We start from the raw sequence: 72,089 nt of genomic DNA, 5'->3' as shown, positions 1-72,089 counted from the left end.
CATTCTACAAGTAAGCAAACTGATCTTCAGTGAATTTCTCAGGGCATGGCTGATTTTGATTCTGTTCCACTGATGGCATGAACTACCTTGAGGAACAGCTGAGCTCCATTTGTTCCTTCCCTCCTCTCTGTACCTGACACGTTTCCTATAAACACAGAGATTACTAAATACAGAAGAGGCTGCTTTCTTTTGTTGTTGTTGTTGTTGTTGTTTATTGGATATTTTCTTTATTTACATTTGGAATGTTATACCCTTTCCTGGTCCCCCCCAGAAATGCCCTATCCCATCCCCTTCCCCCTGCTTCTATGAGGGTGACCCCCCACCCACCCACACAATCACACTTCCCTGCCCTTGATTCCCCTACACTGGGGCATCTATCGAGCCTTCATAGAACCAACCACCTCTCCTCCCATGACTGCCCGACAAGACAATCCTCTGCTACATATGAAGCTGGAACGATATGTACTCCTTAGCTGATGGCTTGGTCCCTGAAGCTCTGAGGGGAGGGGAAGAGATCAGATTGGCTGATATTGTTGTTCTTCCTATGGGGTTGCAAATACCTTCAGCTCCTTCAGACCTTTCTCTAACTCCTCCATTGGGGACCCCATGATGAGTCCAAAGGTTGGCTGCAAGCACCCACCTCTGTATTTGTAAGGCTCTGGCAGGGCCTCTCAGGAGACAGCTAATCATTTCTTGGCATCCACAATAGTGTCAGGGTTTGGTGACTGTATTTGGGATGAATCCCCAGGTAGGACAGTCTCTGGATGGCCTTTCCTTTAGTCTCTGCTCTATAACTAGGTCTCCATATTTGCTCTCGTGAGTATTTTGTTCCCCTTTCTAAGAAGGACCAAAGCACCCACACTTTGATCTTCCTTCTTCTTGAGCTTTATGTGGTCTGTGAATTGTATCTTGGATATTCCAAACTTTGGGGCTAATATCCACTTATTAGTGAGTGTATACCATGTGTATTCTTTTGTGATTGGGTTATCTCACTCAGGATGATTATTTTCTAGTTCCATCTATTTGCCAAAGAATCTCAAGAATTCATTGTTTTTGATAGCTGGGTAGTATTCCATTCTGGAAATGTACCACATTTTCTGTATCCATTCCTCTGTTGAAGGACATCTGGGTTGTTTCCAGCTTCTGGCAATTATAAATGAGGCTGCTATGAACATAGTGGATCACTTGTCCTTTTTATATGCTGGGGAATCTTTTGGTTATATTCCCAAGAGTGGTATAACTGGGTCCTCCAGTAGTATTATGTCCAATTTTCTGAGGAACTGCCAGACTGATTTCCAGAGTGGTTGTATGAGCTTGCAATGCACCAACAATGGAGGAGTGTTCCTCTTTCTCCACATCCTCACCAGAATCTGCCATCCCCTGAGTTTTTGATCTTGGTCATTCTGACTGGCATGAGGTGGAATCTCAGGTTTGTTTTGATTTGCATTTCCCTGGTAACTAAGAATGCTGAACATTTCTATCTGTGCTTCTCAGCCTTTAATTGTTTAGCTTTTTACCCCATTTTTAGTAGGATTATTGGATTTTCTGGAGTCTAACTTCTTGAGTTCTTTGTATTTATTGGATATCAGCCCTCTATCAAATGTAGGATTGGTACAGATCTTTTCCCAATTGGTTGGTTGCCATTTTGTCCTATTGACATTGTCCTTTGCCTTACAGAATCTTTGCAATTTTAAAAAGTCCCATTTGTCAATTCTTGATCTTAAAGCATAAGCTATTGATATACTCTTCAGGAAATTTTCCCCCTATGCCCATGTGCTCAAGGCTCTTCCCCAATTTCTTTTCTATTAGTTTCAGTGTATCTGGTTTTATGTGGAGGTCCTTGATCCACTTGGACTTGAGCTTTATACAAGGAGATAAGAATGGGTCGATTTGCATTTTTCTACATGCTGACCACCAGTTGAATCAGCAGCATTTGTTGAAAATGCTAGGTTTTTTCCCCCCACTGGATAGTTTTAGCTCCTTTGTCAAATATCGAGTGACCATAAGTGTGGATTCATTACTGGGTCTTCAATTCTATTCCATTGATCTTCCTGACTGTCTGTGTACAAATACCATACAGTTTTTATCACCATTGCTTTGTAATACAGCTTGATATCAGGGATGTTGATTCCCCCAGAAGTCTTTTATTGTTGAAGTCTTCTTTGATTTCTTTCTTCAGAGATTTGAAGTTCTTGTTATACAAAGCTTTCACTTGCTTGGTTAGAATCACACCAGGTATGTAATATTATTTGTGACTATTGTGAAGGGTGTCATTTGCCTAATTTCTGTCTCAGCCTATTTATCCTATGAGTAGAGGAAGGCTACTGATTTGTTTGAGATAGCTTTGTATCCAGCCACTTTGCTGAAGTTGTTTATCAGCTTTAGAAGTTCTCTGGTAGAATGCTTGGGGTCACTTAAGTATATGATCATATCTTCTGCAAATAGTGATATTTTGACTTCTTTCCAATTTGTATCCCTTTGATCTCCTTTTGTTGTCTAATTGCTCTAGCTAAAACTTCAAGTACTGTATTGATCAGATAGGGAGAGAGTGGACAGCTTTGTCTAGACCCCGGATTTTAGTGGGATTACTTCAAGTTTCTCTCCTTTTAGTTTGATGTTGGCTACTGATTTGCTGTGTATTGCTTTTACTATGTTTAGGTATGGGCTTTGAATTCCTGATCTTTCCAAGACTTTTAACATAAGGGATACTGAATTCTGTCAAATGCTTTTTCAGCAACTAATTAAATGATCATGTGGGGTTTTTTTCTTTGAGTTTGTTTATGTATGGATTGTGTTGATGGATTTCCATATACTGAACCATCCCTGCATCCCTGGGTTAAAGCTTCTTGATCATGATGGATGATCATTTTTATGTGTTCTTGGATTCGGTTGGCAAAAAATTTTATTGAGTATTTTTGCATTGATATTCATAAGGGAAATTGGTCTAAAGTTCTTTTTCTTTGTACTTTGTGAGATTTAGGTATAAGCAAAATTATGGCCTCATAAAATTAATTAGGTAGTGTTCCTTCTGTTTCTACTTTATGAAATAGTTTAGAGAGTATTGGTATTAGGTCTTTTTTGGAGGTCTGATAGAATTCCCAACTAAACCCATCTGGTCCTAGGCTTTTTTTCTGTTGGGAGACTTTTAATGACTGCTTTTATTTCTTTAGGAGTTATGGGACTGTTTGGATGGTTTATCTGATCCTGTTTTAACTTTGTGACCTGGTATCTGTCTAGAAAATTGTCCATTTCATCCAGATTTTCCCATTTTGTTGAGTATGAGCTTTTGTAGTTGGATCTGATGTTTTTTTTTTTTTTTTTGAACTTCCACAGTTTCCGTGGTTATGTCTCCCTTTTCATTTCTGATTTTACTTTCTCTGTGCCCTCTGGTTAAGAGTTTATATATCTTGTTGATTTCCTCAAAGTACCAGTTCCTGGTTTTGTGGATTCTTTATATAGTTCTTTTTGTTTCTATTTGATTGATTTTAGCCCTGAGTTTGATTATTTCCTGGCATATACTCTTCTTGGGTGTATTTGCTTCATTTTGTTCTAGAGATTTCAGGTGTGCTGTCAAGTTGCTAGTGTAAGTGCTCTCCAGTTTCTTTTTGTAGGCACTTAGAGCTATGAGTTTTCCTCTTACCACCGCTTTCATTGTGTCCCGTATGTTTTGCTATGATATATCTTCATTTTCATTAACTTCTAAAAAGTCTTTAGTTTCTTTATTTTTTTCCTGACCAAGTTATCATTGAGTATTGTTCAGCTTCCATATGTGTGCTTTCCATTGTTTTTGTTGTTATTTAAGACCAGCCTTGGTCCGTGGTGATCTGATAGTGTGCATGGAATTATTTCAATCTTCTTGTGTTTGTTGAGGCCTGTTTCTGACCAATTATATTTTGGAGAAGGTACCATGAGGTGTTAAGAAGAAGGTATATATATATATATATATATATATATATATATATATATATTGCTTTAGAAGGAAATGTTCTATAACTATCTGTTAGATCCATTTGGATTATAACTTCTGTTAGTCTCACTGTGTCTCTGTTTAGTTTCTGCTTCCATGATCTGTCCATTGGTGAGAATGGGGTCTTGAAGTCTCCCACTATTATTGTGTGGGGTGTGATGGATGCTTTGAGCTTTAGTAAAGTTTCTTTTAGAATCTGGTTGCTCTTGCATTTGGAGCATAGATATTCAGAATTTGAGAGTTCATTGTGGTAGATTTTTTCCTTTGATGAGTATAAAGTGTCCTTCCTTATCATTATTGATAGCTTTTAGTTGAAAGTTGATTTTATTTCATATTAGAATGGCTATTCCAGCTAATTTCATGGGACCGTTTGCTTAGAAAATTGTTTTCCAACCTTTTACTCTGAGGTAGTGTCTGTCTTTGTTACTGAGATGTGTTTCCTGTATGCAGCAAAATGTTGGGTCCTGTTTATATATCTAGTCTGTTAGTCTATGTATTTTTATTAGGGAATTGAATCCATTGATGTTAATAAATATTAAGAAAAAGTGATTGTTACTTCCTGTTATTTTTGTTCTTAGAGGTGGAATTATGTTTGTGTGACTATTTTCTTTTGGGTTTGTTGAAAGATTACTTTCTTGCTTTTTCGAGGGTGTAATTTCCCTCCTTGTATTGGTGTTTTCCATCTATTATCCTTTGTAGGGATGGATTTATAAAAAGATCTTGTGTAAATTTGGTTTTGTCATGGAATATCTTGATTTCTCCATATATGGTAATTGAGACTTTTGCTGGGTATAGTTGCTTGGGCTGTCATTTATGTTCTCTTAGGGTCCATATGACATCTCCCCAGGACCTTCTAGCTTTCATAGTTTCTGGTGAGAAGTCTGGTGTAATTCTGATAGGTCTGCCTTTATATGTTATTTTACCTTTTTCCCTTACTGCTTTTAATAGTCTTTCTTTGTTTAGTGCATTTAGTGTTTTGATTATTGTGTGACAGGAGGAATTACTATTCTGATCCAGTCTATTTCGAGTTCTGTAGGCTTCATGTATGCTCATAGGTATCTCTTTCTTTAGGCTAGGGAAGTTTTCTTCTATAATTTTGTTGAAGATATTTACTGACCCTTTAAGTTGGGGATCTTTGCTCTCTTCTCTACCTATTGTCCTTAGGTTTCCTCTTCTTGTGTCCTGTATTTCCTGGATGTTTTGGGTTAGGAGCTTTTTGCTTTTTGCATTTTCTTTAACTGTTGTTTCAGTGTTTTCTATGGTATCTTCTGCACCAGAGATTCTGTCTTCTATCTCTTGTATTCTGTTGGTGATGCTTGCATCTATGACTACTGATCTCTTTCCTAGGTTTTCTAACTCCAGAGTTGTATCCCTCTGTGATTTCTTTATTGTTTCTATTTCCACTTTTAGATCCTCAATGTTTTTATTCATTTCCTTTGCCTGTTTGATTGTGTTTTCCTATAATTCTTTTAAAAATTATTTGTGTTTCCTCTTTAAGGGTGTTTAGCTGTTTACCTGTGTTCTTTTGTATTTCTTTAAGGGAGTTTTTTTATGTCTTTCTTAAAGTCCTCTGTCATCATCATGAGAAGTGATTTTAGATCTGAATCTTGCTTTTCCAGTGGGATGGTGTATCCAGGACTTGTGATGGTGGGAGAAATGGGTTCTGATAATGCCAAGTAACCTTGCTTTCTGTTGCTTAAGTTTTTAAGCTTACCTCACCCCATCTGGTTATCTCTAACACTACTTGCCCTCACTATATCTGACTGGAGCCTGTCCTTCCTGTGATCCTGATTGTGTCAGAACTCCTCAGATTCCAGATGTCTCTGTGTTCCTGTGATTCTGTGATCCTGTGATCCTGAAATCATGGGTGTGTCAGAGCTCCTGGGAGTTAAGCTACCTCTGGGACCCTGAAATCCTGGTGTGACCAAGCTTCTGTGATCCTGTGATTCTGTGTTCCTTGGCATGTTAGAGTGCCTGAGAGAGGAGCTTCCTCTGTGTGTTGTAGGACTGGCTGCAGAGTTCTTGCCCAAGGTCTACTCAGGGCATGTGCCCAGACTCGAAGGAACCTGTGCCACTAGTCAAATGGGGTTCCTCGAGGCTGCTTTCTTGGAATAGAAAATGATCCTAGCACAATTTCCCAGTCAGTAGTAGCCCTCCTGAGAATCAAATGGAGAAACTAAGTCCACCCAGAGATACCTTTAACACCAAGCCTTCATGAGAAAACTCCATTTCCAGGCTATATTATTTTTAGACCTATTCCAAGAACTCTTCGATCCAAAAGCCAGCTCCAGGTTTCATAAGCTAGCGAAGTGTCATGGTTTAATGAAATCTTCCACAGATAATAGAAGATACGCTTTAGAAGAATGTTCTTCATTTATGAATCACATACTGCTCTGGCTTCCTCTGGGCAAACAGGCTCCAGCTTCCATAGAAAAGGTGGAAACAAATTGATGGTTAGCCCAGGGGACACAGGTTCAGTTTTGATAAGCGTGAGTGACTTTTGGCATATGGCATTGCACCCAGAATGGTCAGGTGTGGGTAAATGGTTGGGGGAAATAGCGCTACCCCAGAAAAGAAGGCCTCAAATTAAAACTCTTTTGAATACACTCAGACAGTCTTTTATAAAATGAGAGTGACATTAATTTTACATGGTTCCTGAGAATGCATTAAAACACTTGAATTTTTTTTCTTCTTCTGATAATACTTTTGGGAGGACTACATGCATTCACATAATTCAAACTTTTTAAAAATATGAAATATGTCATGACATTTCTTGCTCCTTTAGTTTCTATCTATATTTCCCAACATTCCAATAAGATTGATCTCTCTGGTTTGTCATGTTATATCTTTGATAATGAGGCAATGATATGCCATCATATTCCACTCCTCTGTTATATAAATTGTAGCATGATAGACATGATTTCTACAATGGACTTAGTTTTTAAAGCAATTACAGGACTAAAGACTTCAAGTGGTACACAAATGGGAGAAACTATTCTACTGTTAAAATGTTTTAATAATGAAAAATGGCAATTATGATTAAATCTATTTTTTTTAGAATATAGCAAAAAAAAGAGAAAAGACATTGATATAGTACACATTGGTTGCTTTAATGAAAAGATGCTACATAATCCAAACTTCTCAAAGTTTAATTTAAACAATTCTTAAGTTATGAGTAACTAATTGGTGAATGCAATTTATAACCTAAAGGATACTTACTTTTCCACGCAACCTCAAGTTCAACAAAGCTGTCTTTGATTAGCGCCCACCTAGAAGCAAATGAGAATCTCCTCTCTTCATTCTTTTCTCTCTTTTCCTTGTCTCTGGAACCATGCATACACATTGCTGTATACACATTCCTGACTCTTCTTTTAATTCCCTTGCATGTACACACACACACACACACACACACACACACACACACACACAGTAGTTGATAGCAGTTAAGCATTATGGGGTCTGATGGTTTGTATATGCTTAGCCCAAGGAGTGGCACTATTTGGAGGTATGGCCTTGTTGGAGTAGATGTGTCATTGTGGGCATGGGCTTCAAGACCCTACTCCTAGCTGCCTGCCAGTCAGTATTCTGCTAGCAGCCTTTAGAAGAAGATGTAGAACTCTCAGCTTCTCCTGTACCATAACTGCCTGAACACTGCCATGTTCCCACTGTGATGGTACTGGACTGAACCTCTGAACCTGTAAGCCAGCCCCAACTAAATGTTGTTTTTTAAAAGACTTGCCTTTGTCATGGTGTCTGTTCATAGCAGTAAAACCCTAAGACATGGGGGGCAAACCTAAAAACTTATCTCTTCTCCTCCTACATTTTAATTTTCATGACAAATTGACCCTAAAAAATGCAAAGCTAGTTTCATGTCTGGATTTATTAAAAGAAAATACATCAATTTGCAAGCATTATTATACACAGAATCAGAGAGGTCTAACACCTTCTGAGTTACCTAGCCAGAGCCATCTTTCCAGCCCCTAGCCCTCTTTCAATCCTACATATGCATCAGCATATTGGCAGAGAGGAAAAATACAGATTATGTAAAAGACCATACTCCCAGAACAGAGCAGGATGCAGCTTAATAATTTGTATTTTGAATACATTCCCAGGTGAAGCTCATTGGGTCAGTACTCAGGTTCTAGGAGCACTGGAGAATGAGAAGGTAAAATACTCTTTAGGAATTTCCCACAGCCAAAGACAGCATTCTCCTCCAAGAGAACAAACTGCATGTGAAGACATTTCTACACCGGCATGAAGGCCCACATACCCATTTCAAAGCAGAACAGGAGTTCTTGGGATGGGATGAAATGTGGTCACAAATTATCATGGTTCAACTCCACCTCTTTCTCAGTCTCGCATCTTTGCTTACCTACATAGTATATTCTGTGAACTCCTGTTTTTATATTAAAAAAAAAACACTGTCAGTAAATATTGATCCATTTTTGTTTGTTTCTTGAGAACTTAGCCTGAGATACATTCTCAAATTTAAACATTTATCCCTGAAATGCATAGAGAGCCTTGCAAATAGCCATGGAAAGGTGGCTTTGAGATTTATTATGCTGTGTTCATGTAAAGGACTATTTTAAATCATGGTCGTGTCATTTTTATAGCACACGTGAATGGCTCAAGATCATATGCAAAAGCTTGTGCACTGGTCCATTGAGCATTCTCATCCCACACTGATACTCTTTCCCAGTGAGCTTTTCAACAGCAACTTGCATTAGTCTTCACCGTTAAGACAAAAATTAAGTAGTGGAATACTTTCCTTTCAGCAGAGATTTCTTGACGGTCCCTGTGTTTAGTTCTATGATGATATAAGTCATTCTGAATTCTATTTTCATATTCAACAAGACAAAATAAAAACCAAGTCCATATCAAAGGATTTTCAAATTGACTATTATGACTGATGGAATGTTAGGTGATGTCTGGGCCTAAACTGATTTTGAAATCCAGGAATGTCCCTGAGGAGGTGACATGATGATGACAGAATTTAAGGAGAATATGTGTGGTGTGTCAGATACAACTATGGGTTACTCCAAAAGGCAATACATATCCGGTTTATTAGAAATATAAAGGTAAGGAATTCAAAAAGAGATGAGATTCTGGCCAGTCATGCAGACTTTAATGTAATGGCCCTGTGTGGGGTGAGGTCAACAGGTGTCATCTAGTAGGGGGAACTCAGATTTCTGGGTAGAAAAATGAACTGTAGGGGTGATGGAAAAGCAGAGACACTGAGGTCATTGCAGCCATTCAGGTGGAAAAGTTTATATATTTCACTGTGAAATACTAGTTGCCGCTGATTTCTCTTCCTGGCTATAGGCATATATTGAATCTTTCATATTATGTTGTAAGATGCATCAAATCTTCATTTATAGTCTCCTTGATGTTTGTGCTTAGAAAAGGCCCTTTTATTTGATTAGGCTTCTTTTTTGCTAGTACCTAAATGGTTTCTTCTATTTCAACATTGAATTCTTTAGACTGTCTAGAATTCATTTTGGTGTTACTGTAAGGCATTATTCTAGTTTTCACAAGTGGTTAGCCAATTGTACAAACAATTTACTATATAATCTGTCCCTTCCTGAGGTAGAAAAGCTTCCTTTATATACCTAAATTTACATGTAATTACATCTATATCTAGACTCTCTGTTGTTCAAATAAATTATCCAGTATAGGAAAATTATTCTGAGTCCCAAAATACTGACTTTCAAACTAATCATTAAAGCAAGTGTACTCAAATAGAAACAGTATGGTACTTGGAGACAAAGAACTTCAGTGCAGCAAAAGTTATTCCAGCTACTAGCCTTACTGTCTTAAGTAGCAAAATAGGGACAATGGCACTTCACTAATTCTGATACATCCTTGAAGCTCTTGACTCTAGGATGTCTGAACTTCTTTGCACTCAGTTTTCTTTTATAGCTGTTCATGTGTCGGCATGTTTTCTTTGTGTTTCAGTCAGCTTCCTTTATAGCAAACAACTTGAGATAATCACTTTAAAAAAGAAGGAAGGTTAATTTAGGTCATAGTTTCCATCTATGATCGATTGGCCACCATTTGGGGCTATGGTGAACATATGGTAGGGGTGTGGGGCAGGATACTTGCCAAGATTCTTCACCTCAGGAGCACGATGAGAGAGATGAAGAGATCACCAACATCTCCTCCACAGACAATGTCCAACTAACCTAACTTCCTCCCACTAGGTCATGTTTCTTGCAGGCTCACTCACCTCCTGGTAATTAACAAGCTAGTGATCAAGACTTACCGAAACAATAGTACTGAGTTGGGACAGTGTTTTCATTTTGACCTTTTAGTAAACTCTTGTTCATCCTTCAAGACATAAATACCATTATTATTTCTTCTTAGTTGCTTTTATGCTCCCCCAGAGTCGCAGGCTCGTCCCTCTCTACGGACTGTGTTCATGCCTCATCATGCTATGATTACGCATCTTTCTCCCATGGCTGACTTTAAGCTTCCTGGAGATAAATTTTTTTATTCCATTCTTTTTCTCTGATCGCCATACATAACATTTATACTGAATGAGTGAATAGGCAGATGAGTGGATGACCAGATGCAAAGCTAAGTGAATGGTTCAGCAAACTCAGTATCCCATTCTGCCCTTGATAAGTGCACCCCAGACAAGATGTTTGCCCTTATGGTCTAGTTCCCTACATTCTTATTGGGTTCCTAATATTGTGCTCTCAATGACAGAGAGTTTTTCTCTGTGGTATCCCTGACCCTGGTGCTGTATTCCTGGAAGGCTATTTCAAGTTCTCCGAATAACTGTCTACTTATTTTTCAGTATCCTGCTCTCTGTCTGCTCTGTAAACTGACTTTTTGCCCTCTGGACTTATATTTTCAAATACAGTGAGTCAGTCCCTTGTCTTTGAGCTTTAAGGATCATGTTATCTGAAGTTCCTGTCATTACCTTCTAACTTGATCCTCAGGTCCCACAACTGGGTCCCCAGTCTTCTCTAGGTCTATTCTAACCCTAAAAATTAGAGAAAAGCGTCAACTCTTAATTAAGAGTTAGGTGTTTTCTGTATGGCGTTGTATTTAATCTTCTTGAAGTCTTATGAGATCTGGGTTATTTTCATTTATAGAAATCCAGAAAGGATAAGACTTGCTCATATTTAAACAGAAGATGGCAGATGGCAGTAATCAACCTCGAGTTTGTCTGATACTAAGCACTATAACTCTTCCACATCTTCTTGTGAATGCTGAGTTGTTTCCTGATAGCTATTTACAAATACTATTCATTCATCTCAGCTATCCCAGAGTGCCTCGTACCCCACTGAGACTCCAAAGGGCAGAACTACCCTGGACTGTCTGACTCATGCCTTTCTCATTTTCTTCTGTGATACCCAGTGTCATGTTAATTATTCCAGAGTTAGTCAATTCCTAGATAGAGTAAACAATTTGTCTATAATCATATTTGTCCAAAGTTAACTAAATCCTCCAGAGCTCAAACACCAACCACCACGTTTATCAGTTTCTTATATTCTAGGCTATTCTACACTTACCTACACTTAAAGAACACATTATGAATCCATTTGAACTAGCCAATCCTAAGCCTTCTTAACCTCTCTTGCCCATTCCTTCTCTTAGGAATCATGATAAAGCTGCTTGACCAAGGTTCTAGTTCTCTTCCTTTCTCTGCCTTAAGGCCAACTCCTAAGGCATCTTCACATGGTCTCCCTCTCCCCATGCCCCATAATCCCCATCTCTTGAATACTTTTTTCTCAGTGGCAATCACCTCCTTGCCTGTCAGCCTTGTGGCTCAATTTTTTCAAGATCTAAGTTCTAAGATTCAAGATACCAGTTATATAATCTGAGACACGTCTTTGAGCCTCTGTTTACTCTACTGAACAATGAGGATGCTGTTATTCTACTTATCTAATTGTAAGGATTAAGAAATAGATTTCCTGATGTATGCTCCATGCTGAAAGGCTAACTACTGGTGTAACTGACACTGCTGCGACTCCGTACTCATTAAGTTCCTACCACGGTACAATGCACAAGTGATGGTGGGCAGAAAACAATCTTGATTTGAATAGTGACAATTGGTTAAGATTCCCTTCTCTGTTCCTTTTCACATTGATCCAAACACAAATTAGTGGCCCTGTGATGCTGAAGTGTTATACATTTGTTTAAGAGAGGCAAAGAGTAGATGTTTGCCAGTCTTGGGAATAAATTGCTCACAATGCCATACCAATATAGTCACAAAGGTTTAACCTTTACTATCAGATTAAGTAGATTTGAGAGACATATGGGAGACTGGGTAAAGCACAAAACCCCTATAAATCTGTGGGGACATTTCCACAAACAGATTAGAAGGACACAGACTTCATAGTTAATACACTGTACTTGTATGTGTTAGTTACATATACAGTTAATACACTGTTAGTTAATACACAGTTAATACACATACACAGTTAATACACTGTCACTTGTAATACATAGTTAATACATAGTTAAACACTTCATAGTTTAATACACTGACTTGTTAAAAATGAAAACTAAAAATGTTTTGAATAAAGTTGCCTAACCCCATATTACTCCTAGGCCTCCAAGTTTACCTCTAGAGATTTTCTTCTTTAGTAGCTCTAGGGTGAGAGATATGAAGCAACCACATCTAGACCCTCCTCCATTTCTCCCCAAAGCAAACCGCTTCCCTCCCTACCAAGCTCATTTCTCTTGTAGTGTTCCATGAATGGAGAATTTGTTTCCACACTGTAGACACCAGACTTGGCTGTATGATTTGGCTTTGCCATGAGATGTGAAGACATAGACTGTGTGCCAAGAACCAGCATGTAATTCTGCCATCGTTTCTCCTCTGTGATGAGGCCAGCATCTCCTAGACACAGGCTGCTCATTCAGCTTGGCTTCTGTGATGACAAGACGAAACCAAACTGCATCTGACCACAAAAATAAAAAATGCCAGGTGGGACATAAATACAGCTTTGCTGTTGTAAGCAACTAAGATTTGGTGACTGTGTATAAGAGTAAAATAGAATGAGTTTGACTGACAGCCAAACATTTTCAAGGAAAATTATGCTGACCAGATTTTCAATAGCAAATACTGGACATATACATGGCAGTATTCAGTGCACTGAATTCACCAAAGTGTAGTGTTTAGGACAGTCGTATCAAGTAAGCAGAGTTGACAATAATGCACTGCATATCTCAAAATAGAAGGAAGGGAGGAGTTTGAATGTGCTCACCATACAGAAACACAGTATACCTAAAATGGTAGGTATGCTAGTTACTCAGGTTTGACTTATATAATATATACATAAATTAAAATATGCTATATCCCACAAATATGCTAAATTGCTTTATATTATAAGCATTCAAAATACACAAAACCATCATGTAAGAGGACAAAGGAAGAAAAATTCAGATGTGATATGTCTTAAAATCCTAGATATTGCTCCTTCTAATGTCTTCTTTAATAAATAAATCAGTATTTACTCTATTTCTCAAATCTCAAGCACCAAAGACATCCTAGATGTTTTTAATTTTTCTCTTCCCTCATGTGCAAGGGCAGTTGGCTGTATCTACAAACATATGTTCAGTTCCACTGCCTCACTCAGGTCCCAGGTTATTGCAAGCAACTCCTGATTAGTCCCTCTGTCCTTGCCGTGGCTTCTGGCACTCCAGCGTTGACACTGAAGACATGCTGATCTGCTAACAATATGTGGATGCTGCTGGATAATATGGATCCATGCTAGCAAACTTCTAATCTTCCATTCACATTTAAATTGACGTCTTACTTTTTACTATGGCAGGAAAGAACTCTAGAAATCGAGCCCCCACAAGCTTTAGTTTATTTCACAAGTTCAAGCTACCCTGAGCTTCCCTCAGACTTCATGCTTATTTAAGGTCCTTTGCACTGTAAATAGTTGTTCTCCAGTTGTTCACACAGCATATCCTCCAGGAGGCTTCCCCTGGCATCTCCAAATTGATTTCTTGCAAAGCATTTTGTTTCCTTCCTTGCATTGTACATATTGGTGACTGACATTATTTAGCTTCACTATTAATTGTCTAGACACACATTTGCACTAAAGTTATGGCAGGCCAGAGGAAAGACTTCATTCCTTACATCGTTGCATACTCATGAAACCTAACTAGGCATCTGGTATATACAAGACTGATGGATCCAGAGGCATCACAGGCAACAAGTCATCAATAAGCCATTGTTTTGAATATACCGTTAGGTCAATAAATATCAATTGGTGAAGTACATAAATGAACAAGTCAAACAGTGGGGGGTAGGGGAAGCAGTTGTTGAATCAGAAAGTAGTACATAGGTCCAATTGTAAGTGGTGAAGCAGAACTGTAATAAGAAAGCAACCAAATGCTAATTAAGCTTGTGGATGCACGTAGATCAAATATGGTTGACAGAAAATGAGCTCCTTCTTGGGACTCTTGAAATTATACAAGACTCTTTAAAATGTAGAACATAACTCTGAGTCACCAGCATGAACATGCCACGTCGACTTCTTTATTAGTGTGGTGACCACTCGGGCATATAGGCATAACTTATTAAGTGCTGTCCATGATAAATGAAAGAAAACTGCATTTGTAATAACCACACTTGCACTGCTGCTCCTAACAATACTTTTATGTGCAGGACTTGATGAATCTTTTAGGAATCTTAATTAAACCACAGTGAGCTGGAATCCATGTTGAGATTCACAGAGACTGTTTATCATGGACATTCTTCCTCTGGCTGAATGCAGAGCCTGCTTCTGCCCAGAAATTCACAGGCTGTCTTCCTGTTTTCAGGTTTTAATTGATTTTCCAGTACTACAATGGTACTTTTCTTTCTTAGTATTTCAGGGAAGGTTGATGATGTTATGACATGGCCTTGCTTCTGGGTTTGGTTAGTTTTGGATTGAGATGGTGGCAGGGGTCTCAATCCTGCTTGGTTTGGTACTCACTATATAGGGCAGAATTCTCAAACTACTGGCACTCATCCCGATCAGAGTTCCAAATGGTGGAGTTATAAGCATGTGTCACTGCTCCAGCCAAATGTAGTATCTTCTGTAACATATAGCTTGTTCTGTTCCTTGACACCACAGGGACTAATGAAGATATAAATAAAATTCAAGTTGACCAAGAGCTCAATGATTCATGGTCATGTTAGAGAAAGCCAGTGGGAAATTACAAAGCCTGAATTCTAGAGAACTAGGAAGTGATATGTGCTTTTCCAAAAAGTACATTCAATAATGTAAAGTAAATTAACCAAGTATTGACTTTTGCTTCTACTTGGATGGAGGAAGCTAAATTAGTGATAGATTAAAATGCCTTTCAGGAGCATATTGCATATTGATTTGTCTCTTAGGGAGGACAGACATTTATTTTTCCTACAGGATAGCTTACATATTTTTTTAATTCACTTTTTCAAAGCACTTAGAAAAATGTCAAGCCAGATGCAGTCCAACTAAATGAGAACTTTGGATCAGTACATCCAGATTAATATTTTATTAGTTTTTATTATATTATTTTTAGTAATGTTTTATTGCAAAACAGAAATGTATTCTTTACCTGCCATTGTATATGTACCCTAACATTTTTCAGAGCTTGTCTCAGAGATTTCTGTTTAGATGTCGAAGTATTAATTACTTCTTCCAATGTGTTGTGACTCATATTGCAGATAATACTCTCCTTTAATGACTCAAGTGGGGAAGCCAGTGACATTTGAGAACGATAGAAGGAAGAAGGGAACCAGACAGTCTTTCCTTACCATCTTTCAAGACATCATCTCACAAATGGGGACTGAGGTTGCTGACCAAGTCAGGGGTTACTCAAGACATCACTTCACAGATACGATGTGGACTGAGGTTGCTGACCAAGTCAGGGGTCACTCACCTTATTTCATAGTTGAGGAATACCTAAGGCCTCTGGGATAACAAAATTATGTTGAAGTTATTTTCACACAAGGAAAGAGTAAACCAATAGAGCAGGATAAAAGTCCAGAAAATCATGTAATTAATAACTTTACATTAATGAGGAAAGATGGTATCTCTAATAAGTGGCCCTGATTAATTGATAGTAAAATGTTAAAAAAAAAAACCCATAATTCTTAATCTCCTATCTTATATCAGGTGCAAAAGAGAATTCCAAAAAGAGAACAGACATAACTAAGAAAAAATACCCTACAGCATCTTCAAAACTCTGGAGTCTATAAATAATTTTGACTAAAACCCAATTGTCAACAACAAGGAAGAAATTATAAAATTTTATATTAATACTAGTAATGTCTATTTATAAAAATTTATCAATAAGACAGTTTAAAAATATAGTTCACTGAGTGGAAAATTATATATATGTGTATGTATGTATATGACTTAGTGGACATGATACAGAATTAATTCCTATAAATCAAGAAGAATGGCATACAACTCAACAAGGACCTGGGTGGATATTAAATATAAAGGAAAACTTCTGAGTAAAAAGAGGACCAGAAACTGTCTTTGTGTGAGCTAGTGGGGGAAAGGATATTCATCATCATCATCATCATCATCATCATCACTACTGCAAAGAGAGGAAGAGCTTTAGAACTCTACCAAGGATGTGACAGGATACATGAAAAGAACAGAGGAAAGATGGATGACTCTGACAGCCACAAGCAGTTTCAGCCATACAGCTCCATGATCTGAAGAAAAGCAACAGAAGACACTTCCAAGAGCAGCAAATTCTCTCCTCGCTGATCAGTACTGAGGCTTCAAAGGTATTCTGCTCAATAAGAGCATCACTCCCAAAAAGAGGAGATGCGTGAACCAACAGGTGAACACATTGTAACATGACAAACCTAAGAAGACAGGAAAAGCAAGGCAAAGTGGCTTTCAAAATAATTCCTTAACTATTTGTCCACAAATATAGTGAAGTAGAACAAGAAAAAGTCAGAAGATCTAAAAGATGGTAAATGACCTAAAATGGATAGAAAGAAGCAAATTAAATCAATCTAGACCCCAGAGAGGTCAGTACAATGGAGGAGAAAATGGCAATATGAATGAAAAGGTTAGCAACATGGATGGGAAAATTCAGCCAGGAAATTCAGATTTTAAAAACTAGAAATGTTGGAAATAAAAAACTGAATGACTCAAATTTTAAAATGTTGAAAGCCTCCATAACAAGACTCAGCCAAGCAGAAGGAAAATTTTCAGGGATGATGAATTCATTTGGTGAAATATTATGTTCAAACATCAATAAGAGAAAAAAATGAATGCTAGTATAATATCGAACATCTTTGGGATACAGTTGAGAAAATAACCCTAAGAATCCATGGGTAGAAGAAGCTGAGAAAAACATATTAAAAAATGGAGAATCTATTCAATGAATTATAGCATAAAAGTTTCCAAACATGGGGATGAGAATTTAGCTCAGGTAGTTACAGACTTACCTAGCATGGTTAAAGCTCACGACTAGATCCCCATATCTAGAGTGGTTGTACTGTTTTGTACTTAAAGGCCAGAGGACCAGAAATTCAAGGATATTGCCAGACTATATAGCATTTTAAAAGGCAGCATCTGTTACATAAAACCCTGTCTCCAAAAAGGCAAGAAGAAGTCAGAGGGAAAAGAAAAGGAGCAGGAAAAGAAGAGGAAGAGGAGAGAGAATATGAAAAAGAAAGGGAAAAAAAAGAATTGTTTTAAGTTCTCCGAAATCCAGACACAGAAATATCTATCTACAGACAGGAGTCATTTTAAACCACAAACAGACATAAGCAGAGCCAAACCACTCTGTGACACGTATTTGTCAAGATGTGAAAAATACAAAATAAAAAACATTAAAAGACATAAGGGAGAAAACAGCAAGTCACTTATAAAGACATGACATCGGTGCAACAGCAAATCTCTCAACAGTCAGAAAAACATGAACAGTATATTTCAAGTCCTGAAAATAAATAATTGTCAACCAAGATGACTATATTTGGAAGACCCACCCTTTGAAATTGATAAAGGAATGAGAACATTCTAAGAAGAATACAAATTAAGGAAGCTCATGACCACCACCTAAGCACTACAGAAGGTACAAAGTCTTATTCAGAGTGGAGGGAAGAAAAGAAGATATTCAATTAAAAGAACACCGGAAATGATAAATTTCATGCCAGAAATAGATAAGCAAAGAAGTGGGAAGAAGTCCATCTTGTCTGACATAGTTAAGCATCAAATCCTTGATACTTACAGGGAGATGACCAACGAAATCAAAGAAATTAGTGAACATCTCTCAATAATAACTTTAAATATAAATGGACTCAACTTGCCAACAGAAAGATCCAGACTAGCTAACTGGATTTAAAAAAACATATATCTCATTATTTATTGGCTACAAGAAACATACCTCATGAATGAAGATGCCCACTGAAAAGACTAGTGAATAGAAATCAAACACAAGCTGGTATAGCTTTTTGATCTCTGATAAGGTAGATTTCAAAGAAAAGCTCATTTCAAGCAGTAAAGAGGTCATTACTTATTAAGAAATCAATTTACTAATAAGATATAACAATTATTCACATTTATAATAAATATTAAATAATATATACACTGGGACTCCAAGTTTCATAAAACAAACATTAATGCACATTAAAAAATCATGACTTATACAATAATAGTGGTGATTTTCCTATCCTACTCCCATTTGTACATAAGTCATCCAACCTAGAACCCAATACAGAAACCTCATAGTGTCATTAAACTACCTCCCAATGACTTATTGTTTTACCCATAGATCAGTGCATCTCTCAACTTCAGCTTTACAGTTGAAGCTTCCTTTTGCTTCTAGATGAAGATTACTGCAGAGACCTACCCACAACTGGTCAAGATGGAGAAAATAAGAAACTGTGTTATGCTTAGTAGCCTTTAATGCAACATCTACAACATACTTCCTCCTCCTCCTCCTCTTCCTCCTCCTCCTCATCCCCCTCCTCCTCTTCCTCCTCCTAAAGCTCAGGGATCATTGCAGAAGAGGGACAGAAAGATTTTAAAAGCCAGACATGGATATGGTGGATGACTAAATGGAAATTGTTTTCCAGACATGCATATGAGCTCACAGCCATTGTAGCAGCATGCACAGACCTGCATAAGTTCAAGCCAGACAAAATCCCAGCACAGAGAGGGAAGTTAGTCATGAAATTCCACCCCCAGATAAAGTGCTGGCAGCTGCTGGGAGAGGAACAGACACTTTTCCTTAAGGGGGTAGTCCTTGGTAGATTAACCTTAGTCCAGTGGAAAGCCACACATTCAAGAATACATGGGTAGCACAAATTTGAATGGATGGGTATTTAAAAAAAAAGACACAAAATTGGGAGTTGTGTGGGTAGCGAGGTGAGCGTGGTTCTGAAAGGAACTGGGGGAGGAGATAACTTTTATGAAAATACAATATATGAAATTCTCAAAGAACTAAAGTCAGAAAAAGTTAAACCAGAATGGACCAAGATCATACACTGTCACCAAGGTGGCTTCATTCTATAGATGCAATTTGATTCAACATGAACAGATTGATAAGTGAAATACTTCAGTACAGTTCAGAATAGAAATCATATGATCATCTCAATAGAGGTACAAAAGACTTCTGATGAAGTTTAACATCCTTTCACAACAAAAACCCTGAATAAAGTAAGACTAGAAAAAATACCTCAACATAATAATAGACGTTATATATATTACAAGTCTACAGCCAATATTATATAAAATGGAGAAATACTGAAAACATCTTACCTAAAGGCTGGAAAAAAGACAAGGGTACACATTCTCTCTACTTTTATTCCATATAGGTTTGTTTTGTTTTGTTTTGTTTTTGGATTTTGGTTTTTTTTGAGACAGGGTTTCTCTTATAGCTCTGGCTGTCCTGGAACTCACTCTATAGACCAGGCTGTCCTCAAACTCAGAAATCTGCCTGCCTCTGCCTCCCAGAGTGCTGGGATTACAGGCGTGTGCCACCACCGCCTGGCTACTATACAGTTATTTTAAAAAAATGTTTTTGCAGAAAAATGGATGCACTGGAGATTATTATAAGTGAATGAAGCTATACTCATGTACATATTGCATTTTCTTTCTTATGTAGATTCTTGATATTTTGGGGGTTTTTTTTTTTTGGTCTTGTTTTGTTTTGTTTTTCGAGACGGGGCTTCCTCTGTGTAGCCCTGGCTGGCCTGGAACTCACTCTGTAGACCAGGCTGGCCTCGAACTCAGAAATCTGCCTGCCTCTGCCTCCCAAGAGCTGGGATTAAAGGCATGAACCACCACTGTCCAGTTAGATTCTTGACTTAAAATTATACATGCATGTGTATTTGTATGTGTGTCATAAAAGTAGAAGGTGAGGCAGTCTCTGGATGGTCTTTCCTTCAGTCTCTGCTCCACAATTTGTCTCTGTATATCCTCCCATGGGTATTTTGTTTCCCCTTCTAAGAAGGACCAAAGTATCCATACTTTGGTATTCCTTCTTGAGCTTCATTTGGTCTGCAAATTACATCTTAGATATTTCGAGCTTCTGGGCTAATATTCACTTATCAGTGAGTGCATACCATGTGTGTTCTTTTGTGATTGGGTTACCTCACTGAGGATGATATTTTCTACTTCTATCCAGTTGCCTAAGAATTTCATGAATTCATTGTTTTTAATAGCTGAGTAGTATTCCATTGTGTAAATGTATCACATTTTCTATATCCATTCCTCTGTTGAGGGACATCTGGGTTCTTTCCAGCTTCTGTAAATTGTAAATAAGGCTGCTATGAACATAGTGGAGCATGTCACCTTATTCCATGTTAGAGAACTGGGGGATCCTTCCCATACATAGTCACCAAACCCAGACACTACTGTGGATGCCAACAGCACTTGCACACAGGAGCCTGATAAAGGTGAGTCCTGAAAGGCTCTGCCTGTATCTGACAAATACAGAGTTCAATACTCTCAGCCAAGCATTGTACTGAGCACAGGATCCCCAATGGAGGAGCTGAAGGAGCTTGCAGCCGCATAGGAGGAACAACAATATGAACCGATCCATACCCCCAGAGTTCCCAGGGACTAAACCATCAACCAAAGAGTACACATGGAGGGACCCACATCTCCAGCCACATAATGTAGAAGAGGATGGTCTTATTGGACATCAAACGGAGGAGAGAACCTTGGTCCTGAGAAGGCTCCATGCCCCAATGCCAGGACAAGGAAGCAGGAATGGGTAGGTTGGTGAGCAGGGGGAGGGGGGATGGGATAGAGAGTTTTTGGAGGGGAAATCAGGAAAGGGGGGTAACATTTGAAATGTAAATAAATAAAATACCTACTAAAAAATGAAAAAAAAAATAGAAGGTGATCACATGAGAGGAGTAGATCACCTTATGAAAGGGGAAAAAATAGAACCTAATGGCGTGCATGTGACAAGAAAGGAGAAAAGAAGACTAGCTGGCCATATGGTAACAAGTCAGAGTGGAGCAAGGCACACAGAAGAGGACAACAAGAAAGTAATAATAGAAACACCCTATGATGACACACCAGTATGGACGTATCATAGTAAAACCTACTACTTTGTATGCTATCACAAAACTTATTTTAGATTTTTATATCATTAAACCTATCTAAAGAAACACTTCACAAAATAGAGTATCCATTGGGCTAATAAATACAAAACAGCAAATTCCATTTTTCATCATGGTAATGATATTTTACTTTATTATGTGCACATGTCTGTGTGTGTCCAAATACATGCATGGCGCAGTGCACATGTAGAGGTCAGCAGAGAACCTCAGATGTCGGTCCTAAATGTCTGCCTTGTATGAGGCAGGATCACTGTGCTGTACACCCGGCTAGTTGGCCTGTGAGTTTCCAGGGATTCACCTGTCTCTATCTCCCATCTCACTACAGGAAGAGTGGAACTGGTTATAGATGATTGCTACCGTGCACACTTCAAATTCATGCTTGTGCAACAAGTGTTTTACCACCTAAGCCATATCTACAGCTTGAATATATCTTAAAAATAATGATGTGCCACTGAATACCCACTAGAATGAAAGGACTCTATACGCTGTCAGAAAGAATATAGCAATTGAGCATCCATGTATAAACCAAATAACAGGGCGTATTTGCATAACTGTATGTAAGAAGTCTTCAGCACTAACCTAGCATTCAAGCATCTCTCATGATCCAGAAGTCATATGTATTACAAAAAAAGGTACATCAAGAATATTCATAACCCCAAACCCTTTCCCCAAGAAGCAATATTCATCTGTCAGCACATATTGACTGGAATTGTGGGTCAATTCCAATTAACCACAGTCTCTTGCAGGTTGGACCTGAATATTCATTCATTAGTAGAGAGAAGAGATAAATGATGATATATTCATGAGTTTCTGAACCAACAGGAAACTGCTAGTGGAGATATTCTTCACATATATCATACTGAGTGACTGATGGTGTTTTGTAGTAAGGTTTTAGTAGGAGTGTAGTAAAGTTTAGTAGGAGTGAGGTAGGACTAGGGTGCTCACATATTTGATTTTTACTTCAGAATCATCCAATTTGAGAAAAAGAATCAGGACAGACAGTTTTTAACATGTTTCTAAACTGGAGCCATATAGTTTATGGATAAAATAAAGTCCCAATGTAAGTTGCTGCATATTTCCATTTATTTTGATTATATTTGGAGAGGCAGATTTTACATGATAGCTTCAAACCAACATTAACCAAATTTTACACGAGCCATTTGGAAAAAGATCTAAAAATGTGCTTAGTTATTGGTATTATATAACATTTATCAAGCACCAAGAGTGTGCTGAGTGCTGTACAGAACAAACACAGAAAGACACAATCCCTGCCTTCAAAGAAACCCATCCCTTTAGGGTCTTCACATATAACTCTGCCTTAAATTTCACACTCTGTTGTTCATAAGGCATAAATAAGGAAGGTTGCTGCATTTCTCACTGTTACTTAATAAATATTTCATACTCTTCAGATATACCAACAGTTACTCAAATCTTTCCCTTAAAATACAAACTTCTGTAATACAATATAGAGTATATAATGATTTGGTATTCACACAATTGACCACAATATTCTTGTAGGTTTGGCTATAGTAATAATAGGAAATATGTTGAATTCCAACATTTATAAATTCTCATACCATTTGACCATTAGCAGAAGGGCTTAGTGCAAAAATATAAACAAACAGATAAGATGTCACTGTTCACAAAATGCACATTGCCTATGTCTGACAAGGAATTAAGACAAGGGCAACAATAGTACAGATATTCAGAACACTGATTGTTTTATCATATCTATTAAGCTAGCCTTGCAGTTATTATTCACATGGACGCATGCCCTAAAATAATAAACAATTTATGGTTAGCTGGCAGCAGATGATATGTGATTGGTTTCTTTGTGTCAGTAGCTTAAACAAGGGAGTGCTAGAATAAAATGCCTGATAGAAGGGAGCAGAAAAGTTCTTTTGATTGGTGATTGCTTTTCTACAAGGCTGTGTTCAAAACAATTTCAGATCAGTAAAAAGGATGAAATGATTCTGAATTTCATCATTGGCTAGAGACATTTGAAAAATAATCCCTTCAAGAGGTAAAGTCATCTGGTTAGTTATTTAAATACAAAAGAAAAAGAAGAAAAGAGAGAGAGAGAGAGAGAGAGAGAGAGAGAGAGAGAGAGAGAGGAGAGAGAGAGGAAGGAAGGAAGGAAGGAAGGAAGGAAGGAAGAAAGAAAGAAAGAAAGAAAGAAAGAAAGAAAGAAAGAAAGAAAGAAAGAAAGAAAGAAAGAAAGAAAGAAAGAAAGAAAGAAAGAAAGAAAGAAAGAAAGAAAAGAGAGAAGAAAGAAAGGGGGGACAGAATAGAGGGATGACAAGGAGGGAGAAAGGGAAGGAGGAAGGAAGGAAGGAAGGAAGGAAGGAAGGAAGGAAGGAAGGAAGGAAGGAAGGAAGGAAGGAAAGCAAGCCAACAAAAATGGAGTAAATTTGTTGCATGCAGTGACTTTCGTTTTGGGTATGTAACATGTACATTTTATAAAGACAGAGGCAGTCATCTTTGCCTTAGGGCTGTTGCATTGCAACAGGAGATGAGGGAAACATATTATACTGAGAGATGTATACTTTTCTGTCAAGTGAACTTTGTCTTGCTTCATTATGAATATTGAGGGGTTAGGGGAACTAGGGAGAGTCTAGGATATAAGAAAATCAAGTTGGGGTTAAAAGGAAAAAAATCTAATTATAAACATAATCTTTTATGGATTCTGAGATTTCAGGCATCCATGAGCTCATAAACATGGCAAAGGTGTCGTTCATCAGTGCCAGACTTGGTTCCGCCTACCTGAGGATGGCCCCTTTCCAGAGAAAACCTTCATCCTTACTTTCACTTTTATTGTCTGGGTCCTGTTTTCAATATAGGACAACACTGAGTTGGACTTAGAGCAAGATTGGATTTCTTTGACTCTCTCCCCAAGAAATGCAAAGGGTATTAGAAAATTCTACAGAATTCATTCACTTCTATTCTTGAATTAGGCTTATAGTCATATGACCCACATAGGGCCCATTAGAAGAGATTTGCCCTAGGGCAGTGACAATGAGTGGACTGTGAATGGCTTCATTATGTCAGCACTTTCATCACAGGAGAGCCATCTGGCCTCCATAACCCCACCTGTCAAAAGGAGGAGTCAGGTTGGGATTTGACAAGATCCTTTATTATCCTAGAAGAGTACATCTCAGCTGTTGAGCAAATCACAGAGCAAAAAGTTGAAAAGTGCTCTCTCTGATACTTTGATAGCTTAATCTGTGGTGTGGGGCAGAATGGTTACACCATAGTGTGGTACAGAGTCATTGCTTACAAGTGGATGTAACCTAATATCCTTTATGGAGTGAATAAACAACCTTATTTGATGTGCCCGATCTAAAAATAGAGCAACAAAAGACTAAACTCCTGACAACAGGCATGTATGTATGTATGTATGTATGTATGTATATGTATGTTTGAATACATGCATGTATATGTGTATATGTATGCATTCTTTTTCAATGACAAGTCCTCCATTCTAAGGCTTAAGTTTTAGTCACCTAATTGAAGACCATTAGTAAACATATCAATAGAAATAGATACCAGGAAGACCTCTAAGAACAAAGGCCCCCCTAGAGGTGGGAGAATCCATCCATCATCTGTTAGCATTAGGAAATGCACTGACCATTCTTCACTAGTGACAACAGGATCTGGTGCAGCAAGCTCAGCATTATTTGGAAATATTTAGGATGGATGCTGGACTCCTATTGCTTTAGAAATTAAAGGCTTCTCAGATTCCACTTGCATAAAGTGTGCAAACTTCCCAAAGTGATTATTCTTACTACCAAAATGTGTGTACACTTCAGTTCATTATTAAATAGATCAAAGGTTGCTAGCTTCTGACAACCATTATTTATTTAATCTGTTGTAAGACATTAGACACAGATGTTGATAAGGAGTCTTTCTGCCCAATTATGGTCAAAGCACCAATCAAGTGGGAACAGAGATCAAACTCTAATAAAATTACAACAGCTTCTTTTACACTTGGAAAAATCTTGCTCTCCATATTTACTTAGTGAAGACAAAAATATGAAACTCAGGTATTTAGACATATAGATAGATGAATGATTAAATAGATACTTTTTTTGCACTGCTGACAAATATTTAAAACTCTGGAGTAAATGCTGTTGTAGTTGAGGAGACCTTGGTACCTTTATCACGTTATTGAATAACATTCAAAATCCTTCTTTAAAAGTCACATAAATGGTTGGTACCAGTGGTGGGCCGAAAACATGGTTTATAGTTAGAATATTTAAGTGTCACTATTATCTCTGCTCTTCAAGGCACAAGGACAAGTTCCAAATTCTTCAGAATAGAGCATCAGGGACCACCAAGAGTTAAAAAATTTAAGAAACAAAGCCACATGCCAGAACTAGAACCAGAGATCCTTTAGGGCGGCTGTGACCTTCAGATGTTGAGCATACCCCAACCAGCAAGCTTTCCCACATCATTTTGGGGACAACTGAAAGGTTGCCTATCCTGAGTATCTCCGCCCGTTCTACAAAAAGGATGCTGTGTGTCATGCTTGGCTTGGAAGTACAGCTCCTTCTTACCTGGGCCAAAGAAGAAGATTCAGAAAGCTGCTATCAAGAGCTGCAGCAATTCAGATCTACAGACAATGACAGAAGGGCATGATGGAAGTCAATAGCCCTTGACAAAAGTCCAAAGAGAAGCCACATTCTTGTGGACACACATCCAGTCACATCACCAGCAACAAACTTAGAGTGTTAAGGAAACAGATCCCATCCCTTAGCCTTTTTTTTTTTTTTGTCTTTTTAATCATTGTATCCATGTCAGTCAGCTCCTTCAAAGAGCAGGTATTGGATCTGTTCTGTATAATTTAATGCCCACCATGACTCATCATCCAAATGAAAGAATCTATTTTTTTTATTTACTGACAATCCATGGCATTCCTTTTGTGGAAAATGATATTGTACTTTTGGAAATATATTCAGAATGTAGCTATGTCTAAGCTTAACAGCTTAACAGCTAGGCAGATATCTTTCCGGAGTATATGCTCTCTGAAAATGACCTTCAGTGCTGTAGAAAAACATCCAGGATTTTTGTCTCTATTCCAGCAGACTGTAGCCACAGTGGGACCAGCTTTGGAAATTACGGAGAAAGACACTGGGAGTTGGGAGCTGCGTATAAAGCTGAGTCCGCAGGTTCAGGACTTCATCGTGCAGATCGGCACAACAATGACAAGAATGACCGTGCATGCAGCAGCAGTGATAAGAGCAGCGATCTTGCAAACCTTGGCTCGTCTAAATTCAGCCTCTTTCCGTTTTAGTAATGAATCATAGCCTGGAGTATAAATATCTTCCATCCAGTACTCTAAGTTGTTTGGGTTTAAAGATTCCTGGGTCTAAAAGCAAAAGGAAGATGTTAGAAGCATTGTTAATACTTGAAACCAGGTCTAAGACGTTCCTGATGATTGTTACGCCTGGAGCACTTAAAAGTTGTCTGCAGCATAGTAAGATGCTCGCCATCAGACCTGTGCCAGCAATAGGCTGCCAGGGACCCATTCCATACCTCACAGACTACACTGGCTCCTCCCTCACTAAAACTGACACAAAGGGTTCAACACAGGGGAACCCAGGGGTCATCTCTACATGAGTAAACAAAGTGGCCAAGACAAGACTCAGCCTCAAGGATATGCGACCAAGAGTGATTTTCCTCTACTGTGAGGAAAGAAAAAAAAAAACCCACAAAAAAAGTCACTGAAAAATATTTTCTACCAGAAGCCTCTAAGAACAGATCTGTTCAAATCAAGACTGTCTTGTAATTTTCAGTCAGCTCATTTCTCAGAACTTTTACTGAAAAATCAAAGGCACCTCCAGCCTTAATCAAAATGTAAAATATTTCCATTTCAAGCAATTGCAAGAGCAGGTTAGAACACTGTTCAAAGTCAAGGACTTCAGACTCATAGCAGACGGTCCCTATCCAGCTTGGTGATGACTCTATAGTCAGTGGCACTTCCCCCAAAGCCAGCTCCTACAACAAATGCCTACCCAGGATTAATGTATTGTCTGCAGAAGAAGTATCATATTTAACCTACATTTCCCATGAACCCTATTGCACACTGATGACTATCATCTATTTCCATGAAGCAAAGCTGTGTTCTTGTTTTATGGCAAGCATTTAATAATGTGTCACACACAAAAAGGCAACAACATATTGCAGTCCCAAGCGAGGACACCTAAACCTCTAAATCACAAATCACACACCCTTTATGAGAAAGGTTCTTGAATTGTTTGTGTTTTATAAACACGAGCACGTTAAAGTTACACAGAGAGAACCAAAAAACAAACCACCCCAGGCCTGACACACTTAGAAAGGTCACCATGACAACTGTTAGTGGGGCAGGGGTGACTAGCTTCTCAGTCCCCCCTGCCCTGCTCGCTACTTTTTTCTGCATCTTGCTCTGTGCCTTTTGGAGCTGCAGTGTGGGCTTAATCAAGGAAAACAAGGGGAGAAAAGTTGGAGTGATGGTTCTCCCAGAGTTCTTCCTACTGAGTTGCATCTGCCAACAGCTGAGCTCCTACCAGAGTCTAACTTGCAGAGCTCTGTGCTGCCAGGAGCCATTCTCACAGAGATCTCAAAACCCTCTCCTCTCAGCCATTTCTAGCCTGCTTTCTCTAGGCTGCTTTTAGAAGGAAATGTACTAGCTTAAAAACTAGCCGAGTAAGCTAGATGGTCAGTACATACAGAGCTCACCCGAGTGGGCTCAAACAAATGAAGCTCACCTGTGGTTAGGTTACTATAGCAACTCCTTTCCACCTCACCTCCTCATGATCGAAGTATGATGCCAAGTTCCTACAGCACCTGCCAAATCTTCCCTGAGATTCTGAGAGACAATTCTGAGAAACTGTTCCTGAGAAATGATGCTAGCCCCCTGAGATTGTTCCTCGAATACAATGACTTTCCCCCTTCACCCTTCCCCACACCTGCTTGCTTGCCTTTATAACGCCTTGTGTGAAAATTAAAGATTGACAGCTTGATCAGAATATAGACTTGCTGTCTGTTTTCTCGTGTCTCTTGTCTCTCGCCTTTCCCTAGGTGGTTCCAGGGACCTTGTTGACTGTCCTGTGGGTTGGGACAATGTTCCATAAGAGTTTCAGAAGCAGCTACTTGCCTTTGGCCCTTCAGACTCAAGAAAGGCAATAACTCTTCCCTCTTTGGTGCTAATATCACAGTGGTTATTGCTGGTCCTCAACCTGGCATCATATCTACAGTGAACCATCTTCCCATCATCCCTTTGGGCATGCCATCTGCTTACTGTAAGGGGCTGACAACCCACTGCCATTCAGTCTCAAGATTTCATCTCCCTCTTGTTGATAGCCATCATATATTTGGGGACGGAGGGGGCCCATAGAATGTGGACTGAGGCCAGTTCCAGCTGGCCTCCAACTCAAAGTGGTTTTTCTGCTTTTAAATCACTTAAGTAAAATCAAATGAAGATAACATTTAATGGCATGTAAAAACCTGTATGAAATGCTAAGGTTGATGTACAAAAACAAGGTTATCAAATGAGTGAGGCCCATCCATTAACAGATAATCTGGAGCCACTGTGGTACTACTTTGGGTAGGCTGGACAACACTGTATAGTGGCAAGAGGATAGAACTTACAGTGGCTGACTTCAACACTGTTAATACATTCTGCAAGCTAGATAGAGGGGCAGAAGTTGGTGCTAGCTGCCCACAATACCCCAAAGTTAAACCAGAATGTTCTCATTGTAGGGAAAGCCCATAAATGTCATTGTAAGAAACCCCTAGGTCCTAGTGTCCACTACCAGAATGCAGAAGCCTGTCCCTGAAGCTGACCTAAACAGCTCCACAGTGACTAAGTTCTACTGTTTAGAATCTGTGTTGTGTGTTTGTGTTATAGCTCCTTAATACACAGGGACCCAAACACACTTATGTAAAGATAGGTTTACATGTGTGTGTGTGTGCATGCATATGTACACACATACACACACACACACACACACACACACACGAAAGAAAGAGAAAGAGGGGGAAGGGGAGGAGAAGAGGAGGGAAGGGGGAGAGAGATGTAGGGGGCAGAGAGAGGAGAGAGAGAGAGAGAGAGAGAGTTAGGCCCCATTTATTCTCCCGGACATGAAAACCCTTTACTTTCCCCTGTCAGTTTCCCTGACTAAAAAAACTCACACTGTAATGGCACCACCCCACAGAGAGAGAATCTCTAGGTTCCCAGGGACAGCATACACATGATCAGTTGTTAATTAGACCTGCCAAATGATGAAACACTCAAGAAGGAAGAAAAGATCCAAAGATGGCCCTGTCTTGTTGGACTCCTGACCTGACACATGAATGGTGTGCCCAGAAAGGTAAGGTTGAGGTGGAAGGCTAGACAGGCAGCCTTCCCTGCCTTACAGCCTCAAAGGCACACGCTGGCCATTATGGCTGAACAAGCTGCTCTTGTCCCCAGTTCTCCACACACTGGCCCAGAAAGGATGCAGCACAAATAAAGAACAACAGATTTGGTGCTTCGTTCTCTCCATCATGGGCAAAAGGAAATGGCCTCTTTTCATAGCTATCTACATTTTTGTTAGAGGTTAAGAGTCTGCCCATGAAATAAACTACTTTTAATTAGATTTTTTTTCCAATAACCTTAAGCTGCAATGGCACCAAGGCACAGAGAGGTAATCCCCAGGTTCCCAGGGACAGCACCCGCATGCATACTCAGTTGTTAATTAATGATGAAAGCCAGGCCTACATCAGTGCCTACCCACTCCGTGGATATTACCAATGGATTTACATGTGGACAAAATGGACCTGAGAAAGCTGTTCCGAGGCTAACCTGGAACAGCACTCTAATTTTTGCTAAGCAATGCAAACAAGCTGTGGCTCACTGCCCCACCTGGCTCCATGGCTGCTCTGCCCTGCTACCAACACATCAGGCAATGGGTGCTCTATCCCCTCAGAACACGTGGCTGGAGTCTCAGTCTTCCATTACAGTCACCATACAGTCACCTAAAGCTCTGTAACCCAAATGTCTAGTTTCATTTTATTATTTCTAATTTTATCTTTATACTTATAAAACACCAACATACCCAAATTGCATGTATTTGTAAATACATAATCGCTTCTCTCTCTCTCTCTCTCTCTCTCTCTCTCTCTCTCTCTCTCTCTCTCTCTCTCTCTCTTCTCTCTGCCTATACTTTCAAAATATGCTTTCAAAGTCACCTTCAGAGCAGTGTGAAATATTGTTTGTTACAACCTGTTGAGCCGTTTCTAACTTTGAGTGTTTTCTAAGGCACACTGATCTAAGACGTACCACATACAGCAAAGTTGCACAGAGTTCTGCTTGTGGGAGATTCACGACATGGTCTAGCCTGCTTGTTACCAGGAAGACAACAGGAGAAGCAGCAGCCCCAGGGGACAAATACTATGTAGTATGCATGGAGATATTATATACATAGGGTACAATTGGTAAGGGAAGCTTAAAATGCTCCAGCTGCCACCACAGACCTCTTTCCCAAGACTGGGCCAGAGCTCCCTTACATTGCTACCATTCAGGAACCCAGATATGCAAGAGTGACTGCAAGCCTTTTGTCTGAGATGAAGTTCTGTTAAACTCCTAGCAATAGCAAAGAGGAAAACTACAGAGAGCAGAGAAGTGAAAGAACAGGAGACTTATTGTCCTATCATCCAGAATAGACTTAGACCTATTTGACCTGGACCAATTCACTGAGCTTCCTGCTTCCATTGTTTCCTACTTGGTAAATTGGAGGTGGTCATAGTAGTGCCTGCCTCACAGACAAATGTGTCTGCTGAAACAAAGAGATAGATGTGGAAAGCACTGAGTAAATTGACTGACTCTAGCATCCACTGAATCCTGAGTGCCATGTCTCTCAATATCTATTCAGTGCCAGGTTATATGTGTGTGTGTGTGTGTGTGTGTGTGTGTGTGTGTGTGTGTGTGTGTGTGTGTGATGTGTGTATGATGTGTGTGTATGTATGTATGTATGTATATACATATAATGCAGGTGAAGTAAGTGTTCCAGACCACACCCTGTTCTTAAGAAGCTTTGGATTAGGCCTTGATGGTGTTCAAATCCGGTGTCTTTTTCTCTGCCACATGCTGTAACCTCCCATACCCTCTTTTGTATGGAGCAAGGCCATGACACGAGAGCCTGGTCCTAGTGAGCCTACAGGCAGAGCTATCAGCAACCATATTTCAAATGCTTAGGCTGTGTGGGGAGAACTCACTCCCTCAGTGCTATGGCCTTGCTGCCCACACAGCAAAATCCACAGGTGGCCATGGTGAGTCCCTTACAGTGATGTGGAGACAGACGTGCTGTGAGTGGAACCACTTAGAGCTGCCCACCAAAATAAAAAGTGCAGCCAAAACCCAGTCCTGTGGTGGGTGAACAAAAACGCATGCCCTCTAGCCACATGGCATTCACAGACCTTCCAGGAATGACTCTTACCTGGGGTGGCTCCGTATGGAAACATAATCCATAGCTTGGCTCCCATAAACATGCTTATCCCACGTGCTACATATGGAGGGAGAGATCAGCTTGTGTTTCATTAAACAGTTTGGCTCAGGTCTTGTGAGCAAAGATTAGCATTTGCACTTGGTTTTAAAAGCATCATTAGCAAATCAGAGGGCCAACAATCACATAAATCGAGTACCCTCATCGTTAAAGGCTTACAAACAAATAGGTATAAACCCCCTTGTTTAAAATAACAACTACAACAAAAAACGACCTCTCTGCTCTCTGGTGTATTAAAGTTCAGAAATCCATGGTAGGGCCCCGGGGAATTTAAAAGTTGAGAGAGAGGCCAGGTTGACATCATCCATAGCCCATGACTGGGCTCCTCCCACCCAGGACCAGTGAGACTCACCTGCAGGTCCAGAGCTGTCAGCTTGCCTTTGTCACCAGAGTTCCGAGCATATTCCTCTATGGTCCAAGAAGGCTGGCCCCGCTTCACCTCGGCTAGCTCGGTCAGCCGCATGTCGGTGTACAGGGGGTTGCTCTTCATGTGGGCTTTGAGGGAGGTGGGGTAAGGATGAGGGCTGAACACCTGCTCCACCAGGAAGCCATCTTTGGGCTGCTTGGGCAGTCGGTGCTGTGGGGGGATGTCATACTGCCTGTCTGCCTGCAGAAGAACACAACGATATCCATCCAGAAAAGCCACAGAGGTGTCATCAGGTCTCGCAGTGCAGTTGAGTAGCTAGCCAGCTTTTTATCAAGGAGGCCCCGGTAGAGACCCGTGTAGCCACACTGATCTACTTATGAACACATACAAAGTCTGCCTGTTTGATCCTGACAATACCAATAAAATCACCGTAAAAGTAAGTTTTTAATGACCTGTTCCTTATACCATCCTTACCAGAATTGACTCTGCTTGTGCAGTTGACCAATGGCGCTCGGGGAAAAAGACTCCATTATTTGTCCCAGGACACAGAACTGACTCAAGTAGGTTTTGAACCCAATAAGCTAGACTTAGAGTCTTTGCTTGGCTCTTTCTTTTCTGTCCCATTTTTTACCTATACTCAGTAAAAGATGCAGGTCATTCTGCACGGAATTACCCAAAAGCTGGAATCCCACATGGGGAGCGACTCCCTGGTGCAGGTGGCCCTCTCAACATATCTGTGTCTGTACAACACTTAAGATAAAGAAGAAGCATGGGCAGCAGTGTGGAGGAGGAGTGTCTGAAAGGGCTCGGTGTCATCCATGTCCTCAGGCCTCGAGACAAATCACAGTCTTCTCTATTCTCAGCGAACCTCTGAGAACAGGGTCTCTGATCTTTTCTGTATCTATTCTGAGGCCACGAGGCTTCCACATAAACGACCCTCCAGCAAATGCCCCATCACAAATAGGATGGTGTTTATCTTTGTGATCTATTAAGACCCTACAGCCAGAACTTGCCATGCTGACCTGTAACTGTTTGTCTGATAGCTGTCTCCTCCACTGGACTTTGAGTTCTTCCAAGGCAGAGGGGAATGGCTTGTTTATGTTTTAATTCTGGCGCAAAAACAATGATGCTAATAAACAGGGCAATCCATCGGGATTTGTTCAATGCCACAGCTCTGGGTGTGTGAGGAAGGGAGCAAAGCGTTCTGTGATACAAAGAGGGAAAAGCAGATGTGATGGAGACCATATGACACGTGGGCACACAATGAGCAAATGTGGAGAGCTGGGAGTGTGCCTGTCACACCCCTGGATGCGGGCTAGAAGCCCACATATCAGTGCACTTCATCTGCCAGCTCCGAAGCCACGGGTAAACCTCAGCTATCAAGGCTATGGATAGAGATAGATTTGGGTAAGTCAAGACGAGAAGATGGATTTCCTTTTTATTTTCTAAGCCATCAAGGCCCAGGAGCTTCTAAAAGGCTCCACTGGTTTTCTTTATTCTGCTCACATACCATTTCCCAGTCTTTGCAGAGCTCCTAAAATAGGCAGATTATACACAAGCCAAGGGTGGCAGACATGCTCCTGAGGACAACCTTGGTGGTAGCCACTGGGCTGACTGTATATCCGCCACTCTGCCTAGTGCCAGATGTGCAGCATCTCATACCACCAACTCATTAACATTTCAAGCATCAGAACCGAAATTATCTCCACTGAGGATGTGCAAGATCGGATCAGAGAGTTTAAGAGATAGACTCAATGCTGCCTGCACAGCTATGGAAATGACAGAGCCAGGATTTGAACTCTCCCGCTCCTAAGAACATCTCATCAAGGCCAGGCTTGTACCTGCTACCGATGAGTTTATCCTCTGAGATAGTAGTCACTACGTATATACATAATCTATATGTTTGAGTAAAGGGTTTTGCTCAGTACATCTGAACAAAGAGGTCAGAATGCTAGAGGTCAGAAAAGGCCACAGTCCCTGTAGAAGTGTCCAGGTATGTGTGAATGAAGAGGCCTTGAGGAACACACAGAACCCACAGGCCCGAGAATGCAGAGATCCGCAGCAGCCATTCGCACCTTTATCCTAAGCACAGGTGAAGTAAATCACACTGGAAATGATGTGAAGAAACCTTTGATCATCTAACAGGGCCTGGCTGCAACAGTTCCTTAAATATTTGCTAAGTAGGTGACTGAGTGAATGGCCATCGCTTGTATTTTGGGAAAATACAAGTAGACTCATGAAGGCAGGGTGGGCTTTGAGGTAAAATACAGCACTTTGCTTAGAAATAAGTATGTGAAGTTCAGGCTCCGTCAATATAGGCACTTGCTACCCAGGCTGATGATCAGAATTCAATCTCTAGGACTCACATGGTAGACAAAGATGACCAGCTGCTACAAGCTCTCCTCTAACCTCCACATGCATGAGTACTATGGGACACAAGGGCTTCTTTGAGATCAGAAAAACTAATGCTCCTTCAGTTTTCCCTTTCCTCTATACACACACACACACACACACACACACACACACACACAGTGAGTGAGAGAGACAGAGAGCTAACAAAAAACTAAAGTCTGGGTGAGAATTTTAAGGCTTTTTGCTGGGGCAAAGGAGATCTGCAGAGAATGTGAGGACAAGAGGCACTGCACACTCAGAGCAAGAGGCATCGCACACCTATAGTGAATTCTTTTAGGGAAATAAACACAGAAGCAGCCCATGAGATGAGATGGGAGATGGAGGAGAGGTTCCGAAGCCCCGGCTAGTATGTGGAAGCTGGACTAGAGGATTCCAAAGAGCAAACAAGGCAGAGATGCACGAGAAATCAAAAGGTAAATACGCGTAGCCACAGGCAGCTAGACTGAGCATGCGTGAGGCACGACCCACGTGGAGCTCATCAGCTGGGAACATGGCTGGATTACGGCAGTCCCCCAGGCAGCTAGACTGAGCATGCGTGAGGCACGGCTCACGTGGAGCTCATCAGCTGGGAACATGGCTGGATTACCGCAGTCCCCCAGGCAGCTAGACTGAGCATGCGTGAGGCACGGCTCACGTGGAGCTCATCAGCTGGGAACATGGCTGGATTACGGCAGTCCCCCACAAGTAAGCCAAAGACGAGACACTGCCTACAAAGGAAGAGAGGGCATCATCTGAGACCCAAGGACTTTGAGAACTGGGCCTGGTGGCAGGACATTTTGAGGGCCTGGTCTTCAGCAATTCCTGACACTGGATCAAAGCTGAGACAGTGACCAAAGCTGGTTACCCCCAAGAAAGATCATCAACAAGAGGTGGCGAATACCAAGAGGAAAAGTCACAATAAAAATAGGCAGGCAGTCTCGGAGGTTACTTCACAGAGTCGTTTCTTGATGTGAGCCATTTCAAGTGTATCTTACTTAAGGGTGTAGCTAGTCCTGCTGGTTTGGCAAGGCATTGGAGGTCAGGCTGGTTCACTTGGATTTGGAAATACAATCACCTAACCATGTGAGTTCTCTAATGGCTGTTTTTCAGTGTTATATAGGACCCTGGATTTCAGAAATCTGGCCTGGGCCTGGTATCTATGGTAAGCAGTATAGGGGCACGGGAGTGGGTGGGGGGAGTACTATAGGATACCAGGGCTTCTTTGAGATCAGAAAGAAAAATGCTCCTTCAATTTTCCCTTTCCTCTCATTATGGACCCTGTATTCAAACTCATTTTTGCAAATTTGTCCTTCTGAACCTCACTTGGCAAACCCACACCTCTTCTTTGACTCCGTATCCTTGAAGTCCATCCTACTCCTCCCTCCCAGTCGTCAGAGACCCTGGGAGGACAGCACATGGTCTGTCCAATGACCACCAAAGCTGAGAGTGGCGGGAAGACCAGCTACAATCCTGAAACTGTATCATGCTGGCAGAGAGGAGTCACTGGAACCTATCAGGAGTGTAAGGATCAGATGTGTGTCCCTGGAACAGTCCCTTTGACCACAGGTCAAAACAAGGACGTATTTAAACACACACACATGCTTGGATTCCAGCACTGGTAGAGCGAGGTCTTTGGTAAATGGTCAAAAGTAACACTCACAGGAGAAGTGGAGAGCACCATTATGTAGGAAAAAGGCAACTAAAGAGGAGAAGGAGACATTGTTTATGACTGGTTGTTTTTCCCTGATGGAGCAATGAAATCGCTTCCTTATTCTTAGTAATAAACTACTCATCTTATAGTGAAAGGGCTCATATTTTCAAGAGTAATATAATGCACGCAACAAAATTCATGCAAGAGACCTAATGACAAGGACACCAGCAAGCCTCTTCCCATGCTCGCCTGGTACAGATCCCACTACTTCAGCAAGGACAAGAAGATAACCTTGGCGATGTTTGCCTGCCTCGATGCACTCCCCCTCCTGCAAAATCCTTCTCACACCACCTGTCCAATATCCCGACTGCACTGTCTACTGGAGGCAGCATCCCAGCGTGAGCTCCACCCAACTGACTGGCACCTTGGCAGAACAAACAGCCTGCTCGTGTTGCCCTCTCTGTTCTAATGTGCTGAGCCTGCCAATTCTGGAAGAAGAACCAGCAAGGCACAGCTACCAGCAAGAGGCAAGGCTTTTTTTTTTTTTTGCATGGAATGTCTGAGGCTGTGACTACGCTCCCAGAGAACTTAAATTTCCATTACCTCCTTGGATTTCCGATGCCAGTCTTTGTTATTGGCAGGGCCTGCATCTTTTGTCTCCTCCTCGTTGAGGCTCATCCGGTTGGTGTATGTGATGGTTCGCCAGTCTCTGGGAGAGTTCGAGATGCTGGCAATTTTAGATTCTGTGGCACTGTTCTCCTCCGTCAGGGACCTGGAAGAGGGCCTGGCAAAGAGGCTTTTCTTTAAGGCCTTGACACGCAGGCTTTCACTGTTGCTTCCGCTGGCATCGGAGCAGCACCAGTCGGGACTGTTCTCCAGCTTCGGTCCGCGGGAGGCACTGTGTGCACGGAAGACCCTCGGAGAGGTGCTGTCCTCAGAAGGTGCCTCGCTCGTCAAGGAGTTCAGGTCAATCTGCACATTCACCTTCTCCGGCTGCTGGATTTTCTCATCCAGTTTATTGAGTTTTCCAAGGACCTGGGAGATTTCCTCTCGGACCCCTGTCAAGGATTCCAGCTTCCGCTCGATCTCACCAATCCTGAGAACCAGTTTGCACACGCTGCTCTTCAACTCTTCCTCGGAGTGGTGGACGTTTTCAGGCCGGTTACACTTGTCTCCCTTGCTGCTGGAGACCCCGTTGGCGATTTTGGCGAGGTGATGCTCTGGCGAACTCTCACAGTCTGACTTAGGAAGCTGAGACAAGGAGCCGGTGCTGTTGTAGCAAGATGACTGTATCACTCCTGTGGAGCCGCTGACACTCATGTCATCGAGAAACCGGAAAATGTCACTGATGTCGTCGCTGACGATTTCTGAGTCATCATCCGAGTGCTTCATGGCATGCCTGTCACTGTACTTGGCCTGACCCGAAGTACACAAGTCTTTGCATTTTGGGGGGTCCAGCACATGCTGCTCTGTCTGGGTTCCCACACTGCTGGTGTCTGAGCTGTGCTGCCCACTGGTGCAGCTGATGCTTTTGTCTTTAAACTTCTTGACCGCTTCGTGCTTCTCCAGGTCAACAGGGGACGACATCTCTTTAGATTTGAGTCCATTTGGTTTCACTGCGTAGCCAGCAGGGAGAACCTTCTGTTGATCCTTTGACACCAGGTAAACTGGATGCCTGTCTGGGCCTGAGAAATTGGGAGTCTGGCTGCCAGAATTTGGATAACACAGCTTCTCTTCGGAGGGATTTCGATTGAAAAAGGAACGTTCAAAGTCAGGCACTTCCTCTGTGTTTAGGCTCCAACTTTTGACCGGCCACGGAGTCTGTTTACTGGACCTCCCTGGACAGCGCCTGGTATCTTGTGTTCCCATCACTGGAGTGGGTCCAAAATAGGTAGACGCTTGCAGGTCATCTAAACTTTCATGCTTTGCCCGCCTTTTGTCAGGGATGGGGGAATACACGGGATTCAGGTACTGGTTGTGGTAAGGCATCTCAAAGCTGTGGTTGAAGAAGGGTGGCTTGTGGTGCTCCTTCTGACTCCGGGGCTCTTCTGCTTTGTTAGTTGTACCAACCAAACTGGGGGACACAGCCATGAGATTGTGGAAGTCTTCTTTGAAGATGTTCCTTTTCTGAACGCAGGACTGAAGCACAAACGGTTCCTCACTGGAGATGAAGGTCTCTTTGATGCCTTGGCTGATGGCCAGAGAGTCCTGATCTGAAATGGACTCGTTCTCAATATTCATGGGGAAATAGGTCCTCTGCATCTCACAGGGCTGAGGGCTGGCCACAGAATAGGGGGATAGGGCTTGCAGCCTGTCCAGAGAGGCTGCCCGATTTTTCACCTCTTTGCTAACACCCAACAGGAAGTTGGGCTCAGAGGCAGGGACAAACTGTGGGCATTCCTTACAGTCCATCTTCCGGCATTTGGATGACTGCCTTGTGGGGTAGCCTCGGCTGAAGGGCCTCTCACTCAGCTCACAGTTTAGAGGCTCACAAACTGTCGGGCTGCACACCTCGGTGTCCGGTGACCGGCAAGACTCAAAGGATGCCTCCTTCTTGCGCACCTTGTGACAACTTGTGGGTAGCTTCTCCTTGGCAGTGCCCCCATTCATCTGGATCAGGTTGAAGATGGTCACGATATCTGCCGCCACCATGATTTTCTTTGACTGCTGATTATTTACAGAGCACTTCATCTTGTCTTTGAATAAAGTGGCTGGAAAGTTGGGATCGAGGCATGCTGTGTAGAAAAGCACGCTTCTCAGTTTGGCAAGCTGAGACAGATCGAACTGGGCACATAGCGACTTGCATAGGTCTTGATAGGAAACGGTATTTTGTTTACTGTCCAATTCTTCTAAGATCTTCACCAAAAAGAGGGAAGCTTCCTGATTGGCCTCCATGATTTAGATGTGCAAACTCACTAACTACACTGGAGCATCAGTCAGTTCTATCCTGACAATAGCAGAAAAGAAAGGGAGGAAAAAGTTAGAAACAGCAGCACAGTTCTAGGTCCAGATTGGTCTGAACCATTGAAAGAAACACAAGGAAAACATTTTAATAACTAAAGATGATTCGGGGCTTTCAAATGTTCACAACATTTGACTTCACAATCCCTTTCCTAGGAATCTACCTCAAAAAAGCAAGCAATGAAAATTAGACATGTCAATGTTCGCCATATGATATTCATAACAGCAACAAAATTATTATAAATATCCAAATAATAAGAAATGCATAGATAAAGCAAATTACAACACACAATGAACTTTACTGAACATGAGAGTTTCATAAATGTACATTCTTACTGCAACATATCAGCTTAGGGAACAAACTGTTAGGAAACAAGCAGCTAAAGCATGACAGAAAGCACAGAAAACACTGTGCTGTATGATTGCATTTTAATACCATTCTGAAATACAGATCAGTAACTATGATGATGATTTGGTAATTGCATAATATTTGGTTATTGTAAGAATTTTAGAAAAGATGAAAAATTATGAATAAAGGTAAAAGTTGTATATAAATTAAGAACAGTATTAGGGACTTTGTAAGGGAAGCAATGGGGAACATTCTAGATCAGAGGCCCTCAACTGGTGGGTTGTAACACCTTTGGGGTTGAACCATTCTTTCACAGGGGTTCCCTAAGACCATTGGAAAACACAGAAATTATATTGTGATTTATAACAGTAGCAAAATTACAGTTATGAAATAGCAATAAAAATAATGCTTTGGTTGGGGGTCACCACAACATAAGGATTATATTAATGAGTCAGAGCATTAGGAAGGTTGAGATCCACTGTTCTAGATCTTTCAATAGGCATCAGTTACTAAGCAGACATATATATTTGTCAAAACCAGCCAAGATACTGTTAATACTTGTGCTCTTTGTTGTCTGTAAAATTTATAGGAAAAGAAAATCAAACTCACTCTTGAACTTGCATTATAAAGTATTTAGGGGCAGAAGTATAGATGCCTGCAAGTTACTTTGAAGTATGTAAAAAAATCAGATGGCTTGGTGATGGATAGATATGTGATCAACCAAATATAGTAAACCGTTAATGGTTGGATCCAGATGGCGGGTGCGTGATTATTCAAGATAATAGTCTTTCAACTTTGCTGCAAGACTGAAAATTTGCATGATAAGATATAGAGCTAAAGAGAGTAGTGTTTCAGAAAGAAATCCTATTTAAAACCCAAATTTAACAACTGTTTACATTTTAGGACACATCATCTTCCTTCATTTTAGTTTCTAGGAATGCATAATTTTGAATCATGAAGATCTTACTTTATACAGATTTATTTTCACAGTCTCTACTCAGTAGTGAATCATACTTGTATTGTAAAAGTTTTATACAACTCTTAAGCTAAGGCATCATTTGTATGCAGCAAAATCCACACTTCTAAGTGTGTCATTGCTTGCACTTAATGGATACACTTGACGGATGTATATAGCAAATGCAACTACCTCAATGTAGACTACCATTCTAGGTGATTTCTCCGTGCCCCTTACATCTTACCCCTGGCAATACTGATCTATATTTCAGAATGGGAATAAAATGGAATCATATAGTACAGTGCGTAGTCTTTTGACTCTGACTCCTTTCATGCTTTATTTGTATTGCCTGTCCTGGCAGGCGGCCTTTGTTTTAACTGATATGTTGCACTGGAAGAATGTACATTTATGAAGTTTTCATGTTCAGCGAAGCTCATTGTGTGTTGTAACTTACTTTATTTATACACGTCTTATTATTTGGATGTTTGCAATAATTTGGTTGCCATCATGGGTACCATATAGTGGGCGTTGTCATTTCTAATTTCCATTGGCCGGCAAGACCTGCAGAGGAGAGCTGCCCCAGACAGGTGCACCTACAGAGCTGTAGTCTCTCTGCAGGCTTTGTCAGTCCCACTGCAGAGCCTGCCTCTAACCCTCAGTGCCAAACAAAAGTGGCCTGCAAACTTCCCCTATGGAAAAAGCCACGCCTGTACCTCAGCACCGATGTCATTTGCCGACCAGGGAGACCAGCCAAGTCAGCCTGCAGGACAAGGCATCCTTCCTCATAGTCATTTTGTTGAGCATATTGTTTGCTTTCTGTTGGTTCCGCCGGGTTGTTTTTTTTTTTAATAGATACATCGGTGAGGAGTGTTCCCTCTATTTCTCCCCACACTGGCCACCCTGATTACTGCCCTTAGGTAGATCCTAAACCAGGCATGCTTCCCATACCAGGCCTAGGCCACATCAGTGTCTTTCTAAGAGATGGATGAAAACTTCAACCTCCACTCTAAAGGGTCCACTGGCGGATGTAGGCCCTTCATACCAAGTGCAACCTCCCTGTGTGTTTGCCCGCCATCACTGCATTCATTTCAAAGGGAGAAGAGGAGGGCAAAATGGAAGAGAATCACAGCATGAACTAATCTAAAACAGAAAACTTTAAAGCATCCCATCGAATCAAATTCCCATAAGAAAACTCCCTATTAATTAATGTAGACACCATCTTCTGAGGTTGAAGATGTATCAATGATACACATTGTGAGTTCACTTCCCTGAGCACGTGCTGGGTAGAAAGGGCCCACCCACAAAAACCAGGTTTGTTACCCTCCTGTGATCCCAACACCTACAAAGCAGATGCAGAAGGATTACTGCTAGTTCCAGGATAGCCTGGTCTACAAAGTAAGTTCCAGTCCAGCCCAACTCTGCCCCCTAAAGACTAGACATGTTCTAATTACCATTGATTTTTAAATTGACAGTGTTCTGGAAGGTCTAGCTCATTTTCAATAAAAGCCATTCATTTCCTCAGACTAGACTTAAATAGCAGGAGGCCATGGGCTCTTTCTTGCTCTGTCCTGAAGGCAGCTGCTCTTAATTGGCTTGTATAAATTCTTAGCAGGGTATCTGCCATGAATATCTGGAAACTCATGGCTAGCCTTTACTTGCACGAGAAAGGAAAATAAAGTTTAACGGGCTCTGTTCCTGCCAGGGACAAGCCACCAGGAGATGGACTTCGCCCACACAGTGCCTCTGCCCTGCCCCAGTCCTTGCTTCCCTCGGATGAAAACATTCTGTGTCAGGATGTTCTGGCTTGCTGGAGGCGAGGACAATCTGTCACGCTTGGTCTTGAAGTAAATAAATGGGAGTAGCTATCGGAGTAGAGGACAAATGAATGTAATTTAGAGAATAGTGTTCGGCAAAGGCGCACCGTATTTTATGGATTCGGTGGCACAAATTGCATTCATAGCAATTTTTTTACTTTAATCCCTGTAACCACCTTAAGAGACCTCTTTACTTTCACAATTACTCTCTGACAGATGAGGAAATGGAACTGGGGAACTCAAAGCACGATGGCAACTGAGAGCAATAAGGCCTAAATCCAGGCCTGCTGAGCTGAGCTTCCTCCAAGCTGTGTACATCACATCACGTACCTCCCAGGAAAGCCCCAAGATATGGCTCCCCAGAGAGGCCTTCCCTGCTCTCACTGTTGCTTTACTTGGCTTAAATGCATCCCCAAAATATCTATTTGCAAAAAAAAGGCACCTATTTACAAAACTAAGACTCATTGTCTTATCCCAATGAAAGGATAAAAGCTGTGGGTAAGCCTGGGTCATTTTTTTATTATTATGAAAACTGGCATTAGAGAGTTGGGGAGATGGCTCAGTAGTAAAGTGCTTGCTGTGCAAACATAAGGATCTAAGTTTGGATACCTAGCACCCACCACCCACATAAAAAGCCTGGCACTGCAGAGGGCGTATGTATGCCCAGTGCTGGGGCTTAGGAGGAAGATGATGAATGGATTCCTGGAGCTCATCGGCTTCCCAGCCTAATCTAGTCAATGAGTTCAAGGCTCAGGTCAAGACCCAGTCTCCAAAATAAAGTGGAGAGCAGTAGGGAACTCATCCAGAGTCAACAGTGTATGCCTTCATATTGTGCTGGCTAGTTTTTGTCAACGTGGCACAAACTACAGTCATTTGGGAAGGGAGAACCTTAATTGAGAAAAGGTCTCCGTTCTGCTTAGCTTTAGCTGAGTCTCTGGGGCATTTTCTTAATTCATGATTAATGTGAGAAAGCCCAGCCCAGCATGGGTGGGAGGTGTCACCCCTAGGCAGATGGTTCCAGTTTTATAAAAAGCAAACTTCGTGAGCCACTGAGAGCTAGACAATAAACAACATTCCTCCACCTGCACAGGCTCCGTTCCTGCCTCCAGGTTCCTTCTTTGAATTACTGCCTCGACTTCCTTTCATGCAGGACTAAAAGCTGTAAGATGAAATAAGAGCTTTCCTCCCCAAGTTGCTTTTGGTTGTGATATTTTATCACAGCACCAGAAAACAAAGGAATGTGTGCACATAGATACATCATATGCACAACTGGCATTAGATCCCTGTGGACTAGAAAAGGTAACAGGGCTTAGGGGTGGCACGCACACAGAGGATGATTAATCATTAGAGAAGCTGTAAGATTTGCTACGAAACTTCACCATACCCAGAGAGGGATGGGGGCAGGGTGTTGGGGTGCTGAACAGTAAGTTCCTAGGCTCTCTGGTGACAACAGGAACCAGTGTTCAATATGCAGCCTCTGACACACTTCCCTAACCACACTAACACTCCACAGGGTAAGAAGAACAGCCTCAGTTCACAGATACGGAAACTGAAGAACTGATAGACAAACACTGAAGTCCAGTGGACATAGTACTACCAGAGAACCCAGCTATACCACTCCTGGGCATATACCCAGAAGATTCTCTAACATGTAATAAGGACACATGCTCCACTATGTTCATAGCAGCCCTAATTATAATAGCCAGAAGTTGGAAAGAACCCAGGTATCCCTCAACAGAAGAATAGATACAGAAAATGTGGTACATTTATACAATGGAATATTACTCATCTATTAAAAACAATGAATTCATGAAATTCTTAGGCAGATAGATGGAACTAGAAAATATCATCCTGAGTGAGGTAACCCAATCACAGAAGAACACACATGGTATGCACTCACTGATAAGTGGACATTAGCCCAAAAGCTCTGAATACCCAAGACACAACTCACAGGCCAAAGGAAGTTCAAGCAGAGGATGGCTTTGTTGGTCATCAAAGGGAGGAGAGGCCCTTGGTCCTGAGAAGGCTGGAAGCCCCAGTGTAGAGGGACTGCCAGGAGAGGGTAGAGGAAGGTGGTGGGTTAGTGAGTAGGGGGAGGGGAGATGAGAGAGGGTGGTTTTGGAGGGGAAACCAGGAAAGGGGATAACAGTTGAAATGTAAATAAAGAAAATATCTAAAATAAATAAATAAATAAATAAACACCAAAGCCTTCTGACACTTCCCTAGACTCAACCTTGTATTAAAAGGAGCACGCATATCCACATGTGATGAAGTGGGGAGAAAAGGCCTCTATGGGGCTGACCTACTATGTGACATCAACTTTGAAAATTGACTCAATTCTGTCTAACAACAGTACAAGTCTGCCTGAAGCGTGATTTTGGCCTCCTATTTTTTTCATTCCCAAGTTCTTTAAGACCTTCTAATTTACCACTGTGGAAAACTCCATTCTCAATCACACATTTCCAGGGACCTTCATTAGTCCCATGAGTTACTGCCTCTGCCTAGTTTACACATCTCCTCAGAGAGAAAATAACGAGCTGCCTGTGAGACTCATTATTCAACTCTTATTAAATTGGAAGAAAGATCATAAACTCATCCCACAGGGAAGTTCTGAAAACCAAGGATGAAGTTTCTCCTCAGAGTAAGCGGGAATGTCCTCTCAGTTCTCAACACACAGGACTCCCAGGCCAGCCGGCCACACCACCGTTTCTACTTGGTACTTACTCCACGCACCTGTCTCTTGCCTGTAATCATTCAGCATTATAGTCCCTTTTTCTGAGGCCGGAGGATGGCTCAGCCGATAAAGTATTTGTGGTATAAGCATTAAGAACTGTGCTAGGATCGGCTGGAAAAGTTACCACCACTCTCTTCTCAGAGCCCATGGTCTCAGGGAAGAAAAACAGTCCTTAGGATCAGAGCTGGTTGTGGGTACAGGGATCATCCTTGTATGAATATGGAAATTGAGAACAAGACGATTGAAGGGGCATAAAAAGAGAGAGGGGGGTTTAGGGAATGTGGCACGGTGGTGTGGGGGAAGGGGTGCCTGGGGGGGCCCATGCCCAGGCACCTCTTCCCGCTGAGGGACCACACACACACAGACATGGTATAGAATAGAGTTTATTCAGGGCAGAGAGTGGGAGTTAATGAGGCAGAGAGAGACAGAGAGAGAAAGAGAGAGAGAGCAGAGAGCAGAGAATAGAGAGGTGAAGGAGTGGAGAGAGGGGGGAAGGGAGGAGAGCCCAAGAGGGGCAGAGAGATGAGAGAGCCAAGAGGGATGAGAGAGAGGGAGAGGAGGGGCAAGTAGCCCCTTGTATAGTGGGCCAGGTCTATGGGGCGGGGCATACATGGCTGTTGCCGGGTAAATGTGGGGTGGAGCTTAGACAGAATACTAACAATGATGACCTGACTGTTCAAAGGCACATGAGGAAGTAGGGGCAGATCTGGTCCTAGCAGCTAGAGCTCCAGACACTTATTCTATTCTTAAGAGCTTCCATTCAGCATGCCAATGGCGAATGACAATGGCCAGGGGAGTTTAAGAAAGGTACCTTAGTAGGTGATAAGATATATGGAATCCAGCCAAAAGGGAGAGGGGAAGACAAATTTGGAGAGATGGTACCATCTCCAGTGGCCTACAAGACTGAAGATATAGGTGATTTGAGGTCAAAAGGAAGGGTCAAGAAGTGTTCCAAAAGGAAGATGGCTACAAGGTTCAGGGCAACAGAGTTTGGTTAGGACAAAAAAAAGGGGAAGGAATGGACAAGCGGGTAAAATTTCAGTAGGGTGTAATGTGCTTTGAATAGATGCCTTCAAACGTCAGATATAATCAAGACATGGGCTTTTAAGACATGATTATAGGCCATGGAGTGTCTAATGGGTGGGATGACAGTCCCTTGAAAGACACTTCCTACAGCCTGTCACAGGCTTGCTCTTCTGCCTTCTGCCAGGCTGAGGTTGTAGCAAGAAAGTCCTCACCAGACATTAGAAGCTGTTGCTTTCATGTGAACCACCTAGCTTGCAGGAGCATGAGCAATAAAATAGCATTCTAAGTTACCCAGTCTCAGGAACTCTGTGACAGTAGCACAGTTGCCTTTGACAGGCTGGACGCTGGATCCAGGGAAGGAGGCTGCAGGAAATAGGAGTGGGGAAAGCAGCAGCGTCAAAGGTAACTGCTGTAAGGGGAGCATCGCGAGGAAGCTAACCACCATGCCACATATAGGGTGCCCAGTTCGGGACCCACATCCTTGGCTCCACATTCATTTCTGCCTTTCAGAAACCTTGGCATGCCTGAACAAGAGGAGAGTTCCAGGTTCTTCTGTTTCCTGGTCCATGGCTGCTCTCCACGTAGAACAGTATGCAACTTTGGAAAGAGCAGGAACCAGGTACCTGACTTCGCTCTCACCCCACCCTCCCAATTCACTGTTGAGTCACTATTACTTCAAGCCACATTCTATCAGTGATAAAGACCGAAGGTCATAGAGAGCAGGGGCTTGGCGTGTTCACTGGACTCAAACCAAAGAATGAAAAGCCACATGCTAGCAGCTATAAAGGCTGGCACACAAGGGCTGAAGTGACTGTCCGCCCTCTCTGCACCTGAGATGTTCACCTGATGACATCTGATCTTAATCAAACTGGAGCAGAAAAGAGCTTCTTTCTCAGTTTGAGGCTGGCAGTCTCTAGGAGTGCTGTGTGAGATCTCTGGGAAAAAGATAAGCTTCCCTGTATCATTCCTGCTCGGTCCTTTAGTGGTTTAATCATCCCTCCGTCACTAACTGCTCAGAAATCGGATGAGAGTGATAGACACAGCCTTGAACTGGATTAGCAAACGTCAGCTGTAAAGGCATCCCCATATCCTTTTCAAAAGACAAAATGAGATAGCCATAATGTTCTCACTGCATACTCATAAAAAGCACACACCACGAGAGAATTCATGTACAGTTTCTCTGAAAATCCTTTTTTTTTTTAAGATTGTGGTTGTTCTTGTGATTTAATGCAAGTATGGACACAGGACTATAAAAGAAAGGTCTCAGCCTAGAGATCTAAACTGTGTGATATGGAGGAGCAGTAGCCTGCTTTGTGTTACCCTCATTTAAATTTCAAATCAAAGGAAAGAAAGCCCAGCTTTTTTTCCTTACAGATCTGCTGAAGAGGGTTTTAGGGAATTGGGAAGGAAACTGCTCTGCTATTTACCTAGTGGTACCCCCTGAGAAGCATAGCTTTGTCTTGAAGCCCTTAGTTTAGAATTCAACATGTTATAAAGCTATCCCAAGATGCAAAAGAAAGGTCCACTCTTAGCATAGTGGTGGAGAGAGGGCTCCCATTCTGACCTCCTAGAAATGCTGGAAAGCATTTTTGTTGCTGGGAAGATTTTGTTGTTAATATGTAATGCTAAACCTGCAAGAAGGCAAGATAAATGCTCAGAAAACCAAAGCAGAGATGAAGCTGGAAATCACAGGAGGAGGCAGGGAAGTACCTTTGCTGGAGGGCGGGGGAGGTCCTTTGATCGGGAGGCAAGGAGAGGCACCACCGGCAGACAGCAGGAACTTGGAGTAGGCACCTAACTGTTTTCTGTCTCTTTCAAATCAAAGAATGAAAAGGAGTGGGGGGTGCCTGTTAGCCAAAACAGGAAACAAAGACCTGTGTCACCCTCTGCCTAGGTGCAGTATTTAACAATGCAGTGTGTGTGTGTGTGTGTGTGTGTGTGTGTTAGACACATAAAACAAGGTCAGCATCTTAAATACTCTCAGGTCTAAAGTTGTTGCCCCAGGGTATGAAAGATTAAGAATATAAAAATTCTTAATCTAAGAAATCAAAACCTGTTCCATGCTGACAATCTCCCTGAAACTGACTTGGACAATGGCAGGTGTACTGTCTTAGAGGAAAAATAGTAGTAACAGTTCTAAAATTTAAACACAAAATAAAAAAAAAATTCTTGAGACATAAAATAACTAGGAAGAAGAGCCTGAGGAAAAGAGGTCCAGTGACTGGTCCAAAACGGGATCCAGCTCAAGGGGAAGCCCCAAGGCCCGACACCATTACTGATGTTCTTCTGTGCTTACAAACAGGAGCCCAGCATGGCTTGCCCTCTGAAAACCCAAAAAGCTGCTGAAAGAGTCAGATGTAGATATTTACATCCAGCCAATGTACAGAAGCTGGTGACCACTGTGGTTGAATTAGAGAAATGCTTGAAGAAGCTGAGGAGGAGGGTGACCCTATAGGAAGACAGACCAACAGTCTCAGTTAACCTAAGACCCCTGACATTGCTCAGACACTGAGCCACCAACCAGCAGTACACACCAGCTGATATGAGGTTCCCAGCACATACACAGTCAGAGAAGATGCATCTGAGAGACTTACTTGGAGCCCCAGGGAGTGGGAAGGTTTGGTGGGGCAGGGACATCTTCTTGGAAACAGGGGTGGGGGCAGAGAGGGGAGGTATGAAATGTGGAACAGTCAAGTCAGAGGGTTGACCAGGAAGGGGATTAAATCTGGACTGTAAAAAATGATTAAAGAATAAATAAAAAAAATTTTTAAAAAAGGAAAAATAAGATGAAAATTTTTAAAAAAAGATTTGAAGCTCAAGATTTTCCCAAAAATACCTGCACTTTTAAAAGGTATAAATATATTGGAAATTAAATACATTGCAATGTATATATACACATATATGTGGAGTAGGTAGACTAAGTACAACACTGATATCACAGCATACAATTTGGAAAATGAACAGTACTTATAATAATCATTCCTTAAAAAACAATAAACAGATTAAACAATATGCTACTTAAGCAGAGTAAAAAGTAGTGACCTGAAAGATTTAAGGGAATGTAGCCAAGGCAGGACTAAGAAAAACAAAACAAAACAAAACAAAAACAGATATGAAATTGGGGCTGAAAGACATCAGCATAGAAGGAGAAGTTTCAGAAAATGTCTAGAAAAATGTCCACAGAAAAGAAAGAGAACAGCAGAAAAATAATAATGTCTAGGAATGTTCCAGAACTTACAGCACAAACCTTCAAAGAGGAAAAAAATCAAAGCAAAACAAAAAACACAACCACACAACCTGTGTAAGTGCTGAGAGTATCAGAAGGTACTCGTCCTTATAGGCCTAGACACAACATCCTGAAACTCAAGTCTGCCAGAAACAAAAAGAAAACCTTAACGTTAAAAGTTGAATTTTAAAAGTCTTAGTTTTCAAGTATAAAAAAAAGCAATAAGCAGAAATAAAATATTTAACATAGTAAAGAAAATAAAATGTTCATAATTATATTATAAGATAAACTATTATTGAGGAACTAAATAGTCAAAGAGAAACTCATAGTTTTTCATTCACATTCCTCAGAAAGAAACTGAATTTAGGTAAAAGAAACAAACATGTTGTAATACTGTACAAGCATAAAATGGTTTGATGACTTATAAGCAAAATGGAAAAGGGCCAGATGAGATTTTAAACTTTTCTTGAGTTTCCTTATATTATCTGGAGTAGGAAAAAAAAGTGAAATAAGACAGTATGGTAAGTTAAAATAATGCTAGAAATCAGTACAAGGGGTTATTTAAAGGACAGAAGTAAACTATAACAATTAATGTAGAACTTCAGATCCAGATGACAGAATTATCACAATAAATGTAAAGAGTATGAATTTGCCAATTAAAAGGCAATGACTCTCAAGATGTATGCTCAAAAAGTAAAATAAAGCAGCCCTATACTACCTGTAAAAGAAGTATCCAGAAATAAAATCACATAGTGAAAATATAAAGAAAATCAGATATAACAGTCAAAAAATCATAGTGTTGTTTACACTCACTGCAGGTAAAATGACATACTACTTAAAGATCACAGACTCTGGAAAAAGCTGCCCAAGTTCTCATCCAAACTCTTCTGTGATCTAGATCTGTGATCACAGAGCCTACAAGTTTCTCTGTATGTAGATGACACAGCTTCTATGTCATATGGCTGAGTTAATTTTGTAGCAGTACTTGCCAAACACTAAATATTCACTACAATAATTTTTATTATATTAACATAAAAGAAATGACTTTAAACAGAACAAAAATGCAATTCATAAGACTACTACAAAAGAATGCTGAAAAACTCACCAGAAAAAATATAACCTTAAAAATAAATGCAGCAAAATTCACAAAAGTATAGGAAGCATTCCAAATTCATGATCTTGTCTTCAGATCTCTCTCCTCTCTCTTTTAAACACACACACACACACACACACACACACACACACACACACACGCACACACACACACACTCACACACACACACACACACAGAGAGAGAGACAGAGAGAGAGACAGAGACAGAGATAGAGACAGAGAGACAGAGACAGAGAGACAGAGAAGGATTCTAAAGCAAGAAAATTAGCCTCTTAGTAAAATTCTAGATGGATGTTATAAACAGAACTCTGGACCTAAGACTAAAGTTCTTAATTTAAAATAAATTATTTTGTAGTTAAGTTCTAAAGCACAAATACTATTTCTTTTATGGTAAGATAGTTAACTTGATCACTAACAGGGGTTCACAAAGAAATAAAACTGTTCCCAGGTGCTCTTTAATAAGAACCGAGTGCCATGGAGGAATTGACTCGGAGTTACTCAAAGTACGAATCCAAATATATTTAATAAATTTAACAATAAGCCTCGAAACATAAAGAGTGCACAGAAACATAAGCTTCCAGGTGGATCTTCTACAGCACTGCAACGTAGAAGAAACAAAACCCAAACACATCATATTAAAAGAAAATACAAACACACCCACAGAGAGGAAAGCAGTAGGCTTGGGATGGTGACGACGAAAGATGTAGCCAAAGTCCTAAAATCAAGGCTTCTGCTCCCTCATCCAGAGCTCGTTCATGCCTGGGCACCTGGCGAGATCAAGAGAGCCTCTAGTAGCCTATATGTGAGTTCCCATGGGTCTGTCCTCATGGGTCCTTCAGACAATCCTTTAGACAATCGCCCTTTAGACAATCTTCCTTATTAAGGAGCATTGCGCAGTTCCTACCTATCCCCCAATAGGAGGTTCTGGCTCCCTTCAGCTCTTACAAGTATTCAAACAGTCTAATCATGTTCTCCTGTGAGAACCATTAAATATTACAGAACCTATTTGTTCGTACTGATCCCAAGTTCAATCCCATGTAGCCCTGGGCAGCATGCAGTATTCACCAGGCTCCTTAATAAATCTGTGTCAATCCCAATGTCACAAGCCACAAATTCAATTATTTGGGGGATGGGCACCTTCCTCACCAAGGGGAAGAATAGAAAGTGACTACAACAAAAAAAAAAAATTTAAAAACTGGAACTGCTCTTTCTTTAAGCAAGCAAACAAACAAACAAACAAACCCAAGCACTGAAACAAAAATGACTACCATTGCCACCTTTGAAATCTCATTTGCAAGTGGGCATCTGTTAGATTACCTTATAAACGTGTCTTAATATTTTAAAAAATAAATACACTAATTAAGAAAAAAGAGCAGAGTCGGGCATGGTGGTATGCTTGAGACATAAAGCAGAATGGTCAGAAGTTCAAGGCCAACCTGGGCTACCAAGTGAGGGGCAAACCAACCTGCTTTATATAAGACCCAGTGTCAAAAAATAACTAAATAAACACTTAAAACTAGAGGATTAAGTTTCTACTTGTGCACTTTTGGCTGAGACATGTTGAATGTGGAGCTAATCTAGTGTAAAGTCCAGAGCCACTAAGAAAGCTGACCACACGCATTTGTTTTCTGGTTTGATTCTATTTGCATTTTGCCCTGTTTCGTTTCCTTGTTTTCCGGTTTCATTTCATGAGGAAAGCCCTTCATGCTAGAGGAAGCACAAAATAATTATTTCCTCAAGGTAACTAAGAATCCTGGCTGGCAGAGCTGGATAGAAAACTCAGCTGGTTAAGAGCACTACCTTTCCAGAGTATCTTTCACACTGAGGATTCATGACTTCCTTTAAGCTCAGCTCCAGGGACTCTGACATCTTCTTCCAGCCTCCTGGGGCGTGTACAATATCAACACACATACATATAAATAAAAGTAAATTATAAAGCATAGAAGAATTATGGTCAGAGTAGAAAATAGTTTGAGTAGTTAGATATTAAATCTAAATAAAGCAATGGCACAGACCGACCAGATGCAGCTGTAGATAGGCTGTGACCTATGATAGGCAGCATTTCAAGGCAATCATAAGCTGGTGGTGTGTTCAAAAGAAATAAGTGTGCATATGGTTTATTGGTTAAATATTACTGGAATAGTCAGAAAACCAGTTGGTTTAAAAAAAATTGACTTCATCTTTACTCAGAGCATGTACATAAAATCTGAAACCAAAAAAAAAAAAAAGGCAAAAGTTTGAGTCAGCGGTCAGATAATCTGAGATTCTGAAAGAATCTTCTACAAGATCCCAACTGCTCAAATCAGGAAGAAAAAGGCAGATTCATTTATATACATAAGAAGTGCTTGGTCACCCCATCTCTAGCCATTATAAAACCTGGAAAAGGCCTCTTGTATCTTACTGAGAGCCCTTAAAAATTAATAAGGAATAAATAACCCAAACGAAAATGGCCAATTTACAGAAGAAGAAAGGCAAAGAAGAACATATAATATTATAACAAATGAAGCAGAACAGAAAAACAATGTGTTTGATTATTTTATTATTTATAAACATGAGGAGCATAAAAATACTTTCGTTGCTGAGTGGAAAAGCACTTAAGTACTGTTTAGTCTTTACCTCCTGATACAGTTCAGGTAAGTTGCCCCCAAAACCTGTGTTGAAGGCTTGGTCACGAGCCTACAGTGTTGCTGTAATGTGGTAGAACCTTTAGACAGTGAAGTAGAAGCTACGTAATACCTAACACTCCATACACTACCTCCCCACAGCCACAGCCCACACGTCACACATACTACTACACAAACCCCATACATACCAACTTCCCATATCTAACACAAAGTACCGTACCCAAAACCAACACACACCACCTACCCACACCAACATGCGCCTCCCCATATCCTACACCCTACATCTGATCCTTCAACTGTCACTCCACACCCACTACTTACAAACAGCACACAATCTACCCATACACTTCATAGCCACGGTCTACTCATCCTCTATATATCACCTACTCACACTCTGAACCTTACACACTCCCCACATGCTCCCCACACAGTCCCCACACAGTCCCTATATATTCCCCCCACTCCCTACACATTCCTATACATTCCCTACACACTCCCACATACTCCCTGCACATTCCCATACATTCCCTACACACTCCCCACACACTATCCATACACTCCCTACACATTCCACACACACACACACTCCCCACACACTCCCTACACATTCCTATACATTCCCTACACACTCCCTATACACTCCCTACACATTCCACACACACTCCCACACACTCCCTACACATTCCTATACATTCCACACACACTCCCACACACTCCCTACACATTCCTATACATTCCCTACACACTCCCCACACACTCCCCATATACTCCCTACACATTCCTATACATTCCCTACACACTCCCCACACAGTCCACATACACTCCCTACACATTCCACGCACACTCCCACACACTCCCTACACATTCCTATACATTCCCTACATACTCCCCACATATTCCTTACACACTCCCTACACATTCCACACACACTCCCTACACACTCCCTACACATTCCACACACACTCCCTACACACTCCACACACACTCCTTACACACTCCCCATACACTCCCTACATAATCCCCACACACTCCTATACATTCCCTACATACTCCTCACACACTCCCTATACACACCCTACACACTCCCCACACACTCCCTACATACTCCACACATACTCCTTACACACTCCCCATACACTCCCCACACATTCTCTACACATTCCCCACACACTCCCTACATACTCCACACATACTCCTTATACACTCCCCATACACTCCCCACACATTCTCTACACACTCCCCACACATTCCTTACACACTCCTTACACACTCCCCATACACTCCCTACACATTCCCTACACACTCTCTACATACTCCTTACACACTCCTAACACACTGTCTACACACTCCTTACACACTCCTTACATACTCCTTACATACTCCCCACACTCTCCCCACACTCTCCCCACATACTCCCCACACACTCCCCACACACTCGCAACACTCTCCCCACACACTCCCCACACTCTCCCCACACACTCCCCACACACTCCCCACACACTCCCCACACTCTCCCCACACACTCCCCACACACTCCCCACATTCCCCCACACTCCCCACACACTCCCCACATTCTCCCCACACACTCCCCACACACTCCCCACATTCCCCCCACACTCCCCACACTCTCCCCACACACTCCCCATACACTCCCCGCACTCTCCCCACACACTCCCCACACACTCCCCACACTCTCCCCACACACTCCCCACACTCTCCCCACACACTCCCCACACACTCCCCACACACTCCCCACACACTCCCCACACTCTCCCCACACACTCCCCACACACTCCCCACACTCTCCCCACACACTCCCTACACACTCCCCACACACTCCCCACATTCTCCCCACACACTCCCCACACACTCCCCACACACTCCCCACATTCCCCCCACACTCCCCACACTCTCCCCACACACTCCCCATACACTCCCCGCACTCTCCCCACACACTCCCCACACACTCCCCACACTCTCCCCACACACTCCCCACACTCTCCCCACACACTCCCCACACACTCCCCACACTCTCCCCACACACTCCCCACACACTCCCCACACACTCCCCACACACTCCCTACACACACTCCCTATATACTCCCTACACACTCCCAGCACACTGCCTATACATTCCCTGCACACTCCCTACACATTCCCTACACACTCCCTACACACGCCCTATACACTCCTTTCATACTCCCTACACACTGCCTACACATTCCCTATACACTCCCTACACATTCCCTACACATTCTCTACACACTGCCTACCCCCCTCTCACCCCTCTCACCACCAATTAAACACACACACACATACATACACACACAGAGAGAGAGAGAGAGAGAGAGAGAGAGAGAGAGAGAGCTAGTCAAAACTCTAGTTTCTGTAGCTCTGATGAATCTTCTGACAACCTTTCCCTCTGCCCTGGTGGAGGCCACTCATGCTGATGGTCACTTAAGCTGCCCTAACATTCTAAGGTCTCCAGTCCCTATAAGCTTGTTGACCTCTTATGTTGGTCGGTTTGTTTTTACCTCAGCTTTAGGCTTTTAAGATATGCATAAAGCTACATGGTTATCATCTTGCTTGAAACACCCTTTTTTTTAAGTCCCAGAGTTATTCCAGATGCTGCATTGTGGCCTCCAGCCACACCACAGGAGTCACTGAGGGCTAAAAATACCAAAACAAAGTAAAGTGAGTAAGGCCACAGAGAATGGGCATCACTGAGGAAACCTCTCAAGTAGGGAAAGCAACAGATCACTCACTGGCAAGCCCCACAGAAGCTGTCATTAGCAGAGGGCATGCAAAAAGACTCAGGGCACCAGGAAAGCCACATAGTGGTCACACACACACACACACACACAAGCATACACACATATACACACACATACATACACCAGCACACATACACACACATACACATATACACACACATATACACACCAGCACACACACACCAGCACACATACACACACTACACACACACCAGCACACATCACCCACAGTCCATTCTGAAGGTCACACTCTAATTTAAGTAAAGAATTTTTAAAAAGTCCATCGTTATGCCATAGCAATCTGTCATGGCTCATTCAGCTCGGCCCCCTCCCCTATCACTGAATAGGACAGGAATTCATGAGAGTATAAATATCACATCCAGGTATGTGCTTGTTATTGGGGCAGCAAGGACTCAGTGCAGGTAAAATGTTCCTGACACACTGACAACACTAAGCTAGAGACCACAGCATTTCATTTGCAGTACTGAAAGGAGGTAGTGGGTCACATGTTTGAGAGAAGCCTCCAGTGACTCACAAACAGTTCTGATGAGCCCTTAAGCACTCCAAAGGGGGCCAGACACCACACTGAGAAGGAAAAGACTGCCTTGGCCCTCCCCTGATTTTTAATCTGTTTCAGCCACTTAAATTTTATGTAAGCTTAATATAAAGGGTTCTATTCTAAGAGAGAGGAAAAGGACATGATTCAATGATCTGGTTTGATTCTCTCTCTCTCTCTCTCTCTCTCTCTCTCTCTCTCTCTCTCTCTCTCTCTCTCTCTCTCTCCATACATATATATATATATTACAAGTGTTATATATATAATAATATGCAAAAACATGCAAAAAGTTAAGCATTGTCCAGATTGTACAATGAATTAGAAGCATACAGCTGCTTCTGCCTTTCTTAGGTTCAATATCCTTCTTTTCTTCTTTTTCTTTTAATTTACACTGAGCCTGCAGGGTAAGCTCCAAAAACAAACATTTGAATGTCAGCGGGAAAGGCTAATCAGTAAGCATTAGCACCATATTCACAGAGGAATCTGGAACCTTTTCCCAGCTAGTCTGAGAAACAAAAACGCATTGCCACTTGGCTGGAGCAGTAGACAGGGCTTCCCTCCCTCCTCCTGGCCTTTGCATTCCAGCCCCCTGTGCATAGGCCATGGCCGCAGCGTGCTTTCTGCTTCAAGTTGTCCAAGGTTTCCAAAGAGCTTGTTTGAGGGAAAAGCAAAGAACAGAATCCCATACCCACGCCGTGCGCTTCGGACAGAGGCAGAACAGACAATGTGCCAGAAGCACAAATCTTTCAAAGGGAACATTAGAGTTTTTAGATGCTGGAAAGACAGAAATTTTGCCTCTGGTGTTGGCTAAGAAAATAATGACATGATATATCCAAAATTCCTAAGGAACACTACACTGACAGTGAAACCTTTGTCTCTCTTCCAACTATTAAGTCCTATGCAACACTTCCGCACACCAAATTCATCAGAAATGCAAATGAACTGTTTGATCTGCTCTTTCCCTAGCAACATAGTTGCAGATCTATACAAATCACTCTCCCACACAATATGAACCAGACTTTCCTAAGCAGACATTTCAAGTTTCCCTGCAGGCTCTAGTACCTAAAAAAAAACAAAACAAAACCTCTAACCTGGCTGGGTTTTTTTTGCAGACACCCCAGCCTTTCTCATATCCTCTGATACTTAAAAAGAAACCCAATTCGAAGGGCTTGTTCAAGCTAGCCACCCAACTCTCTCCCACTAGTCTTGCTTGAGCAGTGTCCCCACCCCAGGCTGGCAAGGAGCTGGCAAGGAGCTCATCTCAGAAGGCTCCTGTACCCAGAACAAGTGACTAGCTTCTACCTGCAAGGAAGATTGCAGAGAGAGAGAGAGAGAGAGAGAGAGAGAGAGAGAGAGAGAGAGAGGGAGGTGCTAATGGAAGCTTGTTTGCAGGGAGATGGGGGTAAATAACCCATCAAATGCACTGCCCCTCAATTACTCCTGGAAATCCTTCATGTCATGCAGCATAACATCATAGCAGAGCCAAAGGGACAAACCCCCAGTCGCAGCCACAATGGCAGCTCCTAAGCAGTCTCACCCACCAGCTCCTAAGAAAATCGCCCCATCCTCCAAACAAAATGTAAGTTCTACAAAAACCGACCTGGGTTACAACACATTCTCCCGGTCTCTCCTCCTCTTGGGCTTGCTTGGCAAACCTTACTTAATTCCCACTGAAAAAACTATCTGACCACAACTCACCTCACCACCACCCACCACCCCACCCCCACCCCGGTGTTTACAACCTTTGAATACGGGCTGGCCAGCGGGGCCACTATTTCACAAGCAATGCTGGCATGCGTGCTTTTAGAGCAAGCTACTCAAATGCCTCAGAGACGCTCCCCTCACCCTTGCAGAGAGGACCAATGATTATTTGCTGGTTTTGTGGCCTCCGGGAGTACTGGACTTGGCAGGGATGGCGGCAGAGCAGGTGGGAAAGGCTGCAGAGCGGTGAGCTAGAGTATGGATGAACTCAAGCCCCATTGCCAGGCAGGCCTTGCTTTTGTGGTTTTCTGGCAGGTGAAGTTGAACATCTCCAAGGAGGAAAAGACACCCCCTTTCCACATCAGCATGACTGGAAATCTCAATTTAAGAATGGCATACACTGGTCCGTTCTTCTACGGTTTGTCCGGTTTTCCACCTTACTCCGATAGATCGAGGGGGGTTCACACAGACAGTTCACCTACTTGACCCCCAAACACCCACCATTGTCTGAAATGAATTCTCAAGCAGGAAAACTTGCCCAGAACTATGTGTTCTTTGGCCATCGTCTCTCTACCTTCAATCCCTTTTTCCCTCCACCGGATTTGGCCAAGCCTACCACCTACCACGCGCGCGCACACACATGCACACCACACATAAGCACACATACCACATGCGCGTGCACACATACACACCCCTTTTCCACTACAGTACCGAGCTCAGCGAAGAGGATCCCTGTGTCCAGGCGGCCTGCAGTCGGGAACCTATCGGAGCCAGGGAGGAGCGCCAGCAGCCCGGGACTTTACACAGAGTCCCCGAGAAATTGCAACCGGCACATAGGGATCACACCTTGCATGCACACACTTGCACATGTGCGCCCAGGTCCCGCTTTCTGAAGTTACCTCTGGAGACTGCTCCAGCTCTTGGTCCTCAGTCCTCCGCAGGTCTTGAGTGGCTCTGAGGTGGTGGTCCACACGGCCTCCAACGCAGAGCTTCCCGAAGGTTCCCTAGCCAAGAGAGTCCTAGGCTCCAGGACAGCCCAGGCTTTGCACTTGAGGCAACACCCCTGGCGTAAGGTAACTTCAGCCCCCCAGAGCCTGAGGTCTGGATCTGCAGGCTAGGGTTGCACCCGGGCTTTCCTGGGCAGTCGGCTGCCAGTGCCCACTTGCATGATGCTGGGGCGCTCAGCGGCCGGAGGATGCGGCCTCAGAGTCCCGATCAGCCAGAATCTCGGTTTCTGAGGCTCGGCCAGTGTCGCCGCCTCACGGTCTCGGATACCGTGGGCAGCTGGGGCCAGCAACCCGATGGCCCGAGACCCAGTTTAGCCTTTCCATCGTCTCCCGCCTGGGGAGCTGAGGAAGGCAGGACTCTCCAGCAGTGGGGACGCGCTCCCTGAGGCGGGAGGGGCGGACTCGAGAGGGGCGCGGCAATAGCGCCGAGGGCGTGCCCTGCCGGAGGCTGCAGCCACCTAGAGAGTGGGTGCCCGCACCCCCAGAGTCCTGAGAAGGCCTCTGCTTCGTTAAGAGTTGCGCCTGCTGCGCCAGGGCAAAAGCAAGCAGAGGTTGGAACTGGAGGTAGCTTAGGGCCAGATCCACCCCGGGGGTTTGCTTCTCCTTAGTTCGCGATGCTGAAGGTGACTGCGGCCCCCAGTGGAGAAGCAGAAGCTAACACTGTCCGCCGCTCTCCTTTTCTCCGGGTACACTCTGCTCGCCCTTCCGGGGCCTCAGACTCTGCAGTGCTTCACGAGGCCAGGGCAAACTGGTCACTTGGCTCATTGATGTTTCCCTCTTGGCCGGTGTTAGCTTTACCGGTACCCAGATTGGAGAGACTAGCGTTCACGTGACCAGCCCTCCCCAAACAGACACGCACACACTTAACCGAATAGATTTCCCAAAGTCCAATTGGATGTATCGATGAGGACTGGAGGCTTTTCCCAAACCACCTAGGGTACTGCAGTGGGACTGAAACGCAGCAGCCTGCCTGCGGTGCCACCATCTACACAGATTGTCTTCCTCAGCTGGGAAAGTCACACAAAAGGCGCTTTAATGAAACGGAATTATAGTTTCAAAGTCGTGGGATCAAGAGAAAGGAAGAGAAAAAAGGAGAAGGGAAAAGGAGCGGAGGGACTGGGAGGAGGGGAGAGGAGGGGAGGAAAGGAAGGAGGAGGGGAGGGGAGGAAGAAGGAGGGGAGGGGAGAGAAGGGAAGGGAAGGAGGAGGGGAGGGGAAGGAAGGGAAGGAGGAGGGAAGGGAAGGGGGAGGGGAGGGAAGGGAAGGGAGAGGGAAGGGAAAGGAAGAGGGAAGCTTACTATGGGGTAACAAATAGCTAAGGGGTAGCTATTTTATTCTGGGTCATTTTAAGCGCCTTTTCCAAGGGTGCAACCAAATGCAGGTTTCTGGCTACCTTTGTGACCTGTGGTCTGTCTGTCTTCTATCCTTGGGAGTGGGTGGGTACTAGAGGGACACAGGTCTCCATAATGGCTTCCCTGAGTTAGTTTCCTGCTATGACTGGAAGCAGTCTAAAAGTGAACCTGTTAATACACGGACACTTTAAATAAAGCCTCATGGGGTTAAGTAAGTTGCCAGCTAGATTTTCCCAGAATTTCACTCATATTTAACTTTAGTGCCAGGCAGGACCGAGCTCATATAGGGAGGACAAAAGCAGTTGAGAGGTAAAATAAAGGTCAAGTTTGTTTGATCCACTGTGCCTTGCTTGCATAGGAGTCTAAATCTGTAAACAATCGTCTCTTCGCCCAAACATTCTAGGGGATGAATAGTCAGCTTTCCACGAGTGTAACAAAGATCTTCTAATTTATACAGAAGGCAAAGATGGGCAGAGGGAGACAGACCGAAGCCCAGGGAATAATAGGTAACATTATTATTACCTTACCCATGCTGAGTAAGAAGTCCATTTGGACTCCGCTGGAGAGAGCTTCAGATGCTGCAGCCGCCTTGGTTACTCAGAGTCTATTGAGACCTAAGCAAACTGTTATTTCTGCCAAAGCCAAGAATGGTAAAATCCAGAGAATTGAAGTAATTGGAATGGGAAGCTGGATGGACAGCGTCTGCCTGCTTCCTGACTCTTTTAATTCTTAAATGTTGTTTGCCCTCACATATCATCCTCAAAGAATACCTCTGAGTCCAAACTCCAGAAAGAAACAAACATAAACCTTAGAATGGGAAGGGAGGAATGTTTTATTTGATCTTCTTTCCCTGTACACTAACATTTTTGGAAAAGTTGTAACCGTAGGAACTTTTAGGTCTCTGATCTTACACTGCCTTCTCTAGCCAGATTCTGCAAACCTACCCTCCAAGTGACTTCAGGCTTTGCAAAATTCCACTAGTGTGCTCTTCTGTACCATACCTCTTCCAGGGCAGAGTACATGTGCTTAGGATAACTGTCTACTCCAGAGGTCCAGGTCTTAAAAAACAAAATCGGTGCTGAGGTTGGGGCTACCCAGTGGGAAGAAGGGTGGCCTGGGAGAGGCCCTTGGGTCACTGGAGCCCAGCTCTTGAAGGAGCTCCTGGGATTTTGACCTCCTCTCATTTGTGCTTCTTGGCGTTGAAGTAGACAGCCCTTAGAATGCACCCCACCACCATTGTTATCCAGAGACCTGAGCAATAGAGTTTTCTGAGCCTGGACTTGAGCAGTCAGAACTGTGAACTAACATAACTACAAAAATAAAACTATTTAAAATAAAATAATTATCTTAAATCTCTGTCTTGTGGCAGGAAAATGACTAATGCACACAGATGCAGGAACACTGAAGCCAGAGGGGCTCACGTGGACTCTTTCCCCGGAGAGAGCCTGGGATTTTACTTCCTGCTACCTCCTGCTACTCAACCGTCTCCTGCACACATCTTTGTGTAGTGAAGGTCATTTCTCTGCGCCGCTCACCTCCCTGTACCCAGTTCAGGACAAATCATTTATAAATATTCTACTTGAACTTAATACTTCAATTGTGAAACATGGGTAGTTTCAGTCATACAGACTCTCAGGTGTGAAACTGATAAATCTATTGAGCCCATGGTATGTCTCCATGGGTGTCAAAACCCCTGAACCCACACAAAAGATATGCATCAATAGTCACGTTCTTCATCTGGATTTCTCAGAGACTAACACGGTCCCCACTCTAATTCTTGCTTCAATTCTTTCAAAATCTTTCTCTCTGATATGCCCCCTATTCTCTCTAAATGCATAACTATATCTTTCTGCATATTTTTCTTTCTGGTCTCCTTCCTAATGTCTTTCATTATATGTGTGCATACTTTCTCCCTTTACTTCAGAGGAAAGATGGGAACAGAGGAAAAATGAGCCAGATCGGAATTCTCCTGAGGGACAGGCAAAGGCTACCCTCATCCACATGTGATACTTTTTTCTTTTCTTTTTTTTTCCTTTCTTTTCTTTTCCTTTCTTTCTTTTTTCTTTCTTTATTAGATATATTCTTTATTTACATTTCAAATGATTTTCCCTTTCCTGGTCCCCCCCCCCCGCAAAGTCCCATAACCCATCTCCCATCCCTCTGTTCCCCAATCAAGCCCCTTCCATTTCCCTGTTCTGGTATTTCCCCTACACTGCTGCATCAAGCCTTTCCAGGACCAGGGGCCTCTCATCCCTTTGATGTCCAACAAGGCCATCCTCTGCTACATATGCGGCTGGAGCCATGGGTCCCTCCACGTATACTATCTGGTTGACATTTTTGTCCCTGGGAGCTCTGGGAGTACTGGGTGGCTCAAATCATTGCTCCTCCTATGACACTGCAAACCCCTTCAACTCCTTGGGTCTTTTCTCTAGCTCCCCCATTGGGAACCTTGTGCTCAGTTCAATGGCTGGCTGAGAGTGTCCTCCTCTGTATTTGTCATGGACTAGCAGAGCCTCCCAGCTAACAGCTATATCAGGCTCCAGTCAGCAAGTACTTGTGGGCATCGATAATAGTGTCTGGGCTTTGTAGCTGTATATGGGATGGATCCCTAGGTGGGGCAGTCTCTGCATGGTCTTTCCCTCAGACTCTGCTCCACACTTTCTTTCTTTCTTTCTTTCTTTCTTTCTTTCTTTCTTTCTTCCTTCCTTCCTTCCTTCCTTCCTTCCTTCCTTGCTTTCTTTTTTTGGTCCATCATAATTAGATCTCCTTTGGGTTGCTCTAATTATACCTCAGTATTAGAAAGGACACAGGCTGTAGCACTGGCATTATTGCCTCTTACCTGATGACTATTTCTCACTCAGTCTCTCCTGAGCGTTGGTTTCTGCGACTACAGAAGGGAAACCAGAAGCCTCATGGGGTTGAGCAGAAGATTAAATAAATGCACGTGTAATGTAAGCTTCGTCACAGCCATTCAGACAATCGGTGTGGCCAGAGAGAAAAGGAGAGGAAGAAAGGGAGGAGGAAGAAAAGAGACAAAAGAAGGGGGTGAGAAAGGAAGGCATGGGAGAGATGAGGAGATAAATGGAAATAGAAAGGGAGGAAGGAAAGCAGGAGAGAGGGAGGGAGAGTGGGAGAGAAGGTAGCAGGGAGGGAGGGAGAGAGAGAGGGAGGGAGGGAGAAGAGGGAGGGAGGAGAAAGGAGAAGGAAGAAAAGCCTTTGAATCGCTCTCAGGTATCTAGGCGAAAGCTTGACTGTACCAGTGAACAAGGGGAAGTTTTCACATTTCTGGGTTGAAAGGGTAAAGAATAGCGTCCTTTTGCGTGCTGAGAGATACTGCCTTGCTGGTTTAACATGTCAAGTGGCACAGCCCAAAGGGCATGGGCACACTAGCTCACTCAACCTCATCCTCTATTGCTCCTCTGGGCAGTCAGAGAATCCTGAATCCTCACAGGTCCTGGGAGCTCCGGGATTGTCACCTGTCAGTACAGTGCTTACCTGGAGTTTTCTAGGTCCCATCCCATTAAACCTCAGTAGTCCTGCATTGTGTGTAAGGACTTAGAAGGATATGTATTAAGCAGAAAGAAATCCCAGAGATTAACTCACTGGTTTTAAATAATAGAAAAATAGCTCCTACCCTCTAACTTAACCTCCCAATGAAAGTGCTTTGCTATAATACCCATTCTCGGAGGACCTTCATCACTGTAAGGAATGTACAGCAATAGGCTTATGAGACATGAGTTTTGGATTCAGTGTACGGAGTGTCTGTGAGCCTAGTAGGTAGAGACTGATATCAGTAGATTGCTGATCAAACAAATGATGTCCAGAAGGGGCTATAAACTCCTGAACCAGACTCTGCAGATCTGAAAATAGAACAGAGCTCTTTCCAATGCAGCACAGGAGTTCACAGTGGACTCCTTCCTGAATCTCCTCAACTGTATTCCGGGACGCAGCAGGACACCTCCACACTGTCCAGGAGCTTCCCGAACTCCAGCTGGAGACTGGTGGTATGTTTGGAAGGTCATAGGGTATTTATTATTATTAATATTATTTCTGTTGCTATTTAAGGCTGTCCAGGTTTTTTTATTATCTTATTTTGGAAGAAGCTGACATTGTGGAATGTTGAAGTTTGCACTTCTGAACCTTGGCAGCTAGAGAAGGAGCAGGTGGGCTCCGTTGGCCAACCCCATTCTCTTTCTTGAAGTTGTGAATTTGAAGCCAGCCACATGGCTAGGCTTAGACAGTGTTCCACACCCTTGTGGTGTCTCTGATACACTGGTCTGGGAGTTGTGAAAGCAATGGAGTCTTGGCAGACACTTGGTGTGACATGGCGTCCCATGGGATTTCAGCCACCTTTCCTCTCTCCTCCAGGTTCCTCAGGCCCTGTGCATTTCCAAGCTGCTTCTTCAACATGACTACTGATTTGTCAGCTTCTGTCTTTTTCCAAAAACATTCCTTTGCTGCTCAAGTAGGCAGAGCCAGTGTTTGATGATGGTAACTCAGAGTCCTGACTGCTTAGTACAGGAAAGATTGGCTTTGCACCCTTGGAAACTCTTAGGCTTTGTAAAACCTAGATTTGGGCTCTAACCTGTAGTGGAATGCAGAGAGTTAGAAATGCATTCATAGGGCCAGAAGGGTACCCACTGCTTCCTTCTCCGCAGATACACAACTACATTAAATGGCAGATGCATCGCATCAGAGTATGGTCCACTGAATGAGGAGGCAGGAGGCTTGTCCTCCACTCTCAGCTCAATCATCTCTGACGTTTGTGCCAAGTGCCTCAGTCTTTGGCCTTCTGTGTCCTCACTTGTTTCATGAGGGGGTTGCACTAGATGTTCCTAGAGACCTGTGCTGCTCTGACATTTAAACATCCTAGAATGTGTAGAAGAGAGTCCCCAAGCATCCCAGCTTCTAATTTCTTTTTATGATCAACTGACTAACAAGCTGTCACGAGGAAGAAATGAGGGAAGGAAGCAGAGAAGGGAGAAGGAGATCTCCACATGCCTTATTTGATTCTGTCATATGGGAAGGGCAAGACAGGGAGAGTTGGTGTCCTGGTGCTCAGATATGTAAGGAAGAGTCAGGCAATGTACTTTGGAGAACCAGACATTGTCATTACTTGTTAAATTGTGTTGTTAAAGGGGCCATATCCATGCATGGTATGAAGGGAAAACCCCAGTTTCTCTTCCATTGGTGTGTCATTCATAGATAAAGTTTTTGTTAAGGTGAAACTTGAATCTTTGAAAGAAGTAACTAGAGCTTTCTTCTTTTTCTTTTCAACAGCATCCCAATATTCAACATCCAAGGGACTCAGGAAGCCAAAACAATGACTTTGCATGGATATGGATTAATATACATTAAGCAAGAAAACTGTTCCTGAAACAGGTACTCTGTAAATATTTACCTCATGACTTAGATGCCCTTGTCAAAATTACTTCAAACAAATCTCATCCACTCCTAAGCCTCCAAAATAAAGTGTAAGGCCCAAGGCATAGGAGACACTTTACATATGTTTGCAAACTTATCTTTGTATTCCATCTGGGTAGTTCTCTATGAGCCTCTCATTAACCTCACAAGATTTTCCTGAGGGAGGAGAGGTTCCATTTGTTTATTTCCTTATCATGATGTGACAGATGGGTGAACAAGACCACACACTGAATAAAAAGACTTCACCAAGGTCATTTGGAAAAGGGAGATTGTCAAATGCTGATCTGACATTTTATCCACGAGGCTGAACTTCGAAAAGAAATTAGAACTTACTTCAGTACACTAAATATTATTGTCTTCACAGAGGTCAATGAAAGGAATCTCAATTCAGAAGAATGGCTACAAAAATCCTTTGAAGCTCTGCATGGATTGCTGGTGCTGTGGGCAGTATTTTATGCTCTGATAAAGCCTGGCCTCTCCATCAAACAGCCTGAATACCAAGCCCATGATTTCCCCAGTGTTCTCTGGATCTTTGAGATAAACAAAACTATTTTTAAGGTTGGCACAAATGTACAGGTCTCCAGGTTTCTGCTGAAATAACCATTTTCTTTCTCATCTCAGAACGTTGATGCTGCTGTTCAGCCTGTTTGACCCAGAAGCATCTCTGAGCTAAGCAAAAGAAAGGCAGCTTCATCTGCCCATGAATAACATGCATGTACTGACAGGGTAACATGCATGTACTCATATCACAGACACTCTAAGTGCACCCAAATGCAGCAATGCCATCAATAGATAGAGTTATTTAGAACTTATTATACCTGGAACATCTGTCCTAGGACCTATCTTACTTAATCTGTACAAAAATGCTATAAATCAGGCCATGCCCTTGTTCCCACTTCACAGATGGGATGTTGACGCAGTGAGAGATTTAGTTCTCACCCAGGGTCACTTTGCTCGTGAGCACTCAACCAGGGATTTGAGCCAAGGATGTTTGACTCTAAAACAGTGGTCCTCAACCTTCCTAATGCTGTGATCCTTTAATACAGTTCCTCATGTTGTGGTGAGCCCCTAACCATAACATTCTGTTGCTACCTCATAACTGTAACTTGCTGCTGTTGTGAATCATAATGTAAATACTTGATATGCAGGATATCTGATATGTGACCTTCGAAAGGGGTCTCAACCCACAGGTTAAGAACTGCTGCTCTAGAACTTGCTCAGTATCTTATATCATGTGTCTTTTGAGTTTAAGTCTTAGGAGACAAGTTTTCTTTTCTATATGGTATATATTTCCTTTCGTCGTATATGTAATGTATGTTGCTGTATATGTGATGTATCTTGGTGTTATGCCTATGCTCCATTGGAGCAACACAAGACACTTACAGATATTACCTTATCCTCATTTAGTTCTTTCCCCCCCCTCATTTAGTTCTTGACTTGCAAAGTAGGTATGCAACTTAAAGCCAACAATAAACAACTTCGACTTAAGATAAACATCATATTAACCATTTCTCAGTCTCCGACTATTAACTGAATAATTAAATCTCCCTTCAACATCACAAAATACAATGTTTAACATGACAAGACATGCCCCCAAATTTTTATAGCATTTTCTCTTTGCTTTTCATTTTGCCTCATTACTTATTTTTCCAAAATAATATTTTAATTGCTTATTTGAGAATTTCACATAATAAACCCTGATCACACTTACTTCCCAGTCTTTCTGGTCTGCCTCTCCCATAAGAAGAGGAGGAGGAGGAGGAGGAGGAGGAGGAGGAGGAGGAGGAGGAGGAGGAGGAGGAGGAGAAGGAGGAGGAGGAAGAGGAAGAAGAGAAGAGAAGAGAAGAGAAGAGAAGAGAAGAGAAGAGAAAAGAAAAGAAACCTATGCAAGTCAATGTGAGTTGCCCATATACTCACTGAGGCGTGGTCAAACTCTGAGTCCAGCCCCTTAAAGAAACCCCCACCTGTACCTCCACCAAAAGCCATGAAATGTGGAAAGCATCCTTATTACAATTCTTAGGAATTCTCTTTGATGGCTTCCTGTCTAGGCTGTTACATTTTGGTGGGGTGGGCTAAGAGTCATAGAGTTCTATCTACACCTGATACTGGGTAAGGGACAGATGGCTTTTGCTTTAAAATGCCTTACTCTCCATGGGAGAGACACCAGGAATGTCTCAGAACAAAGGGTTATCCGCTAAATATAGAATGGTGTAAAGGCTGGGAGGTCATAGAAATGAAAGGAGTGTCATTTTGTTGACAATCAATTTATTGCTTTGAATTGGTAATAGAGTCAATGCCATAAAGTTTGCAGCAAGTATTAGTTACCAAAAGAGCTATCCTTTCCTGGAAAACCACTTTGTCAGCTTTTTACATGCCCTTCCATAGGTAGATCATGAAAACAAAAGCCAATTAACATAGTGTTATTTTATTCAGTGGTAATTATCCTATGCATATGCATATCATTTACATATACATATTATTTTTATCACCACCAAGATATTTTGAGGAGCACTATATATTGTTACACACACATACACACACACACACACACACACACACACACACACACACACTAAACTTGTCTTATTCTTTTCCTAAACTTCATTTTGAGATTATACAGACTCACACTCACGTGCATTTGTCTTATTACTTTTACAGTTGTTTGACATTCCAGGGCATAGATCACATCCTTTATTTAATGACTCCTTCTCAGTAGATGTCCAGACCATCCCCAGAATTTTACTGCTGGAAATTTTGATGTCCTTGAGCACACCATTTCACACGTTAGTGATTAAATACCTGTAGGAAAAAAATCCTTGCAAGTGTAACTGCTGAGGCAAAGGGCGAATGAAATTTTAATGTATCAATATTGAAACTTTACCCTTCTTTGAGGTTCTATCAACACACACTGTCCTTCAGTCAGGACTTCAGTACAGCAACTCTTTTCGTTTTTCTTCCATTGCTCTCTGTGCTCTCCTATCTCATGCTTATCTTCTTTGGCTGTGTGGAAATACTTTTCTTTACCTTTGCCTTCTCTTTTTGATCTTTACATATATATATGAGGTAGAATTATTACAGTTATTTTGGAAACCATGGCATATACTCAGACTAAAATTGTGATGGTATTTTTCCATTAAATTTCTTCATTTGATTGGATGTTTGATGGGATGGTTGGGTGGATTTGTTTGTTTTGCTTCATTTTGTTTTGTTTTTCTGTTCCAGACTCTACTTTCTTCCTTTAGTCCCCCATGCTGATCTTTGTTTTTTTTTTAAAATTAACTTCTGATATTTAATTTTTATTGAATATCTGAATCTTCTAATCAGAAAGAGACATTTCCAAGTGGTGTTGCCTGATTGTGTACTGAGGGTATCTTTCTGCTTGAGGAATGTGGTTGGGGGCTGTTCACAAGGCTGTATGAGAGTAAAGGCTAAGTTTGGGAAATGTTTCAGTTTCAACCTATTTTCTTGGAGAGATCAGTTCCTGCCAGGCCGCTGTTGATGCTGGTCTGGCTACTTCCCTCTGGTGACAAGTTGTTTACCTAGCTAGGGTGTGACACCCCCCCCCATGTATTCAGATTGCTACTATTTCTCTCTACATCAGAATCTGCCTGCCTCTTTTGGACTGAGGTGTGTTGCCTTTTGGAGATGTGCTAGTTTTCAGTGGGACAGGTAAGGGTGGGAACGTCTTTATGTCTTCTTCAGGCAGCATACTCCTATGTCTATCAGAGCACTGAGAAGCCCTCTTCTCTTAGAGTTTTGCCAGGTAGCCCTGGCTTGCCTAGAACTGAGAATCAGCCTCAGCCTCTGCCTCTGCCTCTGCCTCTGCCTCTGCCTCTGCCTCTGCCTCTGCCTCTGCCTCCCAGTGCTGGGATTAAAAGCATATGCAGGAGGAACATTTCTGGACTTGGAAGAAGACATGTTGTTGAAAGCTTTCTTTGCTGATCACTCAGTGTAAGGTCTGGCACGTCAATAAAGCCTCCACATCGCTGTTGCTTAAAATGTGATGTTCCTGCTACTGTGATTTATGGACCACCACCTTCCCACCACAGGAGAAAGGAACTGAAGTAAACCTTTGAAAACTTTGTAACACCTCAGTGGTATAGATTGATTTTCATAAGCAACTCTGTCTTATTTTTGCAAGTCTTCCTTCATTTTATTGTAATTTTTACTGTATTCATTTTCATGATAAGTCATAATCACTATAATTACTGTTCTAGTAATGTGCTTTTATCTTAATACGTGAATGTGTTGGCTTGAGCAAATTAGAAATTAAACAACACAGAGAGATCCTCAAAGGAGACAGTTCGCACATCACTGCTTCATAAAATCTTTCCCCTCAGAGGATGTGGACACACGTGCCACCGTGTGGTCTGAGGGGTCAGGGCGGGATGACAGAGGATCCTCTGACTCTAAGGGAGTGAACAAAATTTAAACAGGAGATTAAGTTTAGTCCCTTATCACACAGAAGATGCTCGTCTGTAAAAATAGAAGAATTCCAAACTCAATAGTACTAAAGAGTTAATAGAATGGTTAGGGTCAGGCACCAGTACTGGATGTGAAGTGTTCAAGAGGGGCTTTTCTCTTTCTTTCTTTCTTTCTTTCTTTCTTTCTTTCTTTCTTTCTTTCTTTCTTTCTTTCTTTTTCTTTTTCTTTTTCTTTTTCTTTTTCTTTTTCTTTTTTGTCTATTGATTGGCATCAGTTAAAGGAATGAGTTAAGCAACCTTGTTACTATGACAAAATTTCCTGACAAAATAAAGCAAGCAGTTTAAGAGTTTCTTTTGGCTCACAGTTTAAGGGGGTACACGACATCATGATAGGAGAAGCCGGAAGCGGCAGGTCAACATTGCAACAGGGAAGCAGAGGGGAGAGAGGGAGAGGGACAGGGACAGGGACAGGGAGAGGGACAGGGAGAGGGACAGGGACAGGGAGAGGGACAGGGAGAGGGACAGGGACAGGGACAGGGAGAGAGATTGTGCTGCTCATTTTACTTTCTCCTCTTCCCTGTTTATTCATCCAGGACCTCAGCACAGAGGGTGGCACTGCCCTCATTCAAGGTGACTCTTCTGTTCTCATTTAGGCCTCTCAGGAAATGCAGAACCATGACTAAATGTGGGTCATTGTGTGACTTCTTATAGAAATATGAACAAATGTCTGTTCATCTCACAGCACTAATGTTAGTACATAAAATTCAGCTGGGTGATGGTGGTTCATGCCTTTAATTCCAGCACTTGGAAGGCAGAGGCAGCCAGATATCTATGACTTCGAGGCCAGCCTAGTCTACAGAGAGGGGTTCTACGACAGCCAAGACTACACTGAGAGACCATGTCTTAAAAAACCAAAATAAATAAATAATTCTTCCATCTAAGTCCAGCTTAGCGAACCTTTGAATTTATTGTGGTTACTTAGAACAGTGGTTCTCAACTTGAGGATTATCATGTTACCCTTCCACAGGGGTGGCCTAAGACCATATAAAATACAGACATTTACATTACAATTTATAACAGTAGCAAAATCACAGTTATGAAGTAAAAATAATTTTATAGTTGGGGGTCATCACAACATGAGGAACTGTTAAAGGGTTACAGCATTAGGAAGGTTGAGAACAGCTGCTATAGAGGATCTGAATGACTGAAAAGTAACTACATCACCAGAAAGCCCACCCCAGAATGGATGAAGACTCATGACAGCTGCCTCCCTGGGGTCCTTACATGACTGACAAGTAACTGGTCCATCAGAGAACCTCCTCTCCCTAACAATTGTTACTGCCAATACAGCCTTGTAAATCCTATCGTCTCTCCTCTTTGAGACTTGGAACTTTTGATTACTTTCTGAATCTTATCAGTCTCCTGGAGGGAATGTTCCCATTTGGAGAAAATACTACAGAACACAAGTTGACAATGACCATTAACTACCACAGATCCCTAAAGATGTAACCAAACTACATCTACATCCAAAACCCTTATAAATATCAGGTGAATAAACTAAATATGAAAAACTGTATCTCACAAAAAAGGTGTGGTATTATTTTAATA

At 42.2% G+C, this 72,089-nt stretch overlaps 1 protein-coding gene across 2 annotated transcripts; it reads right to left on the bottom strand.

Moving 5' to 3' along the window:
- Positions 1–23,716: 23,716 nt before the first annotated feature.
- On the bottom strand, positions 23,717–59,827 carry Minar1 (membrane integral NOTCH2 associated receptor 1). Of its 2 annotated transcripts, XR_007978741.1 has the most exons (5): positions 59,175–59,827; positions 37,045–39,388; positions 32,385–32,639; positions 31,967–32,032; positions 26,814–26,874 (listed from the first exon to the last, which is right to left on the bottom strand). XR_007978741.1 is itself a non-coding variant. In XM_052187666.1 (4 exons), exons 2-4 carry the CDS (start codon positions 39,334–39,336, stop codon positions 26,677–26,679), a joined length of 2,745 nt encoding a protein of 914 aa, XP_052043626.1. In that variant the 5' UTR covers positions 39,337–39,388; positions 59,175–59,827; the 3' UTR covers positions 23,717–26,676. The 2 variants fall into 2 exon arrangements, 1 of the variants encoding a protein (XP_052043626.1); XM_052187666.1 differs by lacking the exon at positions 31,967–32,032 and having other exon boundaries at positions 23,717–26,874.
- Positions 59,828–72,089: the final 12,262 nt, after the last annotated feature.

Source organism: Apodemus sylvaticus, chromosome 7, assembly GCF_947179515.1.
Source record: "Apodemus sylvaticus chromosome 7, mApoSyl1.1, whole genome shotgun sequence".
Classification (NCBI taxonomy): domain Eukaryota; kingdom Metazoa; phylum Chordata; class Mammalia; order Rodentia; family Muridae; genus Apodemus; species Apodemus sylvaticus.
Note: the sequence above shows the minus strand (reverse complement) of the source record. Positions and strands in the feature narration are given on the sequence as shown.

What these genes read in the sequence shown, in the direction of transcription:
- Minar1 (XM_052187666.1), bottom strand. Translation starts at nt 39,336, where the DNA reads ATGGAGGCCAATCAGGAAGCTTCCCTCTTTTTGGTGAAGATCTTAGAA. An exon ending in GGCATCGGAAATCCAAGGAG is followed by an intron (nt 32,640 to 37,044) that starts GTAATGGAAATT and finishes GTTCTTCTGCAG; the next exon opens with GCAGACAGGCAGTATGACAT. An exon ending in TGACAGCTCTGGACCTGCAG is followed by an intron (nt 26,875 to 32,384) that starts GTGAGTCTCACT and finishes TTTTGCTTTTAG; the next exon opens with ACCCAGGAATCTTTAAACCC.